Raw genomic sequence first — 72,089 nt, 5'->3', positions numbered from 1 at the left:
GAGGCCATCTGAATAATTCAGGTGAAAAATGGCAACTTCAGACTGGAACCAAGGCTGTGAAAATGAACAGGAAGCAGCAGATCTGAGAGCCATTTAGGTGCTAAAACTGATGGCCCTAGCTGTTGACTGAAGGTGGCAAGAGAGGAAATGGGGGAGAGGATGAGACCTCAGCAAACACCCAAGCCTGGGTGGATGGTGGAAGCTTTTACAAAGACAGGGACGGGAGGAGGAAGGGCCAGTTCCAAGTCTGGTTTTAGACATGCAAGCAGAGGCCCACGAGATGGTCAGTGACACAGGGCTGCAGCTCAGCTGGTGTTGCTATAGTGTAGACCACATCCACACCAAGTGAGAGGTAAGAGTCTAGGGAAGGTGCACAGAGCAGAGAGAAGAGGCCCAGGCCAGAAAAAAGTTGTTTTGGCAGCAATAGGGCCAACAACACAGCAGGGCACATCCATCTAAGGGATACTGTGCAATCAGTAAACATCACGTGAGGACGCTCACTATGCCATGGCCAGTGTGGTAGCCAGACTCCGGCGTGAGTGCTATGCTTCTGAGGGTGCATAAGGCTTTATTTATTTATTTGTTTGAGATGGAGTTTAGCTCTGTCACACAGGCTGGAGTGCAATGGTGCGATCATGGCTCACTGCAACCTCTGCCTCCCGGGTTCAAGCAATTCTCCTGCCTAAGCCTCCAGAGTAGCTGGGATTACAGGCGCTCACCACCACGCCCAGCTAATTTTTTTTTTTTTTTTTTTGAGATGGAATTTCACTCTTGTTACCCAGACTGGAGTGCAATGGCACGATCTCAGCTCACCGCAACCTCTGCCTCCTGGGTTCAAGCGATTCTCCTGCCTCAGCCTCCCGAGTAGCTGGGATTAAAGGCGTGCACCACCATGCCCAGCTAATTTTGTAATTTTAGTAGAGACAGGGTTTCTCTATGTTGGTCAGGCTGGTCTCGAACTCCAGACCTCAGGTGATCTGCCTGCCTCGGCCTCCCAAAGTGTTGGGATTACAGGTGTGAGCCATCACGCCTGGCCACATGTAGCTTTAGAAAAGTCTATCTGCACACAGAGGAAGGGCCCAGAGGAATCAGTGACATGGTCAGTTATTAGAGAACCGTTATCTCTGGGTGGAAAGATTATGCAGGATTTCAGTAACCTTTCAGCCTCATTTTCAGTATATTCATATATGAATCAAATAAAAATATGAATTTTTTGAAACCTGTAATTTTGTTAAAGAGGACAAAGCAAGCATCAGAGGCTGGGGTGAGAAATAAAGACCAGAAAGCTGGGGCTGCAGCCACTGTTGCAGGTTGGGGCTGGGTGGTGTGTGGCAGCGGAGGGGGATGGAGGAGGGGCTGCCTTCCCCAACCCCCGTGTTCTGTGCTCCACAGCTTATCGGCTGCCTTTCCCACAGAAAGGTGTTTCTCGAGCTTTCTAGACACCTAACATGCTCAGCAGTCACTGTCCAATAAATTAAGCCGAATTTATCACTTATTTATCAACCAACTCAGAAGAGAAGTCTACAAAAAGAATGTTGGAGAAGAAAAACAGACTACCTTCTGCTCAACACCCACCCCAGTCCCCTTTCCCTTACGGAGGACTGCCATCTTGGCCACAGCCTGGAAGCCCTCGCTGACATTGACCCTGACCCTGATGCTGGCCCTGACCCTGACGCTGATGCTGACCCTGATGCTGATGCTGACTCTGACCGTGACGCTGATGATGGCCCTGACGCTGATGCTCACACTGGCCCTGATGCTGATGCTCACGCTGGCCCCGACACTGATGCTGGCTCTGACCCTGACGCTGACGCTGACCCTGACACTGACCAACGCCAGCTGCCCCTTCCCTGGTGGCCCTCTGCCCCCAATCCCACACCCCCGGCTGCCCAGCCAACACCACTGGCTCAATATTTCTATTCCTGCCTCCCCATCCCCATCAGCAGGTGGCCATTTGGTCCCAGTGGCCAGGTTTGTTCCCTGTTGTATCCCAGAACAGGTCTCAGCACACAGGCAGTGCTCAGTACGTGCTGAAGGGAGGCGGGCGGGAGGGTCTGGCGGGGGACCTGAGAAGGGGAGATGGAGCCGGGGCAAACTGAGGGAGGAAAATAGGGGCCATAGGAGGAGGTGCCACCAGGGGTGCTGGGGCTGGCACCCTTCCACCTGTGCCTCTGCTCACCTGGACAGGGCCCTCTGGGGACTTCCCTCTGCATGCTCCATGGCTCCTCGCCTCGTTCCAGATGAGAGATCACATCTGGCTTGTGCAGTGGAGGTCCTGCTCGTGGAGAGAAAGTGGGCTGGGCATGCTGCAGCTCTCCAGGCCCAGTCGACCTTACAGGCCGCCCCCTAACAAGGACAATGCCTGTGAAGTGGACACCCGCTCTGGGAACAGGAGGTCCTCTGGGCCAAAAGCGGTGAGGGTCTCAGACTGGAACCCAAATCCCAGTGTATACTCTGAAGACCCCACGTGTGCTGACGTCCTTACTTCATTGCTCGAGGACCGTTCCAGAGCCAGCTGGGCTCCAGGGTCCCACCTTCTTCTCTTCTCTCCCTGCCCCCATCCCAGGACCAGGGGAAACACCAAGCAAGGATGCTACCAGCTCCCACGCTGTCCCCTGGGGACTTCTGGCGTGGCCGAGGCCCCTGGCCATGAGTGCCCCAAGGCACAGGCCTTGCTTCCTACCCCATGATATATCTGGCACCAGGGCCGGCACTGAAGGGATCCTCCTTAATATCTACCATGCAGAAGAAGGCTGACAGCCGACGCCCAGCCTGGGGCTGGGGGGATTTTACCTAGGGCAAGAAGGTTCTGGTAGTTCTCCAACATCACATCCCGGTACAAGGCCCTCTGAGGGGAGTCTAGTTGACCCCACTCCTCCTGGGTGAAGTCCACAGCCACATCCTTGAAACTCACCGATTCCTGAAATGACATATAGGTTCTCACTCACCCAGGACTGATTCCGTGTCCATGGTTCCAAAGGAGCCAGAGATTGATTAAGGACCCTACAAGTAAAGGGTTAACCTCAGGTGACCTTCTCCCATGCCAGAAGGTTGTGCTGTAGACACTGACCATGACTGAATTCGGGGACCAGGGGCAGGGAGGGGGGCTGGAAATTGGCATGCATTCCCACACCACCTTCTAGATTTGGAAAGCAGGTCTGAATAGACACCACAGGGCCCTGGCAACTTGAGGTGGGACCCAGGGGCTGTACATGGCTGTTGTATCAGGCTCTAAGTCCTGGGTGAGATGCTATGCTTCCTGGAGTCAAGAATTTCAAACTTAAAAATTTGAGAGAATATTAATAGTACAAAAATCCCAGCAACTCTATTCAAAGCTCACTAATGCAAAAGGATCCGAACCCAGACTAGAAACTGTTATTACACTCTAAGGAAGGAAACCTTGTATATATCAGCAAGTTCTGTGCCCCAAGGGACCAAGAGAGGCTACCTGCAGTCCTCACCTGACTGCCTTCCAATCCTTCCTGCCTGCTCCCCCTGGGCCTGGGCATCCTGGCCACCACCCAACTCCAGACTTGCTTTGATCCTTGAAAGGATCAAATAGATGCCAAGTAATTTCACTGCATCCCAGGACAAATCCCAGAAACACGGAATTCCAAAAACCTACTCAACAAAGTAAAATTCACAATGTCCAGCATCCAATCAAATAACTAAAAGGTGAAAAATATTAATGAAATCAGAGGAATTAAGAGTATATTAGAACAGTATGTGTTTACCTCAAAAGAAGTCATTATGGGAGGAAACGAGAAACAAAAAAGACATAAGACATAGAAAACTAATAGCAAGGCCGGGTGGGGTGGCTCACGCCTATAATCCCAGCACTTGGGAGGCCAAGGCGGCAGATCACCTGAGGTCAGGAGAATTGCTTGAACCCAAGAGGTGGAGGTTGCAGTGAGCCAAGATTGCGCCACTGCACTCCAGCCTGGGTGACAAGAGCCAAACTCTGTCAAAAGAAAAAAAAAAAAAGGACATGTAAATCCAACCATATTAGTAATTACACTAAATGCGAATAGTTTAAACACTCCAATTAAAAGGTGGAGATTGTCAAACTGAATTAAAAAAGCAAGCTACAGAAACCCACTTTACATACAAAGATAGGTTAAAAGTGATAGGATAGAAAAAGATAAACCCTGCAAATACTAATTTTTTTTAAAAAAAGCTCAAGTGCCTATAGTAATAGCAAAGTAGATTTCAGAGAGAGGACTATCAGAGATAAAGAGAATACTACATAATGATAAAACAGTTAATTCATTAAGAACTCATAGCAATCCTAAATATAAATGTATCTACTAAAAGAGCTTCAAAATACATAATGCAAAAACTGACAGAACAATTAAAAAACACCATCATTCAACTTGACTTAACTGATATTTACATAACACTCTAACCAACAAAGGCATAATACATATTTTTTCAAGGGCATGTGGAACATTTACCAAGATAAACCACACTTTGGGAAATAAAATAAATCTTGGTAGACTTGAAAGACTTTAAATCACACGAAGTTCATTCTTTGATGACAATAGAATTAAATCAGAAATCCATAATAGAAAGTTATCTGGAAAATGCCCTAAATATTAGGAAATGAAACAACACATTCTGAAATAACATATGGCTGAAGAATACATCACTAGGGAAATTAGAAGCTATTTTGAGCTGAATAAAAGTGAAAATGTAACATAACAAAAGTTGTAAGATATAGTTGAGGCAGTGCTTAGAAATTTACAGCGCTGAATGCTATATGAGGAAAAAAGGTATCAAATCAATATCTATGTTTCAATCTTAAGACACTAAAGTAAGTAAAGTAAGTTTCAATCTTAAGACACCAAGGAGATAATAAGGATCAGAAATCTCTGAAATGGAAAACAGAAAATAGAGAAAAATCAATAAAACAAAAAAATTGTTTTTTGAAAAGATCAATAAAATTGACAAACATATATTTACTATATGGCTCAGCAATTTCACACCTAGGTATTTATGCAAGAGAAATTAAAATGCACAGCCATACATGTACTCAAATATTTATAGCGGGTTTATTTGTAATAGCAAAAGCCTATGAGTAACCTAAATGTCCATGGAGCAATGGGATGAACTGTATACCCCTCACCTCAAATTCTTATGTCTCAATGCTCGGTAACTCCAAGAGAGGTTTTTTTTTTTTTTTTTTTGAGACATGGTCTCACTCTGTCACCCAGGCTGGAGTACAGTGGTGCAATCTCAGCTCACTGCAACCTCTGCCTCCTGGGTTCAAGAGATTCTCCTGCCTCAGCCTCCCGAGTAGCTAGGACTACAGGCAAGCACTAACGCCCAGCTAAATTTTTGTATTTTTAGTAGAGACAGGGTTTCACCATGTTGGCCGGCTGGTCTTGAACTCCTGACCTCAAGTGTTCCACCCACCTCAGCCTCCCAAAATGCTGGGGTTACAGGCGTGAGCCACTGCACCCGGCCTGGAGAGAGGTTCTTTAAAGAAGTAATTCAGTTAAAATGAATTCAATGCAGTGGGCCTTGATCCAATATAACTGGTGTCCTCATAAGAAGAGGAAATTTGGACACAGACATAGAAGAGGTAAGACCATGTGAAGATGCGGGGGAAAGGTGGCCATCTACAAGCCAAGGAGAGGCCTCAGAAGAAATCAACCCTGCTGACACCTTGATCTCAGATTTCTTGCCTCTGGAACTGTGAGGAAATACATTTCTGTCATTTAAGCCCTCCTGCCATACTTTGTATGGCAACCCTAGCAGACTAATACAAATGGAATATTACTCACCAATAAAAAGGAACAAACTACTGATTCACACAACAATATGGATAAACTCAAAAGCACATGCTAAGCGAAATAAAGCAGAGACAAAAGACCACATAGGATAAATTCCATATGAAATCCTTAAAGAGGAAAATCTACAGCAAAACTATAGTGGTTACCAAGGGGAGAGGGGAGACCACTGAATGCACAGGGGCATGAGGACATTTTTGGGTCATGGAAACGTCCCATATCATGATTGTGGTGCTGGTTACACAACTGTATACGTTTGCTCAACCTCATCAAATTGTAACTTCAAATTGCACAATTGTGCTGTATATAGATTACACCTCAATAAAACCTTACCCCCCAAAACACTGGATTTCAGATGAGGAGGTAGAGATGAGGACAAATGCTGAGAACACACCCCTAACTGAGGCATGCAGGCATGAAGGATGACAATAGCCGAGGGAAGGAGAAAATGGGCTGAAACAAGGCTCCAAGCCAGGTGTGGGGGCACACACGTTGGTCCCAACTACTTAGGAGGCCGAGGTGGGGGATTTGCTTGAGCCCAGGAGTTGAAGGCTGCAGTGAGCTATGATTGTGCCACTGCACTCCAGCCTGGGCGACAGAGCAAGACTCTGTCTCAAAAAAAAAAAGAAAAAGAAAAAGAAAGAAAAACAAAAAAATAGCTCCAGAGGTATCAGAATATGGTGTTGGCCAGTGAGGCTGTCAGAGGCTACATGGCTTCAGTGTGGGGAGCATAAACCAGCAAGAGTAGGGTAGGGTCTGAGGCCCGCACAGGCCTTTTTGATGGGTATTTCTGGCCACTGGGAGAAGTCCATGTCTAATGTGTCATCATTCTGCAGGGAAAGGAATAAAAAACCCAGACAGTATGCACTGGAATCAGATGCTGATGTGGTAATGACACTAGCAGAGAAGTCAGAACAGACCACACAAGATGTCCCAGGAGACAGAACAACTTGAACTGTGAGTGAGAATGAGACTGTCAAGAGAAAATGCCAAAGCTGATGTGTACTCAGGAGAGTCAACTGGTTATTCAAAGATCTAACAAGCTAATATTTTAGGAATAGGAATAACACATGCACGAGGGCCCTACCACCTAGATGGAGCTGCACAGACACATACAGACATACATACACGCACACACATTTTTTTTTTGCTGAACCATTTGAAGGTAAGTTGCAGACATCATGATGTCTCACTCTACAGTCTTCAGCTTGTATCTCCTGTGGATATTCTCTTACATAATCACAGTACTATTATCACATGCAATAAATTTCATATTGATACAATATGACCTAAGATACAGCCCATTTTCAAATTTCCTCTTGTCCCAAACTGCCCTTTATCAATTTTTTTGGATCTATCCCCTAAGCAAGGAACATGCATTGCATTTGACTGTCAAGTTTCTTGAGGACTATAAAGCATTGTGACACACTACAGAAGTGAGGCACAGCTCACAATACACGTTTTGCAGCTGTTTCTAGCTGGCTATAATCTGCCATCACCTCTTTTGAGTGGCAGACTGACAAAATCACAAAATGCTAAAAAAAAAAAACCCCAAAGACCCCTTATTCCTCCAGATCTTTCACTCTACTGTGCTCTCTTTGTCAACTGCACCCTTCTAAATACCACCATGGGGTGAGGTGGTTGCGGTAGAAAAACAAAATGAGGAACAGAGTTCACAGTCTCTAAAAGGAGGGATCTGGGTCCCATTTGGCTGCAGAAGTTCCCAGGGCCAATTCCTTGCTGAGCCCCCAGATTCTCTAAATCTCCAGGACTCTCCATGAAGGCCCCATGCCAGGGGCCGGGTACAGAGGAAAGCACACAGGGATGTGTCCCCTACCGCCACTCTTAACCAAGTGCTGCAATCCAGCCCTTCCTGAGCTGCTCCACGTGCCCCTGTCTGATTCCACTCCCAGTAAACCAACCGTGCAAACATCCTGCACCAACCCCTGGCCAGCACGTGGATAGGCAAAGCGACCCCATGTGAGCCGTCAACTACTTTCTCAGATTCCACTAAAACTACTCCTCAGAGCTCTCAGCACAGCGCTGGGCAGAGAGATCCCCAGCAACTGACCCACTGAATTGGACTGGGCGAGACATTCAATAGAGTACATCTCGAGGGCACACCTCGGGCAACATCTGGACTCTTCACTTGGAGCTGTTCCCACTGCCCAGAGCTTCCTGAGGACTGGCCAGCAGGCACCCGGGTGAAGGTCTGTGGAAGGCTGACGATCCAAGGCTGGGGAGGGAATGTGCCAACCCTCTTCATAAAGAAGGAAGAACACACAGCCACTCACCTTGGACCTGGCTTCGGGAAGACCCCAACCCGATATATCCTCGAGATTCTCTTTCAGGGAAAGAGCAGGATCCTGAGAGGAAAGAGCTGGGGAAGGAGAAATGAGTCAAGGTCACGGCTACCAGGCTCACGGCTGAGCTTAAAGCCCACCTGTCGTGGCACAAGTGAGAATCAGAGAGGAGGCAGAACCTGCCAGCAAGGCCAGGTGGGGAACGAGCCCCAGTAGCTAGCCCCAACAGAAACAGCATCGAGGAATAATCTGCCTGTGTCTCAGACACTCCAATTCATGACGAAAAGAGCTGCTACCCCCAATCAAGCACGTCTGAGTGGGAACAAATGATTGGGCACGGGGAAGAAAGAAGCAGGAGGCCAGGAGCGATGGCTCACGCCTGTAATCCCAGCACTTTGGGAGGCCGAGGCGGGCGGATCGCTTGAGCTTAAGACCAGCCTGGGAAACATGGCAAAACCCCGTCTCTACTAAAAATACAAACATTAGCCGGGCGTGGTGGCGCGCGCCTGCAATCCCAACTACTTGGGACGTTGAGGCGGGAGAATAGTTTGAACCCGGGAAGCAGAGGTTGCAGTGAGCGGAGATCAAGCCATTGCACTCCCGCCTGGCTGACAGAGTGAGAGTCCATTAAAAAAAAAAAAAAAAAAAAAAGATGCTGGATGCTTCTGGGAAACTGGCCTGATCTCTCTGAGTGTCAATATCCTCAAGTGCAAATCCACAGACATACTGACTACAAGAGTGAAGCTGTACCTGTCTTCTCGGGCTCCGGGGCAGGGATCTCCATGGCCTCCACGGCAGCCTCCCCGGGAGGAGTGGGCAGCTGTGTAGCCTCCAGGATCCAGGGCAGGCCCTGAAGAGCGAGTCCTGCTCCTGGGGCTGAGGGGCCTGCAGCGGAGCCCCGCGGGGCGGCCACGCGCTCACAGCTGCACGATCACACGCACGGAGCCCCCTCCCCGCGCCCGGCTGAGGTGGGGTTCAGGCCGGCTCCGCAGATACCCACTCCCCACACCAGGCTCAGCCCCATGCCCGGCGCACTCACGCCCCGGCACACCCCCGCCACACGCTCCTCCCGGCGAACCCGCGCTCGGAGACCAGGGCCAGGCCTAAGGTTCCGCGGCCCGGAGCCATCGGACGCGGAGCGACCAGCGGACAGGTCCCGAAGCGGACAGAGACCGCCGACGGTCTGAGGGACCGGCAAGTGGACAGACCGGACTCCCACAAAAGGACTGCGACTGCCACAAAGAGCAGCAGGCGGCCGCTGCGGGAAAGTGCGCCTGCGCGAAATGGGCGCAAACTACACCTCCCGGGAGCCTTTGCGCCGCGCAGGCGTCAGACTCCATTTCCTAGAGCGAGTTCGGGCCGGTGCTTGCGTCCCGACGCGAACGAGTATCTAGCACATCCTTCTAGGAAATGTAGTTCCTGGGCCCACAGCCGGGAGCTCCGGCACCCGCCATGCTCTTGCGGGCGAATGTCGCTGTGTATCTCCGCGTGCGGATGAGTGTAGTGCCGCTGCATGGGTGTCTAATTGCGAGGATATTGGGAGGGCGGTGTCCAGCAACTAGAATTTGTCCTGTTAGTTCGTCCACGTCCCCACGTAGCTGGGAGTCGGGTGGGTTCCTGCCCACATCTGTCTGCAGGAAAGACTCAAGCCCCTGGTCTTACGGATATTGGGAGTGGTGGGCCTGGCCTCGAGGGGTTTTCCAGGGGCCCTGCCCCCACTCCCCCTTCTCGAGCCACATATCTGAGGCCCATGGGCGGGGGTCCCCAGAGGTGGGAGAGCCTTGGCCTAGTCCCCCCAGAGGGTCCTGTCCACAGTTCACCCTTGGGGCGGGAAAGGAAGGTCTGGGTGGCGGCCCAGTCCTGGCTGCACAGAGCTCTGCCATGAACACAGTGATGACGCCAGCGACAGAAACATTGAATACGTACTGAGCACCAACCACACGCCAGGCCTACTTCAAGAGCTTGGAGTACATTTTTCTGGCAGAATGCTCACAGCAGTCCAGGGAGGTTTGCTAACTACTGTCATCCCATTTGGGAGATGAGGAAGTTGTGGTACAGGTGCGTGGGGTAAACGTGTGGCAAATCACACAGCCAGAAGTAGGAATCCAGCACCGAAGTTCATTGCCACATTCCTACCGAGAGGTGGTCCGGGGTGGGGCGGGGTGGTGCACACTCCAAACCCTTCAGCCTCCCACCTTAACCGCAGCTTAGGCTTGGCCACAGGCTCTCACTTGACACCTGTCCACTGCCCACATCAGCACAGCTGTGCCCAGACCTCCCCTGCCCAGGGCAGCGCCCGTGTTTGATTTTGTTTTGAGACTGGGTCTCACTCTGTCGCCCAGGCTGGAGTGCAGTTGCACAATCACGGCTCACCGTAGCCTCAATCTCTCGGGCTCAAACTATTCTCCCACCTCAGCCTCCCGAGTAGCTGGGACTTACAGACATGCACCACCACGCCCGGTTAATTTTTATATTCAGCGCCCATTTTTAATAGCAACCCAGTGAGAGGGGACAGCGTGCTGGCAGTCCTCACAGCCCTTGCTCGCTCTCGGCGCCTAGTCGGCCTTGGCGCCCACTCTGGCCGCGCTTGAGGAGCCCTTCAGCCCATCGCTGCACTGTGGGAGCCCCTTCCTGGGCTGGCTGCGGCCGGAGCCGGCTCCCTCAGCTTGCCGAGAGGTGTGGAGGGAGAGGCGCGGGCGGGAATCGGGACTGCGCGCAGCGCTTGCGGGCCAGCACGAGTTCCGGGTGGGCGTGGGCTCAGCGGGCCCCGCACTCGGAGCTGCCAGCCGGCCCCGGGCAGTGAGGGGCTTAGCACCTGGGCCACCAGCTGCTGTGCTCGACTTCTCGCCGGGCCTTAGTTGCCTCCCCGCGGGGCAGGGCTCGGGACCTGCAGCCCGCCATGCCTGAGCCTACCCACCGCCGTGGGCTCCTGCGCGGCCCAAGCCTCCCCGACAAGCGCCGCCCCCTGCTCCACAGCGCCCAGTCCCATCGACCACCCAAGGGCTGAGGAGTGCGGGCGCACGGCGCGGGACTGGAAGGCAGCTCCACCTGCGGCCCCGGTGCGGGATCCACTGGGTGAAGCCAGCTGGGCTTCTGAGTCTGGTGGGGACTTGGAGAACCTTTATGTCTAGCTAAGGGATTGTAAATACACCAATGGGCACTCTGTGTCTAGCTTAAGGTTTGTAAACACACCAGTCAGCACCCTGTGTCTAGCTCAGGGTTTGTGAATGCATCAATCGACACTGTATCTAGCTACTCTGCTGGGGACTTGGAGAACCTTTATGTCTAGCTAAGGGATTGAAAATACACCAATCGGCACTCTGTATCTAGCTCAAGGTTTGTAAACACACCAATCAGCACCCTGTGTCTAGCTCAGGGTTTGTGAATGCATCAATCGACACTGTATCTAGCTACTCTGGTGGGGACTTGGAGAACCTTTATGTCTAGCTAAGGGATTGAAAATACACCAATCGGCACTCTGTATCTAGCTCAAGGTTTGTAAACACACCAATCAGCACTCTGTGTCTAGCTCAGGGTTTGTGAATGCATCAATCAACACTGTATCTAGCTACTCTGGTGGGGACTTGGAGAGCCTTTATGTCTAGCTAAGGGATTGTAAATACACCAATTGGCACTCTGTATCTAGCTCAAGGTTTGTAAATGCTCCAATCAGCACTCTGTGTCTAGCTCAGGGTTTGTGAATGCACCAGTGGACACTCTGTATCTAGCTAATCTAGTGGGGACGTGGAGAACTTTTGTGTCTAGCTCTTTGGGTCCAGGCTGCCTTTATGAGCTGTTAACACTGCGAAGGTCTGTAGCTTCACTTCTGAAGCTAGCGAGACCACGAACGCACCAGAAGGAAGAAACTCCGCGCACGCTGCGTTTAAGAACTGTGACACTCACCACGAGGGTCTGTGGCTTCATTCTTGAAGTCAGTGAAACCAAGAACCCACCAATTCTGGACACACCAGGACAAGAGCCTTGGTGGGGTATAGAACTGTTGATTACACAGTGCATGAGTCTATGTGTAAGTTTGTGTATGTGTTTGTTTCTCTGTGTATCTTACAGGTGTAGGTGTTGGTCTGCTTTTGCCTCACATTTCTTATGTGTTTCTGTCCTGGTGTGCCTCTGTGAAACAATGTGTACGTGCGCCTGTGCACAGGTGACTCTATGAGTGTGTATGTGGGCACTGTCTCAACAGTTCTGTAGTCTGGATACATGTTTGTGTGCAGGCTTGTGTACATGGGACAGGAACGTGTACATGGGAGTGGAACTTGTGTGCACGGTGTGCTTGCTGATGAGTCTAATGTGATTATCTGTTGGCATCTGGCTGTTGACTAACAGGTCAGGTCTGAGTCTTTCTTTTTTTGTTTTTGAGATGGAGTCGCGCTCTGTTGTCCAGGCTGGAGTGCAGTGGCGCAATCTCAGCTCACTGCAACCTCTGCCTTCTGAGTAGCTGGGACTACAGGTGCCCGCCATCACACCCGGCTAATTTTTTTGTAATTTTAGTAGAGATGGGGTTTCACCATGTTAGCCAGGATGGTCTCGATCTCTTGACCTCGTGATCCACCCGCCTCGACCTCCCAAAGTACTAGGATTACAGGCCTGAGCCACCATGCCTGGCTGGGTCTGAGTCTTTCTGTATAAGTGCACATGTGTATGTGTGTGTGTGCCTCACTGTTTACACAGATCTGAATGTATGACTGGCATATCCGTGCATGTAACTCTGCAGTTCATCTCTGTAGATTGTGGATGTATCATCTATGTCTGCTTGCCTGAGTGTGTTCTGTGTGATAGTGAGTAGATGCCTTACGCCGGTGACTATGGATGGCGTCTTGTTCAGGTGAATTTGTAGACCTCTGTGTGTGTGTGGTTCTCTCAAAGTTCTAGTTTGTTGTGAGATGGTATGCACCTCTTTTCATTTGTGGGGCTGTAGACCTCGCAGGTCCAGTTGTGGCTGTGTGTGTGCCTGCATGTGTTCTTCTGTATGCCACTCTGTGTTGACTTCCAGGGCTCATCAGCGTCAGTATGTGCATCCTTGTGTACATGTGTATGTCACTGTGGGCCTCATGGATCCCCTGTGTCTGTAGGAAAGCCAGTGTGAGCCCAGGGATTCTATATTGAGTGCTCTGTCACCTGTGTCTCTGCAAAGGCTGTAGGGACAGGGATGTGTCCAGCCTGAAGGGAAGAGTGGAAGGGAGGATGCTGTTACTGCTTTCTGCTCACTATAGACTTCTGAGGATGGGAAAGGCATTTACCGCAAGACCATTTAGCCTAAGATTCTCACTTACATAAGAAGTCCCAGGTCATGTTCTGATTCCTAACTTCTCTGATTCCTCAATTCTCGAGGGTTGACCAGCAGGGCTGTGTGAAGGCCCAGTGAAATAATGGATATATATGCCTTTTTTTTTTTTTTTTCCTGAGATGGAGTCTCATTCTGTTGCCCAGGCTGGAGTGCAGTGGTACCATCTCGGCTCACTGCAACCTCCGTCTCCCGGGTTCGAGCAATTCTCCTGCCTCAGCCTCCCTGGTAGCTGGAACTGCAGGCACCTGCCACCACACCTGGCTAATTTTTGTATTTTTGGTAGAGATGGGTTTCACTATGTTGGCCAAGCTGGTCTCGAACTCCTGACCTCAGGTGATCTGCCTACCTTGGCCTCCCAAAGTGCTGGGATTACAGGCGTGAACCACCATGCCTGGCCTAAAGGCTTTTAAAATTCACTTGTACAAGCTGACTTAGTTTTCTTTAACTTTGTAGAAAAATACAAAAATGGCAATCTCTTTTATCACACAAATGTCTTTTTAATAGAGTTTTTTTCTAATTGATGTATTATGTACTTTTCATTCACTAATTATTAATTGCTTACATTTGAAGTGTTTGATGAATTAATATTTAATTGCATAGATGAAGATGACTAGTCATAGGCATTTTACTAACCAATACTCATTGGATTCATGTGATGTTGCAGGCCGAAAGAGGGAGGGTCATGATCAACTCGGTGTACCACTGGAGGTTATATGAGTAAACAGTAAACTGTTCTCATGAATGCAGAATGTTGGCAAACTGCATCTGCCACCCAGAGGGAATGCTGAGGGCAGTCATGCCCCAGGCGCGGCGTTTCTTGAGATTAGGCACATCTGAAGCCTGTTAGCAATAATGTGAACCTGTGATCAATTGAGAAGCTGACCAATCATTACCTCCTGCTCCCTGCTCTTTCTACTCAATAAATATGAAGGGCTGTAGAAGCTCAGGGCTGCTGCCCTTGCTCACTAGAAGCTGGGAGCCCTCTTCTTCTTCCCTGGACCCTTCTTTAAACAGCTCCTTTTTTCCTTGGTTTTCATTTCTTCATTCGTCCTCCTTCGTTCAGTCCCGCAGTAACTGCGGCAAACCATGGGGACTGCCACAATGTGATGTCAGGGAGCTTTTCTATTTGGTAAAAGGGAAAAGATACCACAAGAATGAACACAAGAACTGAAACAGTGGAGACACCTAGAATGACTTGTCTAAGATTTTAATCATTTTGTTGTCTTCCCAGCGTACTTATTATCCTGATCATTGTCATCAGCATTGTTTGGGTCCTTTTAGCACAGATTTCTCAAAATGGGTAACTCCATAACAGTTGGAAGCTTATGAATTCATATAATTTGTAAGAGGGCAATTTGGGAGTACCTATCTATTTTAAAATTCCAATAACCTGGGAATTTCATCCCATGTCTAGAGTCTTTTATGTAAAATATTTCCACAATTAGGAGAAATATGTGCATGGGGATTTTCTATGTAGCAGTGTTTTGATAGAATAGAAAGTTGGGGCAAACCAAATTTCCATCATGAAGGAAATAGTAATACACTGAATAATAACACAGTGAATATTATGCAGGCTTTAAACATCAAAAATGAACTCAACTTCTGACTTCCGATGATCACATTGAAGTAGGTCACTGCTGGTTTACATTTGATTTTCATATGGGAACTCCAGGTGTCTGCCTTAGTGATTTTACATGTGGCTAAATTTAGCTAATGAAAAGCTATTCAAAGTATGGCAAAATGAAACTTTAAAATAGCATCTTGTCAACAACCAAGTGGACTCGTTTCACATAAAACCCTCACATTCATCTGCCTGTCCATCATTCTGTCTGTCCACACAGGCATCATTTGTGGCTTCATCTACATCTGGGGGCATCATCCACAGCTGGGGGCTTCATCCATGTCTGGGGGCATCATCCGCAGCTGGGAGCTTCATCCACAGCTGGTTTGCCTGATCTGTATCTGAGTCACAGATACAGATTATTAAACCTAGTAATTTTATTGAGTTCCACTTTAATAGTTTTTGTTTCAAAAGTTGTTTGTTGATAATTTAATGAAATAAACTAAACCAGAATTACCCCCTTTTAATTATTTCCTTGTGTCAATATAGAAAGAGTGAATTTAAGGAAACACTGAGATGCCCCTGTCCATGTTTGTGAATGGGAGTGTTGAGTCTAAAGCCTTTCTCTGGTAGGTCTCCAGAAGATTGCCCTGCCTTACGCTTGCCGTCTGTGGGTTCCAGAGGCTTCCATTTGAAAGGAGCCTCTCTCCCCACTCTGCCTCAACCCACACCAGCTCTCCCGTAACCCACTGACTTTGTAAACGCTTTCTTCCACCTGCACCTCATTGAATTCAATACTTTGGAAAATAGTCAAAAATTCTAAAAAGGTGGGAGTGGGTGTGATCTGGAAATCCCTGCTGTAATATTTTTAAGGGACTCTGCTGGAAACTATTAGTTTATGTTTTAAATAAAACCATCCCTTAGCACTAGAATATCAAGCCATTCATTTTTTAACAGAACTTTGAGATATAATTCAAATGCAATATATTTCACCCACACACAGTGTACACACAATTCAATGGTTTCTAATATATTCACGGAGGTCTGCAAAAATTACCACAGTTTAATTTTAGACAATATCATTTACTGAGATCCTTACATGCATATAGATGTAGATATATATAATTTTAATATCATCTTGAATATTGTAGTATTTAATATTGTACTATATCTATTTGTGTCTTTATATTGCTGTTTTATTTTGTTATTCTGAATGACGATCTCCATGTACTTTTATATAGGTTTAAAATACACCTTTTGCAACTGAAGAAATTAAATTGTTTCTAGTAAATCACATAAGAAACACATATGCTATTGTTATAAAAATTCAAATACTGCTTAGGTCTGTAGAATGAAATGTGTCACCGCCAACTCCCAGCCCACTCAGTCGTCTACATCCACTTACACACAGATAGACATGCCCATGTTTTTACATAACGTAATCCTGCTTTGTGTGTTGTTCCCTAACTGGCTTTTCCATATAAAATAGAATGTGGTGATCATTGCTTATGAGTGCATATAGGTCTCTCTCATTCTTATTTATAGTTGCATCATTATTCAACAGGGTATTTGACCATAATTTGGTCACTTTTTCACTGTGGAATTTTTATGTTGGATTCAGTTATTTGTTACCGTTACCTACACTATCCTGGGCATACCTGTATGTTCATCTTTTTGGTACCTTAGTTATGTGGGTTTTTTCTTTTATGATTGATTTCTAAAAATAAAATACTGAGGCAAAGTATAAATTTTTAATATTATTATTATTTTTTTGAGACAGAGTCTCGTTCTGTTGCCCAGGCTGGAGTGCAGTGGTGTGATCTTGGCTCACTGCAAGCTCAGCCTCCCAGGTTCATGCCATTCTCCTGCCTTAGCCTCTCAAGTAGCTGGGACTACAGGCGCCCACCACCACACCCAGCTAATTTTGTTTTTGTATTTTTACAAATAACACGGGGTTTCACCATGTTAGCCAGGATGGTCTCGATCTCCTGACCTCATGATCTGCCTGCCTTGGCCTCCCACAGTGCTGGGATTGCAGGCGTGAGCCACTGCACCTGGCCATATTTTGATAAAAAATTAAAAATCTGTGTTTCAAAAAAATTTAATGATATTATACTCCCACCATCAGTATATGAGAGTTCCTATTTCCACACACCCTTAGTTACAGAGGAAATGACCAATGCTAATCTTGGCCAATTTTATGATTAAGAAATATTTCCATTTTTAATTTGGATTTCTCCACTTATTAGAGAGATTGTGCATTTTTGCATATGTTTACTGGCCAATTGTATTTCTCGCTGAGAATTTCATTATGATTTACTAGTTTTCTAATTCATGTAATGATATTCTTTATATATTCTGCACATTTATTAATTCCATATAATTAGCAAGTTTGTTTCTTAAGGTCTGTATCATAACTTTTATTTTGTTTATATTATCTTTGTTTTGAAGAAACTTTCATTTTTACATAGTCAAATTGCTGAACATTTTCCCTGCCATTTCTGGATTTTGTGACTTGCTCTCAATAGTATGTCCTTTTAGGGCTTTATTGATTTGTTTTGTTTAAAGAACGTGCTCAAATCTTACATTATTTAGTAATTTTCTTTCTCCCATTAGAGTACATGGACATTACTAATTCCAGCGAATGTAGATCAAATGTATCATTTGAATTTCTGTGTAGTAATGCGCATTGTAGATAAATTCTGATTTCTTTATTCCCTATTAGATGGATATTAAGGTTGTTTTTAAAAATTCCCACCACTGATGACTTCAATAATCATCAATATACATGGATCCCACTGATGTTTTTGTTTTATATTTCTTCTTTTCTGTAGTATAGGATTCTCAAAGTGGTGTAACTGACCTATGATACATTTTAATTATAATTTTAATTATACTGGCAGATTATTTTCCAAAAAGTTGATCAATTCACACTCTTATCAACTACATAAGTAAGCCTCTTCCTATGTAGGCTAAATAACACTAAAAGATTTTTTAAAATAAAAATGCTAATTTGGCTGGAGAAAAATCCCATAGGTGCTTTAATTAATCAATTTTTTTCTATTTCAATTAGTTGTCTATTCATAGCCTCTGTGTATGTGTGTGTGTGTATTTCTATTTGGCAGTTTATGGTTGGAAAGATTCCTAAAAAAGGAAATCTAAAAAACACACAAAATACTAAAATATATTTGATGAGTAAGAATTAAATTTCTGCATATCCAAAAAATTGCTAAAAATATTAAAACTGTAGTCAAAATAGCAGCTCATGAAACAAAGCAAACAAAAATACTAAACAAAAGAAACAGACCAGGAGCAGTGGCTCACGCCTGTAATCCCAGCACTTTGGGAGGCCAAGGCAGGAGGACTGCTTGAGTCCAGGAGTTTGAGACCAACCTAGGCAACACAGCAAGAACCCATGTCTACAAAACAATTAAAAATTAGCCGGGCATGCTGATGCATGCCTGTAGCCCTAGCTTTTCAGGAGACTCAGGTGGGAGGATCACTTGAGCTCAAGAGATCAATGAAGCCATGTTAATGCTACTGCACTGCAGCGTGGATGACAGAGTGAGATGCTGTCTCAAAAAAAAAAGGAAAAGAATACTCTAGCTCCACTTCCCCACCACAGAAATCTAACTGGCAACTATCCACAGATGGGAATACCCTCAAGAATATATATCCCAGAACACAGAAGGAATGTTGCCCAGGCTGGACGGAGTGCAGTGGAGTGATCTCGGCTCACTACAACCTCTGCCTCCTGGGTTCATGCGATTGTCCTGCCTTAGCCTCCCGAGTAGCTGAGATTACAGGTGCCTGCCACCACACCCGGCTAATTTTTTGTATTTTTATTAGAGATGGGGTTTCACCATGTTGGCCAGGCTGGTCTTGAACTCCTGACCTCAGGTGATCCACCTGCCTTGGCCTCCCAAAGTGCAGGATTACAGGCGTGAGCCACCGTGCCCGGCTGACTATTGACTTTTGACAAAGGCACAAAGAACACGCCAAGGGGTAAGAACACTCTATTCAATAAATGGTGCTGGGAAAAGTGGCTATTCATATGCAGAAAATAAAATTAGACCCTTATCTTACACCATGCCCCAAAATCAACCCAAAATGGATCAAAGACTTTAACATTATGCCGGAAACTGTAAAATTACTATAAAAAAACACAGAGGAAAAGCTCCATGACACTGATCTGGGCAATGATTTTTTGGGTATGTCCCCAAAAGCACAGGCAATAAAAGCAAAAATAGAAACAGGATGGCATCAAACTGAAAAGCTTCTGCACAGCAAAAGGAACAAGTAACAAAGAGATAACCCACGTCGTGAGAAAAAATATCTGCTAACCATACATTAGAAAAGGGGCTAATATCCAAAATATATGAGGAACTCAATCAACTCAACAGCAAAAGAACCAATAAGCCAATGTAAGAATGAACAAAGGAACCAAACACATTTTTCAAAAGTAGACATACAAACAGCCAATAGGTTCATGAAAAAATGCTACCTCAAAGGCAGGTCCTGGGACCAGTAACATCAGTATTATCGGGGAGTTTGTTCAAAAGGCAAAATATCAGGCCCCACTGCAGACCCATTTACCTGGAAGCTGCATTTGACAAGATTCCCAGGTGATCCACATGCACGTTAAAGTTTGAGATGCTTACTATAGACAGCAAGTACTGAAGAAGCTCTGGGGCCCGGAGCTGACCAGTGGCAACCTAAATCTTTAGGAAAATGCAAATTAAAACCACCGTGACATAACATCTCCCTCTCATCAGAACAAGTTTTATGAAAAAGATGGAAGGTAAGTTTTGGCCAGGATGTGGAAAAAGGGGAATCCTAGTACACTGCCGGTGTATAGTACAGCCGCGATGGAAAATGGCATGGAGGTTCCTCAAAACACTAAACATAGAACTATCGTGTGAGCCAGCAATCCCACTTCTGGGAATATATCCAGGGGAATTGAAATCAGTGTGTTCAGGGATGTCTACACTCCCATGTTCACTGCGGCCCCATTTACAGTAGCCAAGATGTGGAATCTGCCTAAGTGAATCAGCCTAAGATGAATGCGTACAGAAAAGGCGGTGCACGCATACAACGAAGTACTATTCAGCCTTAAAAAGAACAAAACTCAGCCGGGAGCAGTGGCTCATGCCTGTAATCCCAGCACTTTGGGAGGCCCAGGCGGGCAGATCACCTGAGGTCGGCAGTTCAAGACCAGCCTGACCAACATGGTGAAGCCCCATCTCTATTAAAAAAAAATACAAAATTAGCCAGGTGTGGTGGCACATTCCTGTAATCCCAGCTACTTGGGAGGCTGAAGCAGGAGAATCACTTGAACCCGGGAGGCGGAGGTTGTGGTGAGCTGAGATCACGCCATTACACTCTAGCCTGGGCAACAAGAATGAAACTCCATCTCCAAAAAAAAAAAAAAGAACAAGACTCTGTCATTGGGAATGACACGAATAAATCTAGAGGGCATACTGCTAAGTGAAATACAAATACCACAGAAAGACAAATACCACATAATCTCACATGCCTGTGGAATCTTTTAAAAGTTGAATTTGGGGGCAACCCACTCGGGTCCCCTTCCACACTGTGGGAGCTTTGTTCTTTCGCTCTTTGCAATAAATCTTGCTGCTGCTCACTCATAAAAAAGAAAAAAAGTTGAATTTGGGCCAGGCGCCCTGGCTCATACTGGTAATCCCAGCATTTTGAGAACCTGAGGCAGGTGGATCACTTGAGGTCAGCAGTTTGAGACCAGCCTGGCGAACATGGTGAAACCCTGTCTCTACTAAAAATACAAATATTAGCTGGGCATGGTGGCGGTCGCCTGTAATCCCAGCTACTTGGGAGGCTGAGGCAGGAGAATCGCTTAAACCTGGGAGACGGAGGTTGCAGTGAGCTGAGATTGTGCCACTGCACTCCAGCCTGGGTGACAGAGTGAGACATCTCAAAAAAAAAAAAAAAAGTTGAATTCATTCAGTAGAAGAATAATGGTTACCAGAGCTGGTGAGGTGGCAGAACAAGGGAATGGAGACTTCCTCTTCAAAAGGTACAAAGTTTCAGCCAAGCAGGAGAAAAAAGTTTTGAGGTCTATTGCACAGCAGGAGACTATAGTCAATAATAATGAATATTTCAAAATAACTAAGGAAATTTTTTTTTTTTTTTGAGACGGAGTCTCTGTCGTTCAGGCTGGAGTGCAGTGGCGCGATCTCGGCTCACTGCAAGCTCTGCCTCCTGGGTTCATGCCGTTCTCCTGCCTCAGCCTCCCAACTAGCTGGGACTACAGGCGCCCGCCACCACGCCCAGCTAATTTTTTGTATTTTTAGTAGAGGCGGGGTTTCACTGTGTTAGCCAGGATGGTGTCGATCTCCTGATCTCATGATCCCCCCGCCTTGGCCTCCCAAAGTGCTGGGATTACAGGTGTGAGCCACTGTGCCCGGTCTAAGAGAGAAAATTTCTAGTGCATCAACTTAAAAGAATGCCAAGTAAGTGAGGTAACAGGTATGTTCATTAGCTTGACTTAATCTTTTCATATTGTATTGTTAAGTTAAATTTGGTCTAAAACTGCCTCCACAATTCATATTAGCGTCAAACTGGAAAGTCCAGCCACAGAAGAGTAGATAAGCAAATTATGGTACACTTGTAGAACGGAATACTACTCAGCAATAGAAAACAATGCAGCAACACCAAGGAACCTCAAAAACATTAGCTACAAGAGAGTACATACTGCATGACTCCCTCTATATGAGATTCTAGAAAAGGCAAAACTAGTCTACAGTGACAGAGGGCAGATCAGGGGTTGCCTGGGGCTGGGTGGGGAAACTGCCAGCAAAGGGCCGCAGGGATTTCCAGGTTATGGGAATGTTCTGTATCATGATTGAGGAAGTGGTCATGAGGGTACACACATTTCTGAAAATTCATCCAGCTGGACACTTAAAATGGGCGTATTTTCTTGAATGTAAATTTTTCTCCGTAAAGTTGACTTTAATTTATTTATTTATTTATTTATTTATTTATTTTTGAGTTGGAGTCTCACTCTATCACCCAGGCTGGAGTGCAATCATGCAATCTCAGCTCACTGCAACCTCTGCCTCCTGGGTTCAAGTGATTCTCCTGCCTCAGCTTCCTGAGTAGCTGGAATTTCAGGTGTGCACCACCGTGCCCAGCTAATCTTCGTATATTTTAGTAGGGACAGAGTTTTGCCAAGTTGGCCATGCTGGTCTTGAACTTCTGACCTCAAGTGATCCACCCACCTCGGCCTCCCAAAGTGCAGGGATTACAGATATGAGCCACCATGCCCAGCCTATAATGTTGATTTTAAAACAAGAGAAATCAACATCACCAACAAATAAATTAATTAATTAAAATAAAATAAAGCTGCCTCCATATATAGCACACTGTAATCTAACTTAATAGATGTGAAAGGACAATAAATCTTGGGGCCCCAAGAAGCTAAAGGGAAAAGTCAAGCTGGGAACTGCTTTGGGCAAACCTGCCTCCCATTCTATTGAAAGTCTCCCCTCTGCTCACTGAGATAAATGCATATCTGATTGCCTCCTTTGGAGAGGCTCATCAGAAACTCAAAAGTATGCAACCATTTGTCTCTTATCTATCTAAGACCTGGAAGCCTCCTCCCCACCTCGAGTTGTCCCACCTTTGCTTCGAGCTGTCCTGCCTTTCCGGACCGAACCAACGTTCATCTTACATCTGTTGATTGATGTCTCATGTCTCCTTAAAATGTATAAAACCAAACTGTGCTCTGACCACCTTGGGCACATGTCAGGACCTCCTGAGGCTCTTATGGGTGCACGTCCCCAACCTTGGCAAATAAACTTTCTAAATTAACTGAGACCTGTCTCAGCTATTGGGGGTTCACATAGGTAAACAAAACAAACTGCAACCTAACCTGAGAATATGCCGTTGGAATAAGTAGCCCAGTCTCAGCCAATCACAGCAGCTGAGCTCTCAGCCCTTCACAGGCTGCAAGCTGCCAAAAACATGTTCAAACAAGGCAACTGCAGAGCTGTAACCAACAGGCTATTTCTCAATGAAACTTACGTTTTCTGGCTGTAAATATTCCCTGCCCACCTGTGGAGCAGAGATCTCTGAACCACTTTTGGTTCTCAGTGCTACCTGGTTCATGAATCTTTTTTCTGTTCAACTAAACTCTGTCAAATTTAGTCAAAGGCTTTCCTCTTTAACAGTATACATACATCACACATCACATTGTACTACATAAATGTAATTCAATTGTGATTTATAAATTTAAAATAGTATATTTTTTTGAGACAGAGTCTCGCTCTGTCACCCAGGCTGGAGTGCAGTGGCATCATCATAGCTCCCTGTAACCTCAAACTTCTGGGCTCCAGCAATCCTCTCACCTCAGCTTCCTAAGTAGCTGGGACTGCAAGTGCATGCCATCATGCCCAGCTAATTTTTTTTTTTTTTAATTACTGTAGAGATGGGGGTCTCACTATGTTGCCCAGGCTGGTCTCAAACTCCTGGTCTCAGTGGATCCTCTTGTGTGATCCTCCCACCTCAACCTCTGAAAGAACTGGGATTACAGGTGTGAGCCACCACGCTTGGCCCAAAAATAATACATAATTTGTTTTAAAACACTAGATGATTTTTTTTCAACTTTTATTTTAGAATCGGGGGTACCATGCAGGTTAGTTACAAAGGTATACTGTGTGATACTGAGGCATGGGGTATGCTGGAACCCATCAAGGGGATATTTTGGTTGTCAACTACCTGAAAAAAGTATCTTTTCAAATCAACAGCTGCAGCACTATTTTAAAAAATGGAAATGTAACAATAAGGGTTAAATAAATTTTGACAAATTTTTAAAATGGAATACTATGGTGACATTAAAACTATTTTAGACTGTTTAATCAAGATAGAGAAAACTACAATATTTTACTGAATAAAAAAAGAAATTATAGAGAAATCTTTTTTGGGTTTTTTGAGACAGGGTCTCACTCTGTCACCCAGGCTGGAGTGCAGTGGCACAATCTAGGCTCACTGCAGACTCCTCCTCCGTTCAAGTGATCCTCTGGTCTCAGCCTCCCAAGTAGCTGGGACTACAGGCAAGTGCCACCATATCCACCACCTAATTTTTTACTTTTTGTAGAGATGGGGTCCCACTGTGTTGCCTAGGCTGGTCTGGAACTCCCAGGCTCAAGCAATATGCCTGCCTCAGCCTCCCAAAGTGCTAGAATTACAGGCATGAGCCACCACACCAGCCAAGAAATCATATTGTATGAACCCAGCTTTATAAAACATAAACTACTCACACATACTGGTGGTGGAGGGGGAAAGAACTGAGAGGAAATATACCAAAAATGGCATTAATGGGTAACTCTCAGAGGGATTACAAATCATTCTTACCTTTTTTTCTTCATATGTCTCTTACTTTCCAAATTTCCTGTAATTAATTAATATGCAATTTTAAAATAAGCAATAATTCATTTAGAGAATAGATTTAACATCTATATTCTCTAATTACTTTTGTTGGCAGTAGTGTTCCTATTCCAAGTTCAAAAAAATGAATAAATTAGGGATAAAAAGAAGTGTTCAAATATTTTTTCTTAATTCTTTTTTTGTGTGTGTGTGTGAGATGGAGTTTTGTTCTTTTCACTCAGTCTGGACTGCAATGGCATGATCTTGGTTCACCACAACCTCTGCCTCCTGGGTTCAAGCTATTCTCCTGCCTCAGCCTCCCAAGTAGTTGGGATTACAGGCATGCACCACCACACCCAGCTTATCTTGCATTTTTAGTAGAGACAGGGTTTCTCCATGTTGGTCAGGTTGGTCTTGAACTCCCGGCCTCAGGTGATCTGCCCACCTCGGCCTCCCAAAGTGTTGGGAATACATACCCTAGGCCATGTGCTTTCCTATGCATCACCTCCATCCATCCTCAATAGCTCTGTGGCTTTGGCATTGCTACACCCATTGTGCATTTTATGCGGGAAGTGGGGATTTGAAGTCATTTTGCTCTCCCAAGAAAACCCATGCTCTTGTCATGACCCCACATCAGACAGACTTGGGTTCAGATTCTGACTGTGACACTCATTAGCTGTGCGACCTTGGGCACATCTTTTAACTTCTCTGAAGCTCAGCTACTTGTACTAAAACAGGGGTAATGACAGAAAATGAGGTTATTAAGAGAATTGGAGAGTACATCTCTAGGGCTTTTTGATTGTAAACAACAGCAATATACTCTAGGGCTAACTTTGGAGAAGGATGGAAGGCATTTATTAGAAGCATATGAATTAGCTCATATAACTAAATGCAAAGCAAACAGCCAGGTCTTGGAAAGGATGAGAGCCAGGCCAGCTGAAGAGATCTCGAGAATAGGGAGGTAACTGCCTTCCTTCTTCAGGGGATTCTTGACTGCATGAAGCAGCTCCAGTTGTTTTCGGTGCCTAAGATGTAGGCACTGTTACCTGGCCCTCCCTTACCCCTCCAAAAGCTTGAAAGAGGGTCCCTTCCCATGAGCGCTGAGGCCCGAGGCCCAGTAGAGTCAGCAGTGGTATCTCTGCCTTTGCCCCACCGATGACTGCCAGCTGCCAGCTGTCTTCTGCCACTCGCTCCTTAGGACTTTCATTGTCAGGAAGTCAAGCTTTTCAGGAAATAAAAAGTAACCTTTTTTTTTTGAGACAGAGTCTTGCTCTGTCATCCAGGATTGAGTGCAGTGGCATGATTTTGTCATGACACCATATTCCAAGTTAAAAAAAATCAATAAATTAGGTCCAATGATTCTTCTGCCTTAGCCTCCCAAGAAGCTGGGATTATAGACACCTGCCACCATGCCTGGCTAGTTTTTGTATTTTTAGTAGAGACAGGGTTTTGCCCTGTTGCCCAGGCTGGTCTTGAACTCCTGACCTCAGGTGATCTGCCCACCTTGGCCTTTCAAAGTGCTAGGATTACAGGTGTGAAACACCACACCCTGCTGTAAGTTCTCTTCTTCTTCTTCTTATTTTTTTTTTTTTGATGGAGTTTCACTATTGTTGCCCAGAAAGGAGTGCAATGGTGTGATCTCGGCTCACCACAACCTTCACCTCCTGGTTTCAAATGATTCTCCTACCTCAGCCTCCCGAGTAGCTGGGATTACAGGCATGTGCCACCATGCCCAGCTAGTTTTGTATTTTTTAGTAGAGACGGGGTTTCACCATGTTGATCAGGCTGGTCTCGAACTCCCGACCTCAGGTGATCCGCCTGCCTTGGCCTCCCAAAGTGCTGGGATTACAGGCGTGAGCCACCGCACCCGGCTGATTTTTGGATTTTTTTGTAAAGACACGTTTTACCATGTTGGCCAGGCTGGTCTCGAGCTCCGGACCTCAGGTGATCCGCCCACCTCGGCCTCCCAAAGTACTGGAATTACAGGCATGAGCCACCATGCCCAGCCTTGTCAACTTCTTTACCTAGGCCTTGCCCTCAGCATTTTTTTCTCTTCCCCTTATAGGCCTGGTTGGTTTACACAACATTGGACAGACCTGCTGCCTTAACTCCTTGATTCAGGTGTTTGTAATGAATGTGGACTTTGCCAGGATATTGAAGAGGTAAGACTGTTCTTCAGGCTGATAAGCGTTTGTATTATTTCTTTTTCTTTTTTTTTTGAGATGGAGTCTTGCTCTGTTGCCCAGGCTGGAGTGCACTGGTGCGATCTTGGCTCACTGCAAGCTCTGCCTCCCGGGTTCAAGCAATTCTCCTGCTTCAGCCTCCCGAGTAGCTGGGACTAGCCCGCCACCATGCCTGGCTAATATTTTTTGTATTTTTAGTAGAGATGGGGTTTCACCGTGTTAGCCAGGAAGGTCTCGATCTCCTGACCTCATGATCCACCCACCTCAGCCTCCCAAAGTGCTGGAATTACAGCCAAGAGCCACCGCACCCGGCCTGTATTGTTTCATTTTTAATATATTCAGTTATTCACAGTGACTTGGACTTTTTGAGATCTTCTCTCAAAAGCTGGCAGAGGAAAGATTGGCTTCTGCATATTCTGGCCTACACATTATTTCTAAAACTTCTTAGGTTGGTCTGGGGTGCGGCCCAGGTATTGGTACTTTTTTTTTTTTTTTTTGAGATAAAGCCTCACTCTGTCCCCAGGCTGGAGAGGGATGGTGCAATCTCAGCTCACTGGAACCTCCGCCTCCCAGGTTCAAGGGATTCTCTTGCCTCAGCCTCTCAAGTAGCTGGGATTACAGGCGCCCGCCACCACACCTGGCTAATTTTTGTATGTTTAGTAGATACGAGTTTTCACCATGTTGGCCAGGCTGGTCTCAATCTCCTGACCTCGGGTGATCTGCCCGCCTCAGCTTCCCAAAGTTCTGGGATTACAGGCATGAGCCACTGGGCCTGGCCAGGTATTGGTACTTTTTAAAAGCCCTCTTTGGGTGATTTTAAATGCAGCCAGGATTGACAGCCACTGACTTGGTTAAAAGACAGAGTTGGGACTAGACCAAAGTCGGAGAAGGAGTAAGTCAGTGGGGAGTACACACCACTCCTTCCACCAACACTCACACAATGCACTCTCTCCCTCTGTCTCTCTCTATCACTCCTTTTCTGCCCTGTGCTCTCTCCTTTTTCCCATCCGAAAAATGCCTGTGATTAAATGAATCATTGCCAAACCACACGGACAGCCTTTCACGTTGCCTTTCTTCCCAGGACCTAACCCAGCATGTGCCTCTGCAGTCTGGAGAGCTTTAGGCTGGACATTTTGCTGCTTGCCCGAGATGTGGAGCCAGGACCTCGTGCATCTGCCGTCTGCTCTAGCACGATTGCTGGGCAGGGTGCAGAGGGGCCAAGGCAGCAGTCATGCTGATCCCCCTCTCTAGAGGGTCCCCTGTAGAGCAGATTCACTCACATGGTGCTTCTCAACCTTGACCACACATTGAAATAATCTGAGGAACTGAAAAATTCTGATAACTGCCCGTGCCCCGCACCCCCGCGCCCCGCACCCCCGCGCCCCGACCCAGAATTCTGGTTTAATTTGTATGGGAGTGGCCTGGATATGAAGATTTAAAATTTCTCCCAGGTGATTCCAGTGTTCACCTAGCTTTGAGAACTACATGTAAGGAGGTTTCTGGCTGTTCTTGTGTGGCAGGATCACGGTGCCCAGGGGAGCCGACGAGCAGAGGAGAAGCGTCCCTTTCCAGATGCTTCTGCTGCTGGAGAAGATGCAGGACAGCCAGCAGAAAGCAGTGTGGCCCCTGGAGCTGGCCTACTGCCTGCAGAAGTACAACGTGCCCCGTAAGATACCCTCCCACTGGGTTCCTGGCTGCTGATCCAAAGGGGATGGGAAGCTTAGAGAGTGAAGAGAGGAACTAATGGGCAGTGAAGCAACAAGAAGCAAGTTAGGTAGCCTGGACCCCTCAGATTATAGAGACATTTGTGTAAGAGGCACACATCTTTGGAGGTGCAGAATTGATATTATTTATGGACATTTTACTTCCATACCTAACCTTTCTCTGCCTCTCAGTAGAGTAAGTGAAGGCATCTCCTCCAAGCTTATTCCACCACAGTTAGGGAACTGCAGGAAAACAGAATAAAGGAATAAAAAAGAGAAAACATGTTCTACAAAATAATTCACAAATAGGTTAGGTTTTTTTTTTAGATAGCTATATTGGGATGTGCATCACATACTGTAAAATTCATCCATTTAAAAACATACAATTCAAAGGTTTGTAGTGTATTCACAGAGTTGTGCCTCCATCATCACAATCTAATTTCATAACATTTTCATCACCCCCAGAAGAAATCCTACACTTACGGGTTTTCCCTTGTGTATAATACATTGCTTTTCTCTTGCTGCTTTCAGAATTCTTTGTCTTTAACTTTTGAAATTGATTATGATGTGTCTTGATGTGGGTTGCTTTAGATCAGTCTTATTGGTGTCCTTTGGGCTTCCTGGATGTGGATTTGTATTTCCTTCCGTGGGTTGGGAAGTTTTCAGTCATTATAGGTATGCGTTGCTTACCAACAGGGATACGTTCTGAAAATGCATCAGAAGGTGAATTTGTCATTGTGTGGACATCATGGAGTGCACTTACACAAACTTAGATGGGACAGCCTACTACACAGCTAGGCTGCATGCTATGGCCACTGTGCTCATGTGGTCTGCCATTGACTGAAATGTTGATCTGCAACTCGTGACTGTTATTTCTTTGGATAAGCTTTCCATCTCTTCTCACTCTCCTCCTTCTGGGACTCTGATAATGCCTATTTTGGTCGGCTTGATGTCCCCTAACTCTCTTAAGATATCTTCATTCTTTTTCATTCTTTTTCATTTTTGCTCCTCTGAATGATTTCCAGTGACCTATCTTCTAGTTTGCTAATCCTTTCTTCTGCTTGATTTAGTCTGTTGAGCTTCTCTTTTGAGCTCTTATTTCAGTGATTGTATTCTTGGATTTCAGCCAGATCCTTCCAATGAAGCGAGAGTCTTGTGATGCTGAGGAGCAGGTGGGATGATCCCGACCTCCTTGCCATCCTGCCTCTCCCCAGATGCCATGTCCTTTCTGTTTTCCCTTCCTTCACCCCCAGTCTGCTAGGAGCCACCTGTTCCTCAGAGACTGTCCCCAGCCTCAATAGCCTTTCTTCTTTCTAAATATTGGATTTGTGTTCATATGCCTCACAGCACTGAGGGACAGAATCCAGAATTCAGTAGGCTTCTTTGGAAATAATGTGGAATACACAGAAATGCATAGGCAAACATGTCATTGTGGGTTCATAGTACCAACCAAACTTTCTTCCTCAGATGGCCTGTGCCCACTTTGAGGATAATCATAAAGTAGCCAGTTGACTGGACCACATTTAATCAGAGTAAAGTTTAATTCACTTGTCCTGAGATAATAACTTATCAAGAGATTCTGAGAAAAAAAGAGACACAAGGCCAGGTGATGTGGCTCATGCCTGTGATCCCACACCTCAAAAGGCTGAGGCAGGAGGATTGCTTGAGCCCAGGAGTTCGAGACCAGCTTCAGCAACATAATGAGACCCCCATCTCTCAAAAAAAAAAAAAAAAAATTAGCTGGGTGTGGTAGCACAAACCTCTAGTCCCAGCTACTTGGGAGGCTGAGTTGGAGGATCACTTGAGCCCAGGAGTTTGAGGCTGCAGTGAGCTATGATCTATCATTGTACTCCAGCCTGGGTGACAACGCAAGACCCCGTCTCTAAAAACAAAACAAGAAAAACTAAAAAAAAAAAAAAAAAAAAAAAAAGACACAAATATCTTTTTTTCCATAGATTTGAAATGCTACATAACAAATTTTGTATTCCTGTATGTACGGGTCTATTTTTGGAGTGTCTCTTCTGTTTTATTGGTCTGTTTGGCTATTTATGCTCTAGAACTATGACATTTAGAAAATTAAGACCTGATAATACGTTACAATAGCTCCTATTATAACATGATTTCTTTCCCTACTTAGACCGTATACATTTCATAGGATTCTCTTTTTCTTTCCTTCTAGTTCTTTTTATTTCTACCTGCAGATTCTGCCCGATGAAGTATATTTAAAATTGTTTTTCACTTAAAAAAGACTTCTTTGGCTGGATGCAGTGGGTCACACCTGTAATCCCAGCTCTTTGGGGGGCCAAGAGGATTGCTGGAGTCCAGGAGTCGAGCCCAGCTGGACAACAAAGCAAGACTCCATCTTTGCAACAACAACAAAAAAGACTTTGTTATGGAACATTACAAATAGATACCAAAGTGTGTAGTGAAGGAAGAGTTAGACAGTGAATCCTTGGCTGTAACAGTTACCAAAACGCATGGCAGGTCTTGCTTTTCCTATAACCCACCCTCTTGTTTCACCCAACCCTGTACTGGATTTTTTTGAAGCAAATCCCAGACATCATACTATTTCATTTATAAACACTTCATTATGTATCCCTAAAGAATAAGCACTCAAAAGATAATCATCTCCATCTTGCAATTCCTTAATAGCATCAAATATCTGGTCAACGTTCAGACTTCCTGACTGTTGTGTAATCTATGTGGTTTGTTTGACTCTAGATCCAAACAACGCCTACACTTGCATTTGGTTAAGTTTCTTTCTTTTCTTAAGTTCCTTTTAGATTTCCGCTCCTTTTCTTTTCCTTGCAGTTGATTTGGTTGAATATTTTTTTCATATGCCAGCACTGGCTGGTTGATATCTTTTAACATCATCTATAACCCTTTTATTTCTTGTAAACTAATATTTAGATACAGATATTGCCCTGCATTTTGTAAAGTTCTGCACAAAGTCTGCAAATGGAAATAGGGATAATTTCAGCTTCCACTGTGGGTGACTCAGCTTTGCGTGTGCCGCCCTTGCCCTCTGTCTCCCCTCCCCCTACAAAAGACTTTTTTGGCTGGGTACGGTGGCTCAGGTTAGGGTCATTCCTGGGCTTGTGGAGAAACAGAACTGTGTTCTGATGATCCCCACCCCTCCCAGGGGAAAGTTCTAATCTTGCCTTGGCTTTGGGGGCCTCTCTCATGACCTCCTGCCTTCCATCTCTTGTGTGCTCTGCCCTGCCAAGCTGCTGAGCCTTCGCAGTTCAGGATCCACACTCAGGAAAGCCCCTCCTGGAGGGTGCCCACTGGCCGTGGGTCAGGACTGTTTTCTAATATTCTAAAGTCCCAGAGTCGGGCCTCGGGTGGACAGGTATAAATGTGTGAGGCAGTCGTGTTTGTGGTGGTGGGTGAACTGTCTCGTGCCTGTCTCTTTCCAGTCTGGAGGGCAGTATGAGCTTTTTGCTGTGATTGCGCACATGGGAATGGCAGACTCCGGTCATTACTGTGTCTACATCCGGAATGCTGTGGATGGAAAATGGTTCTGCTTCAATGACTCCAATATTTGCTTGGTAAGAAACATCATCCACAATTGCCTCCTGCCCTGGATTGGCCACCTCTAGCAAATGCTGGGCTCAGGGCTGCCTGGGTCTCTGAGATCAAGACACACTGTGATCCTGCTGTCTGGGTGTAGGGCCTTTGATGAGGGTTCAAGCCTTTTTCGGTCTGAAGTCCCCATGTGGTTTGCACCTCTGCAAGGGTTCAATTCACTTCACTTCTAAGTTTTTGGTGCTCTAGGCTCATGCTCTGCAGCTTCCTGCTTTGTGGGAAATGTCTAGAGAGCAAGGAGAGTTAGAAATATGTAAGTTAGGCCTCTGGGAAAAGCATGACCAAGTTTAAACACAGGGACAAGGGCGCTAAACATACTTCATTGCACAAGACATCCTGCTGCTGTTGCTCCAGGCTCTTGGGAGTTGCTAGGGGTGGGCTTGTCTGGAGGATGAGGGGCACATTATAGCGTCCTGTCCTCTGTGGGTGCTTGTGTCAGCTGGCTGCTTGACCCCATTTGTTTCTGGCTTCCAGGTGTCCTGGGAAGACATCCAGTGTACCTACGGAAATCCTAACTACCATTGGTAAGAAACAGATTTGGGTAATTGGAGTCTGATGAGCTCACATAGAGCTGCATGAAACGCCTTGGAGCTGCATGAAACGCCCATGGATTCCCCTGTTACTAACATGCTGATGGCTCACTGTCCGCCTCATCTCCAGCACTCACCCCACCACCCCATGTTTGCCTCACACGTCACACTCCAGGAATATTAAAGTACAGGTAGCTGCCAATCAGCCGTGCCCTGCATCTCCCGTCTGCTGTGCACATGCACTTCCTGGCCGTATTGTCCTCTCCTCATTTACCATCTAGGCCAACTCCCCACTCATGTTTTCATACTCATGGCCTTTTCCTATCCTGTGAAGCCTTTGCTGATTCACCCAGATTCGTAGGGGCTTCTTGTATGGTTTTCTTTTTTTCTTTTTTTTGACGGAGTCTCGCTCTGTTGCGGGGCTGGAGTGCAGTGGCACAATCTTGGCTCACTGCAACCTCCGCCTCCCAGGTTCAAGCGATTCTCCTGCCTCAGCCTCCTGAATAGCTGGGACTACAGGTGTGTGCCACCACGCCCAGCTGATTGTTTTTTGTATTTTTAGTAGAGATGGTGTTTCACGATGTTGGCCAGGATGGTCTCAGTCTCTTGACCTCATGATCCACCTGCCTCAGCCTCCCAAAGTGCTGGGATTACAGGCATGAGCCACCACACCTGGCCTTCTTATATGATTTTATTGCATTTGAGCATACCTCTTTTACGGCGAAGATCTTTTTTTAATTTAATTTTATTTTTAGAGATGGAGTCTTGCTTTGTTGCCCAGGCTGGAGCATTGTGGTGTGATCATAGCTCACTGCAGCCTTGAACTCCTGGGCACAGGTGATCCTCCCACCTCAGCCTCCTGAATAGCCAGGACTACAGGCATGCGCCACCATGCTTGGCATATTTTTAAAAAATGTTTGTAGAGATGAGGTCTCGCTGTGTTGCCAGGCTTGTCTCAAACTACTGGGCTCAAGCCATCTGTATGGTGTCCTCATTAGTGATGTCGTGTACAACGTCCTCATCAGCGATGTCATATATAGCATCCTCATTAGCGATGTCGTATACAGTGTGCTCACTAGCAATGTCTTTTTTTTTTATTATACTTTAAGTTTTAGGGTACATGTGCACATTGTGCAGGTTAGTTACATATGTATACATGTGCCATGCTGGTGTGCTGCACGCACTAACTCGTCATCTAGCATTAGGTATATCTCCCGATGCTATCCCTCCCACCCCCCACCCCACAACAGTCCCCAGAGTGTGATATTCCCCTTCCTGTGTCCATGTGATCTCATTGTTCAATTCCCACCTATGAGTGAGAATATGCAGTGTTTGGTTTTTTGTTCTTGCGATACTTACTAGCGATGTCTTATACGGTGTCCTCATTAGCGATGTCGTGTACAGTGTCCGCGTTAGCGTGCCTTGTCGGTATCATTAGCAATGTCGTATAAAGCGCCCTCATTGGTGATGTCTTGTACGGTGCCCTCATTAGCGATGTTGTGTACAGTGTCCTTGTTAGCGACGGCTTGTACGGTGTCCTCGTTAGCGATGTCGTATACAGCGTCCTCATTACCGATGCCTTGTATGGTGTCCTCATTAGCGATGTCCTGTACAGCGTCCTCGTTAGCGTGCCTTGTACGGTGTCATTAGCGATGTCATATACGGCATCCTCATTAGCGATGTCGTATACGGAGTCCTCGTTAGCGATGCTGTGTACGGCGTCCTCGTTAGCGACGCCCTGGACGGCGTCCTCGTTAGCGACGCCCTGGACGGCGACCTCGTTAGCGACGCCGTGGGCGGCGTCCTCGTTAGCGACGCCCTGGACGGGGTCCTCGTTAGCGACGCCGTGGACGGCGACCTCGTTAGCGACGCCGTGGACGGCATCCTCGTTAGCGACGCCCTGGGCGGCGACCTCGTTAGCGACGCCCTGGGCGGCCTCCTCGTTAGTGATGCCGTGGGCGGCGTCCTGCTTAGCGATGGCCTGGGCGGCCTCCTCGTTAGTGATGCCATGGGCAGCATCCTCAGCGATGCCATTGGCGACGTCCTCGGTAGCGATGCCCTGGGCAGCGGCCTCGTTAGCGACGCCCTGGACGGCGTCCTCGATAGCGATGCCGTGGACGGCGACCTCGTTAGCGATGCCCTGGGCGGCGACCTCGTTAGCGATGCCGTGGGCGGCATCCGGCTTAGCGATCGCCTGGGCGGCATCCTCGTGAGCGACGCCGTGGAGGGCGTCCTCGTTAACGACGCCCTGGACGGCATCCTCGTTAGCGACGCCGTGGGCGGCGACCTCTTTAGCGACGCCCTGGACGGCGTCCTCGTTAGCGACGCCCTGGACGGCGTCCTCGATAGCGACGCCGTGGACGGCGACCTCGTTAGCGACGCCGTGGACGGCGTCCTGCTTAGCGACGGTGTGGGCTGCATCCTCCTTAGCGACGCTGTGGGCGGCATCCTCCTTAGCGACGCCGTGGGCGGTGTCCTCCTTAGCGACGCCCTGGGTGGCGTCCTCGTTAGCGACGCCGTGGGCAGCGACCTCATTAGCGATGCCTTGGCGTCCTCGTTAGCGATGCCGTGGGCGGCGTCCTGCTTAGCGATGCCCTGGGCAGCGACCTCGTTAGTGATGCCGCGGGCGGCGTCCGGCTTAGCGATCGCGTGGGCGGCATCCTCGTTAGCGACGCCGTGGGCGGCATCCTCCTTAGCGACGCCGTCGGCGGCGTCCTCGGTAGTGACGCCGTCGGCGGCGTCCTCGGTAGTGACGCCATGGGCGGCGTCCTCGTTAGCGACACCGTGGGCAGCGACCTCTTTAGCAACGCCCTGGACGGCGTCCTCGTTAGCGACGCCCTGGACGGCGTCCTCGATAGCGACGCCGTGGACGGCGACCTCGTTAGCGATGCCCTGGGCGGCGTCCTCGTTAGCGATGCCCTGGGCGGCGTCCTCCTTAGCGATGCCGTGGGCGGCGTCCTCCTTAGCGATGCCGTGGACGGCGTCCTCCTTAGCGATGAGGTCGGCGACATCCTCGGTAGCGATGCCCTGGGTGGCGACCTTGTTAGCGATGCCGTGGGCAGCGTCCTGCTTAGCGATCGCGTGGGCGGCGTCCTCGGTAGCGACGCCCTGGGTGGCGTCCTCCGTAGCGACGCCGTGGGCGGCATCGTCGTTAGCGACGCCCTGGGCGGCAACCTCGTTAGCGACGCCGTCGGCGGCGTCCTCGTTAGGACGCCCTGGGCGGCGTCCTCGTTAGCGACGCCGTGGATGGCGTCCTCGTGTGCGATGCCCTGGACTTCGACCTCGTCAGCGATACTCTGGGCGGCGTCCTCATTAGTGATGCCATAGGCGGCGTCCTCGTTCGCGATGCCCTGGACGGCGTCCTTGTGTGTGATACCCTGGACTTCGACCTCGTTAGCGACGCCCTGGACGGCGTCCTCGTTAGCGACGCCGTGGGCGGCGTCCTCGTTAGCGACGCCGTGGGCGGCGACCTCGTTAGCGACGCCGTGGGCGGCATCCTCGTTAGCGACGCCGTGGGCGGCGACCTCTTTAGCGACGCCCTGGGCGGCGTCCTCGTTAGCGACGCCCTGGACGGCGTCCTCGATAGCGACGTCGTGGACGGCGACCTCTTTAGCGACGCCCTGGACGGCGTCCTCGTTAGCGACGCCCTGGACGGCGTCCTCGATAGCGACGCCGTGGACGGCGACCTCGTTAGCGACGCCCTGGGCGGCGTCCTCGTTAGCGACGCCGTGGACGGCGTCCTGCTTAGCGACGGTGTGGGCTGCGTCCTCCTTAGCGACGCTGTGGGCGGCATCCTCCTTAGCGACGCAGTGGGCAGCGACCTCATTAGCGATGCCGTGGCGTCCTCGTTAGTGATGCCGCGGGCAGCGTCCGGCTTAGCGATCGCGTGGGCGGCGTCCTCCTTAGCAATGCCGTGGACGGCGTCCTCGTTAGCGATGAGGTCGGCGACATCCTCGGTAGCGACGCCCTGGGCGGCGTCCTCCTTAGCGACGCCGTGGGCGGCATCGTCGTTAGCGACGCCCTGGGCGGCGACCTCGTTAGCGACGCTGTCGGTGGCGTCCTCATTAGCGACGCCGTGGAGGGCGTCCTCGTAAACGACGCCCTGTACGGCGACCTCGTTAGCGGCCCCGTGGACGGCGTCCTCGTTAGCGACGCCGTGGACGGAGACCTCGTTAGCGACGCCGTGGGCGACGACCTCGTTAGTGACGCCCTGGGCGGCGTCCCCGTTAGCGACACCGTGGACGGCGTCCCCGTTAGCGACGCCCTGGGTGGCGTCCCCGTTAGCGACGCCCTGGACGGGGTCCCCGTTAGCGACGCCGTGGACGGCGACCTGGTTAGCGACGCCCTGGGCGGCGTCCTCGGTAGCGACGCCCTGGGTGGCGTCCCCGTTAGCGACGCCCTGGACGGGGTCCCCGTTAGCGACGCCGTGGACGGCGACCTGGTTAGCGACGCCCTGGGCGGCGTCCTCGGTAGCGACGCCCTGGGCGGCGTCCTCGTTCGCGATGCCCTGGGCTGCGACCTCTTTAACGACGCCGTGGACGGCGACCTCGTTAGCGATGCCGTGGACGGCGACCTCGTTAGCGATGCCGTGGACGGCGTCCTCGTTAGCGATGCCGTGGACGGCGTCCTCGTTAGCGATGCCCTGGGCGGCGTCCTCGTGTGCGATGCCCTGGGCGGCGTCCTCCTTAGCGATGCCCTGGGCGGCATCCTCGTTTGCGATGCCCTGGGCGGCATCCTCGTTAGCGACGCCATAGGCGACGTCCTCGTTAGCGACGCCGTGGATGACGACCTCGTTAGCGACGCCGTGGACGACGACCTCGTTAGCGACGCCGTGGGCGGCGTCCTCGTTAGCGACGGCGTGGGCGGCGTCCTCGTTAGCGACGCCCTGGGCGGCGACCTCGTTAGCGACGCCGTGGGCGGCGTCCTCGTTAGCGATATTGTGGACAACGTCCTCGATATTGTGGACAGCGTCCTCGTTAACGATGCCCTGGGTGGCGTCCTCGTTAGCGATGTAGTGGACCACGTCCTCGTTATCGATGCTCTGGGCGGCGTCCTCGTTAGCGATGTCGTGGACGGCTTCCTCGTTAGCGATGCCCTGGGCGGCGTCCTCGTTTGCGATGCCCTGGATGGCGTCCTCGTTAGCGATGTCATATATGGCGTCCTCAGTAGCGATGTCATATACAGCGTCCTCATTAGCGATGTCGTGTACGGTGTCCTCATGGGGAGCTAGAAGAACACAGAGTTAAGGTCAGTGCCCTGGTGCTGGAGACTGTGAATCACCCAGGGGCTTGCTTGGTGTGATGCATGGAGGTGGCTGATCACAGCATGGGTCAAGCTGATGGTGGGACATACTCCCAGGTGGACCTGCACTAGTGAAGCTAAGGGATGTGGCTCAGAACACTTTCTGCTGTGGGAATCAGTTTCCAGGTTCAGGTATGCATTATCCGGTGAAATGGGGAAATATAAAAAAATAGAAATTGACAAATTCATGAAAAGCCTTCCATGAGTGCAAGTGTGATTTTTTTTATCCACTTTACATTCAGTATGCATTCACACATACAAAATATTTTTACAAGAAATCAGAAATTTTAATTTTTGTCAGTTATGTTAAATCTAACTTAGCTGCCAACATAAAGATTCTATCTCATTTACTTGGTCTCGAGAAAATCTAGCACATAGTAAGTAGACCAAAATGTTTATTAAATGAAAACACAGAGCAGAGACAGGGGGGCTGCTAGGCAGACTGGGTTGCACCTGATTACCTGGATGATAATTAACTGCACAAAACCTCGGTCAAATTAATATTGAAACTGTCTTTTGCTTGGGCTCGTTTCCCTTGCGGAAGAAGGATGACCAAGAAGATGAACAGGAAAGAAATGAGAAACAGAGGCCTTTGCTTAGTAGCTAAAGGCCACCTTCTGTAACATGAAATAGTCTGCAAGTGGCCTTGAACTCTGCCGTGATTCAGTGACAGAGTTCCCTCATGTCTTCTACCCAGGTTGAAGTCCAGCAAAATTGCGACTGTCCTCTTTACAACTTGCGAGACCACACTGCTTCTGCATTTGCCTGTTGTATGTATGAGATTTACACTTGTTTTAAAGCAACATTTTGTTTCAGTTGGGCTGGTGGCCATACCCGGCACTAGCCAGTCAATAGTGAGATGGCTCCTCATGGAGGAGGCTTGGCTTGAGGCTGAGGGTCTTTAACCCACATATACAAGAGACTTGCCACTAAGGGATGGAAGCCAGGCTAATAACCAAGTGCCACACAGAGTTCCTATCTGTCCCTCCTCACCATTTTTGGCTGGCAGGATTTGAGCATTTTAGGGCTTGGGAAGATAGTATTACTAAATCTACTAAAATACATCACCCATCCTTATAGACTTTGGCCAGTTGCTGAGCAGATTAACTTCACAACTGAAGTGGGCCACACTGGCCTTTGTGGTCCCCCACTCCTCTTAGAATTTGTGAGCGTGGGGCCTACTGGAGGGTAGGAGGTGGGAGGAGGGGGAGGATCAGGAAAAATAACTGATATTAGGCTCAATATATGGGTGATGCAATAATCTGTACAACAAACTCTCATGACACACATTTATATATGTAGCAAACCTGCACATCCTGCACATGTACCCCTGAACTTAAAAGTTAAAAAAAAAAAAAAAAAGGATCGGTGAGCTGAGCCAAACACCTGGGGATCTTTGTGCTTTTGACACACTGATGACTATGCCTGTCCGTGGGGAGATGAGCCTATAACTGCCCTGGGTTGTGTGACCACGGAGGCCACTTTATGATGATGGGCAGTGTCTGGGGCCTTTTGGGCTCGTTGCTTTAGGGCTTATACATGAATGCTGGACTCCCTGTGTGGTGGTGAACACCCCATGACTAAGTGCATGTCAGCGTCAGCACTGGCCCACACTCCTGGGTTCGTGTTTTCACTTTTTCATTCAGGAACTCGGGAGCTGGGGCCACTCCCTTGGCCCTTCAGGTTCTCCACCTGAGCAGTGGGGATAATAAGGCAGACCCGGGGATGGCTCTGGTGAGGGTGGAGGAGTCACTGTACAGAGAGAGTAGAGCGGGGGTGGATTTTATTGTTAGAAGTGGACACTGGTGATTGGGTTGTATAAGTGGGAAATCTCTCCTGAGAAAACACACAGCCTCACCTGTACAGAAACACACACATTCACACCACACGATGCAGCCTCACACAAGACACCACCAATCCTCAAGCACCCAATTCAGCACCACCCAAAAGGGAGCACAGCTGCTTCCTCAAAATTTGGCCATAATTTTTCCCTGGGGAATTCAGGTTTTAAAAAAACACTTCCCCTATACTTATTCCTATCACAATCCCAGGATCAGGGAGGCTCTTCACATTGAAACCAGGCAAGGATGCCACACCTTTCTTGGCATCCAGATTGTTTTCTTGGCAAGTGATTCCAGAATACTTACTAGATTCACGCCTCAGAGGGGCCACCTGCACCACCTGCAATACAGAAACAAAGCTTTTTGAGGGGTATGTCATGTTGTGGATTGTTTGCACAAGGCTGTGTTTCTCTCAATGAATATTGAAAACTTGATCAGAAAGTGTAGTCAACTTCAAGGCCTCCAAAACAAGGGTAGGATACACACTGGAAAAGGCATCAGCTTCTGGACGGTGTATCTCTCAGGTCCACGTAGGTTGGCAAGTGCAAAATACTGAATCCAAGGAGAAGACATTGCTTCCAAGGACAAGGACCCCAAGGATACAGTCTACAACCTGAAGCCGTCATAGCTAAATGCCATTTTGGATTACATATCAGTTGCTAAGAGTCACTTCTTCCTCCCCCTCAGAAAACTGCATTTAATACCTGTCATGGACATTGTCATTTTTTCACATGTAAAGTCAGTTGAAAAAGAAAGACACCAAGAAAGGAACATTTCTATTTCAGAGAAAGCAAGGCAACCTTACCCTCGCGTTGACTGGCCTCTCTCCATCTCCTCTGTCCTTGTGAACTAGAGACTCCTCAGAGGCTAGGAGGACACAGAGCAACAGTTAGTCATAGATGCTTTTGTTCATGAGTTATTCAGGGAGCTCTGCTTAATGTGGACAACAGGACAGTGTGTGTGGATGTGTTTCATTAAAAGCACAGCTTGAGCTCCTGCTAGAAAATCTTCCCTCGTGGAAAGACAGGCAAGAATGAGGAGCTAAGGAGCAAGAAATAGAGTCCCTGGCATTTTGCTGATGGCAACTTAAGGCAATGGGAATGAGTCAGTCTACAAATGGTACTGAAGCACATGCTATAGTTTGATGAGAGTCCCACTGCTCACACTGTGAGGTTTGAAACCCAGCTAAATGGTTTTCTAAACCCTGTAAAAACAATATTAGCTTGCAGGATTTATGTCCCAAGACTACTTTTACCTCTGAGGATCCACAGTGGCTGTCACTGCAGTTATTATGTGTTTTAGCATTTTGCACTTGAATAAAAGCAAAGTTTAATAGACAGATTGGATTCAATTCTAGGCAAAACAGTCTATGGTATTTATTCACTAATCCTTTGTTATAACTGCTGATGGGAGAATTAGAAGTACTGAAATTATATCTTTTAAAATTAATGAAAGCATAATTATTAATCACACAATATTTTTTCATCCAGGCCTCCTTTTCTTTGTCATGCATGCATATTAATTGAGGATGGAGAATATCTACGCTTGTTCAGGCCAGCCAACATACGACAGTTTACTTCAAGAGAGGAGACATGGGTTGAATGCTGGTATGTTTTAACTCTGCAGCGCAAACAGTTGCAACAAGTGTGGTGAACTAATCACCAGATGGCCCTTTGCTGCCTTATTTGTCATTGTGCCTTACATGTAGCTTGCAGGATTTGATTACGCTTATGTTTTGTGGTGATCATACTTTCAACTATTCCTAAAATACTGCTTCAGTCTTATCTGTTTGGGGTCAACTGCTGAGGATTTCATACAAATTAATGAAGTTTGTGAATCTAAAGTTCTACACAAAGGTGGAAATATTTGCAAATCATTTATCTTGTAAGAGACTAAAATTTAGAATATTTTTAAATATATTTAAGATATATTCAAAAATCTACAGCAACCAACTAACTAAATAAAAATCAGACAACTCTTTAAAAATGGGCAAAAGACTTCAACATATATTTCCCTAAAGAAGATATAGCCACAGATAGTAGCACAGGAAAAGCTGCTCAGGATCATTAGTCATTAGGGAAATGCAAATGAAAAACACAAGCAGCCACCAATATACACCTACTAGGATGATTTAAAGGAAAATAAGTGTGAAGAAGGACGTAAAGAAATTGTAACCCCGATACATTGATGGTAGAAATGGATAAAGTTGCAGCCACTGTGAAAAACAGTCTGCAGTGGCTCAGAAGGTTAAATATAGAACCCCTGTTGGACCCAGGAACTCTACTCTTAGGTACCCCAAAGAATAGAGAACAGAAATCAAACAGATGTTTGTATACTAATGTTTATAGCATCACTTTTCACAGGAGCCAAAAGGTGGAAATAATCCAACCATCAGTGAACAAATGAATGTAATAAAAGCAAGGTGGTCTGCATGCAATGCTACATCATCCATCTGTAAAAAACGAACATAATTTTGATAGATGATACAACATGGGTGGACATTGAGAACATTATGCTTAGTGAAATAAGCCAGACACAAAAGGAATATATTGTATAATTGTAATTACATGAAGTGCCTAGAATAGTCAAATTCATACAAGAGAAAGTGGGATAGGAATCACCATGGGCTGGAAATAGGGGGAAGGTGCTATATTGCTTATTGTGGACAAGGTTTTGTAAGAAATCATCAAAATTGTGGGTGTAGATAGTGGTGTTGGTTATGGAACCCTGTGAATATATTGAATGCCACGGAGTGCACACTTTGGTTAAAAGGTTCAAATGATAAATAATGTGTTATATATATTTCCCCACGATAGAAAACATGCACAGCCAAGCCCAGATGCCAGTCTTGTTAGCTGCCTTCCTTTACCTTCAAGAGTGGGCTGAAGCTTGTCCAATCTTTCAAGGTTGCTGAAGACTGTATGATGGAAGTCATCTGCATTGGGAAAGAAATTAATGGAGAGAGGAGAAAACTTGAGAATCCACACTACTCACCCTGCAGGGCCAAGAACTCTGTCTCCCATGCATTGCTGACCTGTCTCAGTATTTCCTGTGACCACCTCCTTTTTCAACTGAAGACTTTGCACCTGAAGGGGTTGCCAGGTTTTTCACCTCGGCCCTTGTCAGGACTGATCCTCTCAACTACTGACCATTTCACCTCCATTCATGTCCATGCCACATCAGGCTGTGTTGTCTAGATGGAATGAATCCACCCCAAATGTCCCTTTCTGGAGGAAGCCACCATTATGATGTACCTCCAAGCATAATGGTACGTCCACACACACCAAGGCACCTCGCTCATGCAAGGTGTGTGTCCTCTAACAAAGTTTCACGCTCTAAACCCAGATAACTTGAAACCCAAGTTCTGTTGATTCCCCTACTGTGGGTGCTCCATAGATGCTCATTTGTCTACTAAACACTGCCCCAGGCAATTAAATATTCCGAAGTGACCAGCAGAATTTTTATGTTAATTCTGACATTGCGTTGTTAGTACAAGTGTTTTTCCCCCTTGAAATTTATGTCTTTGTTACTGATAAATGTAACTGATAATGCTTTTTTCAGCTATGCTGCCAAGCATATTTATATAAAAATATACTCAGATTGTTTTCAGAATTTGACAAAGATGATAGCAACAACGATAATCTCATTTGTTTTATACTAATCTTTATGTGTTACTTTCATCATTTCTTACATATTGGGGCCTACCATACATTGTACGGTGAAATTAGTGCTATGCATCATGGTAGGAATATAAATTGGCAAAAGTAATTTAGAAAATAGTTCTCTTGTTTCTTAAAAAAATTAGGCTGGGTGTGGTGGCTCATGCCTATAATCCCAGCACTTTGGGAGGCAGAGGTGGGTGGATCACCTGAGGCTAGGAGTTTGAGACTAGCCTGACCAACACAGCAAAATCCTGTCTCTACTGAAAATACAAAAATTATCCAGGCGTGGTGGTGTGTGCCAGTTGTCCCAGCTACTCGGGAGGTTGAGGCACGAGAATTGCTTAAACCTGGGAGGTGGAGGTTCCAGTGAGCCGAGATTGTGCCACTGCACTCCAGCCTGGGTCTCAGAAAAAAAAATTTTTTTTTTTGACCAAAATGTCATTATGCATTACATGACTGTATATGAATGCTCAAAGCTACATCACTCATCAAAGAAAATAACAAAATAATTAAATGTCCATTAACTGATAAATGAATAAACACTATCTGTATGAATAAACACAGCAGACTATGAAGGAAAACACATGACCAGCACGTGCTAACACGTCAATTAACTTCAAACATAGTATGCTAAATGAAGGAAGTCAGATTCCAAATATATATATATGTCCATTTCTATAAAGCAAGCGGGAAATTTATGGAGATGGAATGTCACAGCAGTATTGCTTAGGGCTGGAGATGGGGGTGGGGATTAACTGCCAGTGCACAAGAGAGAACTTGGGTGAGGGAAACATATTTAAATTAGATCGTGGTGTTGGGTGCACACAGTATCAATTTAATAAAGCATCAAATTGTAGACCTTTTCAGTGGGCAAACTTTATGGTGGGTTCACACCCAATATAGGTGTTAAAAATAAATTAATGTTACAGAAATTCTTGTCGGGTTTTTAACAAGCCAAGAGATATGCTGTTAAAGCAGCATTAATTCAAATGGTTGTCACAGGTCACTTAAAGTTAATCAGATAGTTGTCCTACAAATATAGGGTGAATGTTATTCATGAATTTCCTGCATCTATTGCAATAATCACATTTTTTTCCATTAAACTCTTGAGGTAGCTAATTTTATTTATTGCATTTTCAATGTTAATCTACTATTTCATATATTGAGATTAACTCACATTAGTCAGAATTTACAGTATTTTAAAATATCACAGAATTTAATTTACCTTATCTGGTTTTGGTTTCAAGACTATACTAGCCATTTCATTTAATTGTACATGTAGGGTATTCTAATTTATGGAAAACTATTACATCTTCCTTGATTTTTTTTTTTTTTTTAGAAATTACTTCTAGGGATCTATATGGTAGAGTCCATGGAGAATTGTTTTAATTCTTCATTCATGTCTTCAGTGGGTATAGGATTGGTCATATTGGTCATAGTTTTCTGCTCGGATTTCAATAAGAAACTTGTGGAACAACCTGAAGGGTGGGATCTTTGAGGGAGCCTAAGACAGAGCAAGACAAGCTAAGAAGGAGGGCAGTGCCACAGCGGAACTGCCATTGATGCCCCCTCGCCTAGATTGCGGAAGAGACATCCAGCTGTAGACACTGAGGTGCAGGAAGACAATGGAGCACCATCAGAGAAAGCAGTGCCCAGGAACAAGGAGGCACTGATGGTGGCAAGGGGCAAAGACAGCTGCCACGAGGCTGTTCACATGAGGGTCTCAGGCTGCATAGACACCCACACCAGCTGAGGGGTCCCGGTTTTCATAAAGTGTGTGTCTCAGCCAGGCCACCAACAAGCAGTTCACAAACAGTAGTAATACGACACTTTCCAAAGACCTTACTTGAGTAACACAGTGATCCTCACAAATTTCCAATCAGGATGGTCGCACAGTTCCTCCTGCTTTAGGACTCAGAGCCTGCCCGTGGTCACAGTGGGTAGGTGCAGACTCTGAAGATGCACTTTGGTCAGAGACCCCGCTGAACTCTGTCTAATGAGGACCTCTGTCCTGTCTGCTGACCACCGGTCAGAGGTGCAGGCTGCAGTGGGGAGTAAGAATGCCACCTTCTCAATGTTGGGAAAACTCCCTGCCAGAACTGAGAATGGCCCTTTCTAAGCAGAAGGCAAGCTCAGACTAAAGAAGGAGGCCGAACGCATCAGGTTGGCAGATTGCCAAAGATTCACTCAGGGAGAGCCCACATCCTGGGCCATCTTGGGTGGTGGCAAGATGAGGTAGACGACTGCTTTTGCAACACATACCTGACAACAAAAAATCAACAACTGTAAAAGAGCCACAAAATCCCCAAATATTTGCAAATTAGCAATGCACTTTTAAATAACTCATGGGTTAAAGAAGAAGTCTCAATAGAAAATTAAAAATACTTTTAACTACATTAAAAGAAAATGTGACTTGGCAAGATTTCTGGATGTAGCAAAAGCAGTCCTTAGAGGGAAATCTATAGCATTGGATGCAATATACTAAAAATCACAAGACCTAAAATCAGTAATATCATGTTTCAATTAGGGAACTATAGAAAATAGAGGAATGCAATGGAAAGCAAGTAAAAGTAATAAACAACATCACAGAAATCAATAAAATTAAAACACTGAAATCATCAGAAAATCAATAAAACCAAAAGCTGGTTCTTTGATATGCTCATTACAATGAATGAATTGATATGCAGGCTAACCAAGAAAAAGAAGATAACACAAATGACCAATTTCAGAAATAAAAGAGGAGCCACCTCTACTGAACTGTTAGGCATTAAAAGGAATATCATGAACAGTTCTATGACCGCAGTTTGATAACCTCAGTGAAATGTATCAATTCCTTGAAAGGCAATCTTCCCAAGGTCATGCTAGGATCCTAATTTGAATAAACTTATATCTATTAAATAAGTTGAATTCACATTAAGAGCATTCCGAAAAAGAAAGCACCAGGCCCAGATGGTTTCTCTCATGAAATCTACCGAATTCTTCAACAGGTGAATAAAAAGACAAAAATTCATTTAATGCAATATTATTTGGTGATTTAATGTGCCATTTTTTGCCATTAAGGCATAAAAAAGACATGAAAGCAGCTAAAGCGTACATCAATTTAGTGCAGTAAATTCATCTGAAAAAACTACATAATATATGATTCCAACTATATGACATTCTGGAAAAGGCAAAGCTGAAGCGGTAGTAAAAATATTAATAGTTGCCAAGGTTTCTGGAGAAAGAGGACAGAGATTAATGAGAAGAGAGGATTTTTAGGGAAGTGAACATTTTCTTTATGAGACCATAAGGGTGAACATAATGTTTTAAATATTTCAAAATTCATATATATGTATAACAGAAAGAATGGACATTATGCAAATGTAGACTTCAGATAATAATGTGTCAATATTTTCTCATTATTCTAGCAAATGTACCACAGTAATGTAAGATGTTACTAATAGGTGAAATTAGGAAGTGAGGGTGAGGAGACAGAATAATATGGGAACTTCGTGTATTATATACTCAATTTTTATTTGTTTATTTATTTATTTATTTATTTTGAGATGGAGTTTCACTCTTGTCACCCAGGCTGGAGTGCAATGGCATGATCTTGGCTCACTGCAACCTCTGCCTCCTGGGTTCAAGCGATTCTCCTGCCTCAGCCTCCTGAGTAGCTGGGATTACAGGCACCTGCCACCACACCCGGCTAATTTTTTTGTATTTTTAGTAGAGATGGGGTTTCACCATGTTGGCCAGGCTGGTCTCCAACTCCTGACCTCAGATGATCCGCCTGCCTTGGCCTCCTAAAGTGCTGGGATTATAAGTGTGAGCCACCACGCCCGGCCATATGCTCAGTTTTTATGTCAATTTAAAACTCTCTAAAGAAATATATTAATTGAAAAATAATAATATAGCACCACTCTTTCAGGGAGATCTATGCTTATGTTTAACAACCAGGTAAGTTCTAGACATTAGCTTGAAACATTGTCTATCATTCAACATGAACCAAAATTGACTTTTAAGTAGATATTTACTTTTGTGGTGGTAGCAATATTTACTGACCAGGCAAATTAGAATCCTGACACATTAAAAAATATGGCTTAATCTCTTACATATGGGACACTGAATACTCCCCGCAATTGCAATTCTTGAATCAACTTAATTAATGAACTTCCACAGTACCTTCTTGTGGGTACCTCTTCTTCTTTACCCGGGAGCCATGAGGTCTCCTACACTGGTTGGTGTGCACAGCATATCTTCTTGTATTCTCTATCAGAGAAGATGCTGGTTAATGCATTTACAATAGATAGGGCTGTTGACATCTTGCTGACAGAAGACCAGAGGGAAAATAGTGATAATCTGTTCTAAGTTTAAACTTATGATCCTTTTCTTTACAGGCTTCCAAGCAGAGCCCACTGAATCAAAGTTGGGTTTCAGGAAGATCACGGAGTTCAGTGAGCACTCAACACCTCTATCAGACAGACTGCGTGGGCAGTGCCTTCCTGGAGAGGAGAACACAGCAGGATGACTGTGAGTGCAGGGCTGGTGCAGAGTGGGGGCCCGGATTCAAATTCCACTAAGCCATGTGGACCTGGCAAGCTCATGTCCTCCCTCTGCCCTCAGTTCTCTGCACTGTCATAATGTAATTTTAGCAATACTTTTTAGGCCCTATTTAGGCCCTACTTCTTAGTATCACAGTACAGGGCTAAAAAATCACTAAATACAGGAAAACCTTAGAGAGGACTGGTACTTCAGTAATGTTCTCTAAGTGTTTACTACATGCCAGGAGGAATAAGCTGGACACTTAGCAGTGGCAGAATATGGAGGGGGAACTTGGATGGCTCTGGGGCAGTGGAGCATGCTTTCCTGTTCGGCTTTTCCGTGGGCATGATGCCTTATGGTTTATGGAGAACATCAGCCCTGCAGGGGGTGCAGAGGAGGGGCTGTGGCTGAGATTTTACACTTGAGGGTGCTGACATTCAGAGATGATAAGTGACGAGCAGAACCTCAACCCCGCTGAGTGAAGGACCTGAGATGGGAAATGTATTTGGTTCCCTAGAGAGAGAGATTCCTGAAAAACTGCCACCTCTTCCTCACGCCCTGTGCCAGAGACCCAAGAGACCCCTCACTGTCTTTCTCCAGTCCTCCTAGCCCAAGGTGTGTGGGTGGACAAAGGTGATGCTCTGGAGGAAATGCCTGAGATAAGGACAGGTCCTTAATGATAAAGAATTCTCCTTCCTCTTTCAGATCCTTGACCTCCCAGTATGACAGCTTAAAGGCTGTCATCTCTGTGGCCTGCCTCCCCTTTCCCTTCACCCTGCCAGCTGCCTCTCAGTGACTGTCTCCTCCAGTGACTACACTGAGGGACCAGGGACTGCTTGCCTCCCGAGGCCGCTCAGACCTTCCGACACTGCAAAATGATTGTCAAAAGATGGGTCTGCAAAGAGTAACTTCCCTTCCACTGATCAAACCTGAATATGCAAGCTACTGTGAATTAACTGGAAAAGTGGCCATGTGGGCTGGTGCTTTGGTGATTTAATGAATTAAGTCTGCAAGCCCCACTGCCTCCTTGACTATTGATCAGAGCTGCCTGCAATAAGGTCTGGCTAAGAATGGGCAGTGGCTGCACCAGCTCTGGGTAAAATTTGACCTAAAATGACCAATCTCATTCACTAACCTCACCATAGTCTTATGGGTTCAATGGACCTGTCCAATCCTTTGCTCTGTTCTCTCCATCACCTTCCTGTGTAATTTTCCTCCACCATGCACATAATAGAAACATGGCACAGGGGAGCTAATCACCTCTTTTATCCCCCACTTCAGGCTCACACATAAGTTTATAGTAAAAGCCTTTTCAAATGACTGCTTTAACTGCTGCTACAGCATGTGTCGTCAGTTGAATGGAATCTGTCATGTGACTTTAAGCAACCCTTTGTTGAGAGACAAGATTCAATACTAGGGACAGTATTCTAGTGTACTACGTCATTGATTTTATGTTATGAAGATCATCATTTATTGAAAATGTATAAATAATGAAGCCCAGCCTTACTCTTCAATGCTGTGTGTGTAAATCCACTGAGTGTGCTGACCCTCATGCTTGTACCCACCTGCTAACACAGAAAGGGTCCATTCAGAAGGCAGGCACAGCTCCAGCACTGAGGCTGTCCACACCAGCTTCACAAGAGAGTTGCCACAAGGATGACAGATACCCAGATAACAACCAAATGGTAATTTGAGTACTTAATGGTCATGATCCCTAAAGTGTGTAGCTCAGAGGGCTTGTGGTGATAACTCCATCAAGACTCTAAAGCATCTCCCCAGTTCTTATTGGACTTGATCCATGTCTTGAGGAGACCCAGCTATGACACGCAGGCACCACATTGTCCTACTTAGTGCCTCCCTTAGTGTTTCAGAACCAGTGATTTGATCAGAAACATGGGCTTTCTATGTTGGTTTCCCACTAAGGACTATGTGACACCTGCAGGAAGATGTCTACATAGCTACCTGGATTATGAGATCATGAGGCTCTCTTATGTGAGGGATGGCGTTTGGGATCTCTGCAGGCGTGGGTAATTCCAGGCATAGAGGGTGCTGGAACTCCCTTGCATGGTGAATAGTGATCTCTTCACTGGCTGATAAATAGAGGTTGTAGTTCAGGCCTTCAACATTAGCACCGTATGAGTAAACATTTTGACTCTTCACTATGCAGCAAGTGAACCAGGGCACATTTATTTATGTGGCTTAGTTTCTCCATCTGGCATGTGGGCTCAATAAACAAGCTCACAACATATGGGCATGATGATGATGAGGTGTGAACTAATGTAAGTAAAGTATGTGGTCTGATTTGTTAAATTAAGAAAAATGGCACTGAGAGTTGTGCTGGGTAAACACAATATTTTTTTCCTGGGGGAAACACACATAGACACACATTCACAAGCAAATCATGCAGACGTGCACACAGACCACCTCACCCCACCCCCGCCCTAATACACACATACCCACACACAACCTAATGTGAACACATTCCCAGAAACTATACATAGATAAAAAGAGTATGTCACCTGGAAAACCAGTTTCCTTTACTATACCCCACATCCTCATTCCCACCAGATGTCTTGGATCATGGAGGCTCTCCAGACAAAAGCCAGCAGTTAAGCTCCAGATTTCCTATAGAATCCTTTTCTAACAACCAGTGAGTGATTCCAGAATATGTACCATTGAATGTGCTCCCTGAAGTCACCTGTAATTAGAGAAGGAAAACACTCTGAGAATCAGGCTATGCTATGGATGGCTCACACAGGTCTTTTGTTCACTTGGAAACTCTGGGTAACCAAGATTGGAAATAAGGTTCAAGTCAAAAGCCCCAACTCTAGAGTAGAGTTCCCTTAGGAAAGCACAGGAGCTTTTCTTGAAGAATGTTTCTGTCTAGGTAATTTTTGAGTAGCAATTGCAGAATTCTTATCTAAAGTGGAAAGCTTGTTCCTGAAGAAAACATCCCTTAACACGCAGTGTACTATCTGACACTGCCAATTTTGCACGTCCTCTGGAATCAGGTGTCAGTTGGTAAAATACACCTCCTCCATCCCCAAGGAAATATTATCTAACATCTATAATGTAGTGGATAATTTTCCCATAGCTGATATCAACTGAAAAATAAAGGATCCAAGAAAACAACATTTACATCTTAGGCAAAGACAGGCTACTTTACCTTGGTAGTAGAGTAGGGCTCCCTTTTCACACGCTTTTTGGAAGGCTTCTTCGAGTCACCTAGGGGATGTGGAGGGACACAGCATGGCTGTCAGTTCATTGGCAGTGCTACTCATGAATGACTCAGGGACTGGAACTTAGGGGTGTGCCTGGTTAACAAGCATGGAATGAGCTTCTCCTGGACCATCTTCTTCATGGACCAAGGAAGGCAAAGAAAGAGCAGCAAGGAAATGAGAGTAGAGCCCTTGGCTTTCCAGGTAATGGCAAATGAAGCAACGTGAAATAATCAAACTCCAAATGAACAAATGCTAAAATACATGCTAGGATTCAACCACAGCATCCTGTCACTTCTTCAGACCCTTTAAAAGCCCAGCAGGACTGCCACTACCTTCTTGACATCTACCAAGTCCCTTTCAACCTCCACAGACCCACATACACTGCTACTGCATTTATCATGGAGGGTATAGGATTCTGCCTTGTTTATGTGTGAATTTTTTAAAAACTAGATTTAATACCATGCACCAGCATTAATTATATTTATTTCTTTTCTTGGTTATGAAAATAATCAGCCAGGCATAGTGGCTCCCACCTGTAATCCCAGCAGTTTGGAAGGTGGAGGTGGGCGGATCATTTGAGGTCAGGAGTTCGAGACCAGCCTGACCAACATGGTAAAACCCCATCTCAACTAAAAAAAAAAAAAACCCAGCTACTCAGGAGGCTGAGGCAGGACAATCCCTTGAACTTGGAGGCAGAGATTGCAGTGAGCTGAGATTGCACCACTGCACTCCAGCCTGGGTGACAGAGACTTCATCTCAAAAAATAAAAAAATAAAAAATCAGGCCAGGTGTGGTGGCTCACACCTGTAATCTCAGCACTTTGGGAGGCCGAGGCGGGTGGATCATGAGGTCAGAAGATTGAGACCATCCTGGCTAACAGAGTGAAACCCCGTCTCTACTAAAAACACAAAACCTTTGCCAGGCGTGGTGGCACGTGCCTGTAGTCCCAGCTATTTGGGAGGCTGAGGTAGGAGAATCGCTTGAACACAGGAGGCAGAGGTTGCAGTGAGCTGAGATCATGCCACTGCACTCCAGCCTGGGCAACAGCGCAAGACTCTGTCTCAAAAAAAAAAAAACCTCCCCTAAAAATAATCAATTATTAAAGATTAGAAAATACTGAAATACTTATATTTTAAAATAACCACTATAACCATACATTTTCCGTTCAGTCTTCCTTTGCCCTGTGTTTGCAGTCATCATGTGAGGGGCTGCCTATGTTCAGCCCAGGCAACCCACAGCGAGAGAGGGCAGAGCGGGGAGATGGCCCCTGGTGAGCACTGAGGCTCTTCAAACCAGCTGCCGAGGGAGTTGCAAGCAGGGTGATACATGAGGCTCATTATTTAGTGGTATTTTGTGTTCTTACTTGTCTTGTCCCCAGGTTGTGTAGCTCACAGACTTTTTTTTTTTTTTAACATTTCTATAGGGGTCATTTGAAGTTCATAACACCATCAAACATCAGTACAGGGTCTTCCCATTATTTACCGGCTTTGGGATATGTGCTGAGGAGTGGCCGCGCACTGAAGGAATGTGACCGGTTGTCCCAAGTGTTGTCCTCCAACTCAAAATCCGCAACCAGTTCAAAAGCATTTGGGCTTTTATGTGCCTTTCACATAAAGACTATGACACATCTAAGCTATTCATGTACTAATACCTGCCCTGAGCTGTGTGACCACAGACACCACCCTATAATGTGGCCAGTGTGTAGGAACTCTACAGGCTCAGATCATTCCAGACATACATGCAGATGTTGGAACTCCCTTGCACAGTGACTCATGATCCCAAGGCTGAGTGCTGAGGGCAGGTCAGTAGTTCAGAGCCTCAGCATTGGGGCTGTATGCTTGGGTTCCCATCTTGGCTCTCTTGCTGAGGGGCTCATAAGCTTGGGCATATTCATCTCTGTCTTTTTCTACCCAGCGAAAGGTGATAGTAAATCAATCATGCCATTTGTTTGTGGTGATGGCCGAATGATTTGATGTAGGTAAAGTGTACAGTATAAGTGCTCATGAGGCTTAATTATAAGTGAAATGTCTTGCTTTAGATTTCACAGCTTAATAAGGCTCAGAGGCTTATTGACGGCCAGGATTCTGAACTCCCAAGTCATTGTTCTATGACATACACCTGCTTGGCCTAAAACCGACCACTTTATCATAATGCAGACCCAGTTTTGAAAGAAGCAGATAAAGTTGTCAAAAGTACTGTGTCTGCCTCAGCGCACACTCAGTGCGCTCCACACAAAGGGCATCACCATCTGCCACAATGGCCCAGTGGCCTGGCTGGCACAGACAGTGGCAGAGCAAAGGGCAAGAGATCCCTAATCCCATCACTATGGTCGATAGGGCATCATAGACATTCCAGGGTGAAGGCACAATCCACACTGTGAGGTCCAACTGCTGCCATGCAGACAGGTGTGCTTTTACATGTACATGAAGGTCATTGAAGGCTCAGTGTTTTGTTTCAAAAACTGAATCCCAAGCCCACACATTATTATGCTGTGCTTCTTAAAACAAGTTATGAGATGGGAAATAGGGCACCCCCAAATATATATATATATATAATTATACATAATATAATATATATAATTATATATAATATAATATATAATATATGTAATTTTTTTACATCCTGCATCCTTATATCACATATAATATATCGTATATAATATAATAATATATAATTATTATATATAATGTAATAATATATAATTATTATATATAATATAATAATATATAATTATTATATATAATATAATATATAATAATATATAATTATTATATATAATATAATATATAATAATATATAATTATTATATATAATATAATATATAATAATATATAATTATTATATATAATATAATATATAATAATATATAATATTATAATATATAATTATTATATCTAATATAATATATAATAATATATAATTATTATATCTAATATAATAATATATAATTATTATATCTAATATAATAATATATAATTATTATATCTAATATAATAATATATAATTATTATATCTAATATAATAATATATATTATTATATCTAATATAATAATATATATTATTATATCTAATATAATAATATATATTATTATATCTAATATAATAATATATAATTATTATATTATAATATAATAATATATAACAATACATAATTATTATATATAATATAATAATATATAACAATATATAATTATTATATATAATATAATAATATATAATAATATATATTATTATATATAATATAATAATATATAATAATATATATTATTATATATAATATAATAATATATAATAATATATAATTATTATCTATAATATAATAATATATAATAATATATAATTATTATCTATAATATAATAATATATAATTGTTATATATAATATACTAATATATAATATATAATTATCATATATATTATATATAATTGTATGTATAATATTATATATAATATAATGATATATAATGTATATTATATATAATATATATTACATATAATATATAATATATATTATATAATATATATAATATATATTACATATAATATTTTGTATAATATATCATATATATGATACATAATATATCATAACATAATATATAATAATATAATATAATATATAGTATATTATATGTATGTAATATCATATATAATATACTATATTTATATAATATCATATATAATATTATATAACAATATCATATATAATATTATATTATATAATCATATAATATATAATATATTATGATATCTAATATAATATAATATACTTATATATAATATATATCTTATGTGATATATTATATATCTTATATGATATATAATATATCACATATATATTATGTATCATAGATAATATACATCACAGATTATATATAATATATATCATAGACTACATATAATATATATCATAGATTATATATAATATATATCATAGATTATATATAATAAATGATATATATTATGTATAATCTATGATATATAATATATACTAAATGATATATATTATATCATATATAATATAATATTTTATATATTATATCATATATAATATTTTATATATGATATCATATATAATATTATATCACATATAATATTATATATTATATCACATATAATATTATATATGATATCATATATAATATTATATATTATATATTATGTATTATTATATAACATATTATATATATTGTATAATATATATTATATATTATATAATACATTATATGTCATATAATATAATATATAAGTCATATTATATATTATATATAGTACATATTATAAGTCATATTATATATCATATATAATATATATTATAAGTCATATTATATATTATATACATAATATAAATATATATAATTTATTTTTAGACAGAGTTTTGTTCTGTTGCACAGGCTGGGGTGCAATGGCGCCATCTTGGCTCACTGAAACCTCTGCCTCACGGGTTCAAGCGATTGTCCTGCCTCAGCCTCCCAAGTACCTGGGACTACACCACACTGGGACTACACCAGGTGCCACCATGCCAGGCTAATTTTTTGTATTTTTCGTAGAGACAGGGTTTCACTGTATTGGGCAGGATGGTCTTGATCTCCTCACCTTGTGATCCTCTTGCCTTGGCCTCCCAAAGTGCTGGGATTACAGGCCTGAGCCAAGATACATATTTTTTAAATGAAGAAAAATTTCAAAGGTACTCTGCTTGGTACAATAATCAAATATATAAATTGAGGAATAAAACATAACCATGAAACATATTTATAACTGCATATGGAAAATACAGAGGATAATTTTTTAAATAACATATTTTGAAAGCATTAACTAGTAATTTGAAAAGATTGCATTTGACAGGCCAGTATGAACATACCTTGAATGCAGCCACACAGGTTCCCCATAAGAAAAATCAAAATCAGGGAAAATGAAACCACAAAGGTTCAATCTGCTCTGACCTTTGAAAAACTCAGCACAGACAGTGGCACTTAGGACCAAGGGCAGGAGATCCCTAATCCCATCACCATGGCGATAGGGCATAAACATTCCAGGGTGAAGGCACAATCCACACTGTGAGGTCCAACTTCTGCCATGCAGACAGGTGTGCTTTTACATGTACAGGAAGGTCATTGAAGGCTCAGTGTTTTGTTTCAAAAACTGAATCCCAAGCCCACACATTATTATGCTGTGCTTCTTAAAATAAGTTATGAGATGGGAAATAGGGCACCCCCAAATATATATATATATAATCTAATATATATAATATATATAACATATATATAATTTCCATTTACATCCTGCATCCTTATATTATATATAATATATCATATATAATATAATATATATAATTATATATAATATATCATATATAATATAATATATAATTATATATAATATTATATATAGTATAATCTATATAATTATATATAATATAATATATATAATTATATATAATTATATAATTATGTATAATATAATATATATAATTATATATAATTATATAATTATGTATATGATTTTATGTGATATATAATTATATATAATTATATAATTATGTATATTATTATATGTGTAATATAATGATATATAATTATATATGTAATATAATAATATATAATATACAATATATAATATATTGATATTATTATATATAATATATTGTATTATATATTATATATAATATACTATAATACATAATATATATTATATATAATATATCATAATATATTACATATTATATATAATATATATAATATATATTATATATAATATTATATAAAATTATATAATATATAATATAATATATGATATATTATGATATATATAATATAATATAATATATCATTATATAGAATATAATATAATATAATTATATAGAATATAATATAATATACATTATATATATCATGTATTATATATTATATATCATTTATTATATATAATATATATCGTTTATTATATAATACATATGATATATAATATATATCATATATTATATATTATATATAGTATATATCATATATATCATATATATAATCGTATATCATATATATTATATATACTATATACCATATATTAAGTTTGGGGATAGCCCAGAATTATATATGGATTTTCAACTGCACAGGAGCTGGTCCCCTAACCCTTGCACTGTTCAAGGATCAACAGTATTTATAATACTATACATTTTATTCATATTTTAGAGTGTAGTACTTCTACTCATTAAAAAAAGTTAACTATAAAACAGCCTCAGGAAGGTCTTTCAGGAGTTCTTCCAGAAGAAAGCCTTGTTATCATAGAAAATGACGGCTGCATGTATGTTATTGCCACTGAAGACCCTGAAGACCTTTCACTGGGACAAGATTTGGGGATGGAAGACAGTGATATTGATTATCCTCATCCTTACAGGGCTAAGCTACTGTGTGTGTTTGTATCTTAGTTTTTAACAAAAAAGTTTAAAACATAAAAAATAAAAATAAATAAAGCTTATCAAATAAGGATATAAAGTATTTCTGTACAGCTATTCAATGTGTTTTTGTTTTAAGATGTGTTATTATGAAAGAATCAAAAAATTAAAAAAATTAAAAGTTTATAAAGTTATGATAAGCTAAGATGAACTTGTTAAAGAAAGAAAAAATTTAAATACATTTAGTGTAGCCTAAGTGTACATTGCATATAAAGTCTATAGTTATGTACAGTAATATCCTAGGCCTTTTCATTCACTCACCAAGTACTCACTGACTCATCAGAGCAACTGCCAGTCCTGCAACCTCTGTTCATGCTAAGTGTCCTATACTGGTGTACCACTCTCTTAACTTTTGTAATATATATATATTTTTTTCTTTCTTGTTTTGGAGAAGGAGTTTTATTTTGTTGCCCAGGCTGGAGTGCAATGGCACGATCTTGGCTCACTGCAACCTCTGCCTCCGGGGTTCAAGTGATTCTCCTGCCTCAGCCTCACGAGTAGCTGGGATTACAGGCCCACGCCAGCACTCCCAGCTAATTTTGTATTTTTAGTACAGACGGAGTTTCTCCATGTTGGTCAGGCTGGTCTCGAACTTCTGACCTCAGGTGATCCGCCCGCCTCGGTCTCCCAATGTACTATGTTTTTACTGTATCTTTTCCATGTTTAGATATTACTATTGTGATATAACTGCCTACAGCAGCGGTCCCCAAAGTTTTGACACCAGGGATTGGTTTTGTGAAAGATAATTTTTCCACGGATTGGGGATGGCTTTGGGCTGAAACTGTTCCACCTCAGATCATCAGGCATTAGTTAGATTCTTTTTTTTCTTTTTTTTTAGACTGAGTCTCCCACTGTTGCCAGGCTGGAGTGCAGTGGCACAATCTCGGCTCACTGCAACCTCTGCCTCCCGGGTTCAAGTGATTCTCCTGTCTCAGTCCCCCGAGTAGCTGGGACTACAGGCATGCGCCACCACACCCAGCTAATTTTTGTATTTTTAGTAGAGACGGGGTTTCCATGTTGGCCAGGATTGTCTTGACCTTGTGATCCACCTGCCTCGGCCTCCCAGAGTGTTGGGATTACAGGCGTGAGCCACAGCACCCAGCCTAGTTAGATTCTCATAAGGAGCACATAACCTAGATCCCTTGTATGTGCAGTTCACAATAGGGTTTGCGCTCCTGTGAAGATCTAATGCTGCTGCTGATCTGACAGGAGGCGGAGCTCAGGCAGTAATGCTCGGCTGGCCAGCCACTCATCTCCTGCTTTGTGCCCAGTTCCTAAAAGGACACGAACCGGTGCTGGTCCATGGCTTGGGTGTTGGGGACCACTGGCCTACTGTATTCAGCACAGTGACATGCTGCACAGGTGTGTAGTCCAGGAGCAATAGGCTGTACGATATAGCCTAGGTATGTAGTAGGCTACACGGTCTAGGTTTGTATAAAGTACACTCTTTGGTGTCTGCACAGCCACAAAATCACCTAATGATGCATTTCTTGGAATATATTACTATTAAATGAGATTTACCTGTATTAGTGTCATCTCAGGTTTATTGTCTAGTAATTTTAAAAGTATTTGTATATTCTTTCCCAGACACATCATCATACTCTGGTGCATATCTCTATTTTATTCCCTAGACCCACTCTTAATTTTTCTGCATTCTGCTTTGTTCCTTAGGGGGCTCACCTGAATTGGATACTTCAGAGATCTTCCTTACCCTCATGCTTTTATTGGGGTTCAGCTAATGGAGGGGGTGGCAGAAGATAGGTGAGAGAAGAGTGTTTATCCCCCACCTCTGCCCCTGCAGGGTCAGCACAGGCAGACTGTGTCCCTTTGCTGAAGATCACAGCTTCTGTCTGGTGCCTTCTTGGCAAGCTGGCACTGTCTCTAGTCAGGTGACTGCTTGGCCCCTTACTACTTACACTCTTCTGTCTGGTTTCTTTATGCCTTTCCTGCTGTGCTGTAACTAGTCCCTTTATTAGAATCCATCCACATTACCCAGTTATATAAAGACAAATAGTTGGTCACTGATCTAGTTCACTCCCTGAGAATCAGCCTTCATCAAAGATCCCTAACAGTCAGATATTCTGTTGGCCGCTCCATTCCTGCTCCCCATTATTCTAGTTGTGTCTTCCTTGTCTCTAGTGCAGTCACAAAGCATAAGCGCCTCCACTGTCACTTGTTCTTTGCAACTCTAGGATCACATCATTCCCCTTGAAATCAGAGAACCTGCAATCTCCCCAAGCCCACAAAATTCAGCCGTCACAGTACTTTTCAAGCATGCCAGCAGCCCTCCCCAGCAAACGAATCCTTAATTTCTTGGAGAAACATCTTCTGGGGCTTCCTGTGGGACACAGTGGGGGTCGGCTTGGCATGTGGATCACACCTGATATTTTTACCCCCACCTCCTACTATTCCTATTCCTTTGTATGCACCTCTCTTTATTATGCTAGGAAAGCTCTGGCAACACAACCTCAAAATAAGCAGGCTAGTGTGGATTCACAGTTTCTGTCAGACAAACAAACTTGAGCACCCCTTCCAACTTCTTGGGCTAAGACTTTAACTTCAGAATCTCTATGTATCTATGTTGATAAACTTAGCCTATGTCAAGATTATATTCTGCATGCCTTAGTCAAACACCATGTAAATCTATGCCTCATATATTCTCTAGGCTTTAGCTGATAGGGATTAGCAAAGTAGTGTGGTTGTTTTGGTCTTTAAACAATGTCCATTTTCTACCAGCTTTCCATTGCACTCTTTTTTTTTTTTTTTTTTTTTTTTTTGAGATGGAGTCTTGCTCTGTCGCCCAGGCTGGAGTGCAGTGGCGCGATCTCGGCTCACTGCAAGCTCTGCCTCCCGGGTTCACGCCATTCTCCTGCCTCAGCCTCCCGAGTAGCTGGGACTACAGGCGTGTGCCGCCACACACGGCTAATTTTTTGTATTTTTAGTAGAGATGGGGTCTCACTGTGTTAGCCAGGATGGTCTTGATCTCCTGACCTCGTGATCGGCCCACCTTGGCCTCCCAAAGTATTGGGATTACAGGCGTGAGCCACCGCACCGGGCCGACTCCATTGCACTCTTACAGACCATGTTGACAAAATTATAACTGCAACAGTCAACTACAATAGCAATTTTACCTCTCATGTACCACTTTAAAAAACACATCATTCCCAATAACCACATTTGATGATTTAAGTAATCATGATACCACCGTACACTACAGATGATCAGGTTTCTGTCTCCTCACGACAAGAAGGTCAGGAATTCATTCAGACTGAAACAGGTCAGCAAACCACTTCCAGATTCTCATCTATAAAGATCTATTTCTAGAACCACTTCTAGTACCTATACAATATTAGAATCAAGTCAGGAAGCAGAAAACATTCTAGATATTTTAAACAGAAAACAATTCATGGAGAGATCAATTACAAGAGTATGTGCAGCAAAAGATGAAAGGGTCAGGTTGTTTAAGTTACTTGATAAATCTCTGCTTCTTTTGTGTTGGGTGATAAAAATGTTGACCAGAGATCAGTGGCAGATGATCCAAGGCGTCAGCTGTCCAAGCTCAGCATCTGGAGCCGGTGCTGAGGAAATGTGCATTTCTAGGTCTGGGCGCCATTGGACCATCACTACTGTCCTTGAAGCTGCCACCGTGAGAACTCACATCTCAGCTGCTATAGCCACAGCTGATATTGTCATTGCTTCCAGAATTATTTCCCTTGCTCCATCGTGGGGATCCCGCAATACTGCTGCTGCTGAAATCACTGTTGTTGCTCCTTCCAGAACTGTCGGCACTGCAGCATTATTATCACTGCAGCTACCACTGGAGATGGCTACAGACACCAGAAACAGAAGAGCACCTCTCCCCTCCTCCGGCAGTGTGACTTTCAGTCGGCTCCTCTCGTAGCCAGATGGTATAGAAATGACACACCAATGTCCTTCAGAACATACATGCAAAATATTTTAAATATATTAGAAATTCTATTCCCCTTAGAAAACTAAGTCCACCTACATATTTTTCAAAAATCCATCAGCAATACAGAATAAAGGCATTGGTTCTATACAGTGTTGCAAGAATATTTTAACAATAGAAGGTATTTTAATGTCATTCACCACATTAGGAGATTGAAAAAGGGAAAACACAGGATTACCTTAGCAGATGTAGGAAAAAAATAAGATGGTAAAATACAACATTCATTTATATTAAAATCTTTATACCAAACTAGGAAAAGCAGACAAATTTCTTAACCTGATAAGCTTATCTATAACAAAACCATCGACACCACCATATGTAATGTTGAAGCATAATCGTTATTTTTTATAAAAGCTAGGAAAGGGAATGAGATGTCTGTTGACACTGCTCGTATTTATCATTGTCCTGGGGTTTCTGGCCAGTTCAGTTAAGATAGGACAAAGAAATATTATAGAAAGAGGAAGAAAAAAAGAAAACACATACGTTGTCATTGTGTGGAGTTTCTGTTTGTTTGTTTATGTGTTTTTGTGAGATGGTGTCTCACTCTGTCGCCCAGGCTGGAGTACAGTGGTGTGATCTTGGCTCACTGCAACCTCATTGTGTGGAGATTTGTAATTACCCATAGAAAATCCAAGAAAATTTGTGGATGCACTAATCAAATCAGCAAGGTTTTCAGATATGAAGGCAAAGTAAACAGAAAATGAAATTCTTATAAACAGTAGCAACCAATTAAAAATATTATATTATAATAGCACATTCATGGTAACATAAAACATTAATGTATCTAGGAATTAATTCAGAAAACAAATACATGATCTTTCATTTAATTTTATTAAAGTTATTTCAATAAATATACCACCAGTATTTTTTTAGAACTTGATTGGAAAAGTCATATTAAAGTAATCAATGGAAAGGAAGAACCAAAGTTATTTTGAACAATAATAGCCTATCAATATTTGAATGTGTTTTAATTATAATAATTAAAATGGTTTGCTTTGGCTCAGTGATACACCGTTAAACAATGGGAAAAAATGGAAGCACCAAGAAATAGATCCATAGGTATGCTGAATACATTGGACTTGTAATAAAAGATATGATACTAAAAGTCAGTAGAAAAATTATACTATGCAATAAATGATGTCAGAAAAAACATATAAATTTTTATCCATATATAAATAAAAATCTGTATATTACAGCATATCACAAAATCCTGTATCTATTTAGGTTAAAGACTCAAATCTTAAACTACTTGTGAAATTACTTATGAATATTACATGTTTAAGATATTTAAAAGTATATACAGAGAACTAATGACGTTGGGCAACAAATGGCTTATTAATCAAATGTCAGAATGCATGAAGAAGAAAAGAAAAATAAATTAGACTGTATTAAAATGAAAAATCCTAGGCATCCTAAATAAAGGTTAAATGCAAGCCAGAAAATTGGGTAAAATATTTACAAAATATATAATTGAAAAGTATAATATCCATTATATAAAGAGGATTTCTACAAATTAATGATATAAAATAAATGGTTTAGTAGAAAAAATGATTAAGAACTACTCCACAATATTCACAACAGATGATAAATAGTTGTGAATATTGTGAAATATTGTGAATATTGTGAAATATTGTGAAAAGACAATTGAAAAGAGCAAGGTACAGTTCAACAGCAATAAGACTTTATGCCCTTGTCTATAAAAACACAAAACTATGCCAAGGGCTTTAGGAACCGTGAATTTATATACGGCGAAGGGGAGTTTAAATCTGCCACTTTGAAGAGTTTTTTGGAAATATACAGTAAAGTTGAAAATATATACATATGTGTATATATATATACCCACACACATACACATACACACTAGAAATTCCACAAGGTAAACCTTCTCCAAGAGAATACACACACATTTGCAGAAGAGATGTCCAAAGGTGTTTGTTGAAACATTATTGGTAATAGCTAAAAATTGGAAATAATCTTAAAGCTCATTACTAGGAAAACGGAAAAGTGAATCGTGGTATGTGCATATAATGTAAAACTATACATCAGTTAAAATTAATTGTCTGAATTTATATGGATCAGTTTTGATATATTGAAACATCGTTGCATTCCAGGAATAAATCCCACTTGGTCATGGTGTATAATCCTTTTAATATGATGCTGAATTCAGTACGATAGTTTTTTTTTTAGACAAAGTTTTGCTCTTGTTGCCTAGGCTGAAGTGCAATGGCATGATCTCGGCTCACCACAACCTCCACCTCCCGGGTTCAAGTGATTCTCTTGTCTCAGCCTCCCGAGTAGCTGAGGTTACAGGCATGCACCACCACACATGGCTAATTTTGTATTTTTAGTAGAGACGGAGTTTCTCCATGTTGGTCAGGCTGGTCTTGAACTCCTGACCTCAGGTGATCCAACCACCTCAGCCTCCCAAAGTGCTGGAATTACAGGCATGAGCCACCATGCCCCACTCAGTATGCTAGTATTTTTAGAGTTTTTGCATCAATGATCAGAGGCATATTGATCTGTTGTTTTATTTTCTTATAGTGTTTTTGGCTTTGGTATCAGGGTAATGCTGGCCTCATAGAAAGAGTTAAGAGGTATTCACTCCTCTTCCACTCTTTGGAAATGCTTGAAAAGAATCAGTGTTAGTTCTTCTTTAAACGTTTGGCAGAACTCACCAGTAAAGCTATCAGGTCCAGGACTTTTCTTTGTCATGAGATTGTCTTATTACTGACTCAATTCCCTTACTAGGTTAGGTCTATTCTGACTTTCTGTTTCTTTATAATTGAGTCTTGGTAGGTTTTGTGTGTCTAGGAATTCATCTATTTCATCTGGGTTATCCAATTTATGAGCACACAATTATTTATAGTAATCTTTTATAATCCTTTCTAGGCTGGGAATGGTGGGTCATGCCTGTAATTCCAATAATTTGGGAGGCCAAGGTGGGAAAATTCCTTGAGGCCAGGAGTTCAAGATCAGCCTGGATAACATGGCAAGATCCTGTCTCTTAAAAAAAAAAAAAAAGAGCTGGCATAGTGGCGAGCCCAGGAATTCAAGGCTGCAGTGAGCCGATTGTGCCACTGATTGTGGTTGCATCTGATTGTTGCCAGGGCAATGGAGCTACACCTTGTCTCTAAAACATAGACAGACACTTGTCTCTAAAACATAGACAGGCAGATAGACAGACAGACAGAAATATATAAAGATATTCTCAAATACATTTCTGTTTTAAGTAATTTAGATTGTTTCCCTTTTCCTTAGTCTTGTCAGTTTTATTAATCTTTTTGAAGAACCAACTTTTGGTTTTGTTTTTTATTGTTTTTCTATTCTCTTTTCCATTTATCTCTGCCCTGATCTCTATTGTTTCCTTCCTTCTGCTAACTTTGGGTTTAGTTTTATTCTTCTTTTTCTAGTTTCTTAATGTGTAAACTTATGTTGTTGAATTGAGGTGTTTCTTTTTTTAATGTGTTTATAGCTACAAATTTCCTCCTTAGCACTCCTTTCACCACAACTCATAAGTTGTGTTTTTTTGTTGTTTCTTTGTTTTTTGAGACAGAGTCTCATTCTGTCACCCAGGCTGGAGTGCAGTTGTGTTAGCTCAGTGGTGCAACCTCTGCCTCCTGGGTTCAAGAAATTCTCATGCCTCAGCCTCCTGGGTAGCTGGGACTACAGGCACGTACCACCACTCCCAGCTAATTTTTGTGTTTTTAGTAGAGACGGGGTTTCACCATGTTGGCCTGGCTGATCTTGAACTCCTGACCTCTAGCTATCCACCTCCCTCAGTCTCCCAAAGTGCTGGGATTACAGGTGTGAGCCACCACAACTGGCCACAACCCATAAGTTTGGATATAGTGTGCTTTCATTTTCATTTGTCTTTAAGAATTTTATAATTTCTTTGTGATTTCTTTGATCCATTGGTTGTTTGAGAGTGTGTCGTTTAAATTCTACTAATTTGTGAACTTTTTAAAATCTTCTGTTATTGATTTCTAACTTTATCCTGTTGTGGTCAGAGAAGACACTTTGTATGATGTCTATCGTTTTAAATCTACTGAGCTTTTTTCCTTTTTTGGGACAGGGTCTCGTTCTGTCAGTGGTACAATGGTACATTTTCTTTGTCATGAAGTACAGGCTGGAGTACAGTGGTACAATCTCTGCTCACTGCAGCTTCAACCTCCTGGGCTCCTAAGCAATTCTCACGCTTCAGCCTCCCAAGAAGCTGGGCTCACAGGCACGCACCACCACGCCCAGCTAATTTTTGTATTTTTAGTAGAGATGGGGTTTCACCATGTTGGCCAGGCTGATGTCAAGCTCCTGGCTTCAAGCAATCCACCTGCCTCAGCCTCCCAAATTACTCTGGGATTACAGATGTGAGCCACTGCACCCAGCCCCTATTGAGAATTAATTTGTGATGTGTTATATGGTCTATCCTGAAAATGTCCCATGTATACTTGAGAAGTATGTGTATTATGTTGTTGGGTAGAATATCCTGTGTATGTCTGTTAGGTCTAGCTGTTTTTTCAGGTGTTGTTCAAGTGCTGTATTTCCTTACTTATGTCTGGTCTGGTTGTTTTATTCATTTGTGAAATGAAGACAAGGGACAAAATCCTAAGACATCCCCCTTAAAAGGGAAGGACCACCCACAGAAAAGGACTGAGAGACCCCCAGAATCTATAGCTTAGCTAATTGATGGTCTTTCTCTCCTGAAGTTAGTAAAGAGTGGAACAGATGACTCCTTCTTCAAACATGAAGAAAGCAATCTAAGTCTTCAAAGAACAGGAAGCATGAGAAAATATGACACCACCAAAGAAACAAAATGAAACTCTAGTGGCTGACTCCAAAGACATGAAGATCTACAAATTGCCTGACAAAGAATTCAAATAATCATCTTAGGGTGACATCAGCAAGATGGAAGAACAGGAGGCCCTCCACTCACCTCTCCCCACACAAACAATGATCTGGCAGCCATTCATGGACAAAACTGCCTTTGCAAGAGTTTTAATATCCAGGCAGGAGGTGGCAAAACTCTAGCAAAGCCCAAAACCAAGGAGAGCTGCTTTGAGAGGGCAGGTCCACACACCAGTGACAGGTTCCCAGTTGCAGACTGAAAGCAGCTTTGTCCTCCTATGGACTTGGGTCCAGCTCCACTAGATCATGGTCTTGCAACTAGCCCCATCCACTAAGCACCTAGGAGGAACCATGACCATTTATGCCCCCAGTAACAGGCCTTCTAACCATGGTCCTGACTGCAGAAACTAAAGCAGCCCTGACCTGGCTTCAGCCCCACTCTACCACAGTCAGTCTTGCCTGCCCAGGAATTCAGTGATGCCTTTACATGCCCTTGGTAACAGGCCTGCTGATCTCAGTCTCAGCTATGGACACTAAAGTAGCCCCGTGACTCCATTCCAGTCTTGCTTTGCCACAGTCTGGGCACAGTCCAGCCCATCCTGGGACCTGGTGAAAGACATACCATCCATTCTCCTAATAAGAGGACCACCAATCTTGAACCCAAATGTGGTCACCAAAGCTGTCCTGTGACTTGGCTCTAGCCCTGCTCTACTGTGGTCTGGAGGCAGTCCTGTCTTCCCATGGACCTACCTAGTAAACCAGCAGGAGCTCAATCTGGGACCCACAGGGAGCTATACCAGTCCATGCCCTTGGTAATAGGCCTGATATCTGAAGACTTGACCGTAGAACTAGAAGTGGCCCCATGACCTGGCTCCAGTCCTGTTTGATCAGGGTATCAGAGGCAGTCCAGTTCTCCTGAGGATCCAGCAGAAACTGCATCACCAACCTATGCCTTGATAGCAGGCCTGCCAATCAGAGATTCAGCTGCAGACCAGGCAGCAGCCATGTGATATGGCTCCAGGCCCACTTGACTGTGATCCAGTCAAGGGATCCAGCAGGAAAAGGTTTGCACCTGCTGAAACCAATCTATAAAGACAGAAAGAGATTGGGCATGGTGGCTCACACCTGTAATCCCAGCACTTTGGGGGGCCAAGGCGGGCAGACCACTTGAGGCCAGGAGTTTGAGACCAGCCTGGACAACACGGTGAAACTCCGTCTCTACAAAAAATACAAAAAAATTAGCCAGGCATGGTGGCACATGCCTGTGATCCCAGCTGCTTGGGAGGCTGAGGCAGGAGAATCATTTGAACCTGGGAGGTGGAGGTTACAGTGAGCTGAGATCACGCCACTGCACTCCAGCTGGGTGACAGAGCAAGACTCTGTCTCAAAAAAAAAAAAAAAAGAAGAGGTATTTGCTTCTTCATAGACATTAATGAAAGTCTGTAGATCATGAAGAATCAGCAAATATGACACTACCAAAATAAACTCATAAATCTCCAGTAATCAACCCCCCAAAAATAGAGATCTACAAATTGCCTGACAATTCAAAATAATTGATTTAAGATAGCTCAGTGAAATTTACTAGAATGTATATATCAACTCAATAATATCAAGAAAACAGTAGATGAACAAAACTAAAAGTTCAATAAAGATACAGAAATAATAAGAACCAAACAGAAATTCTAGAACAGAAGAATACAATGAATAAAATGAAAATGCAAGCTGGGTGCCGTGGCGGACGCATATAGTCCCAGCACTTTGGGAGGCCGAGGCAGGCGGATCACTTGAGGTCAAGAGTTCAAGACCAGCCTGGCCAACATGCCAAAACCCCATCTGTATTAAAAATACAAAAATTAGCCAGGCACAGTGGCATATGCCTGTAATCCTAGCTACTAGGGAGGCTGAGGCAGGAGAATCGCTTGAACCGGGAGGTGGAAGTTGGAGTGAGCCAAGATGGCACCACTGCATTCAAGCCTGGGTGACACACACTCTGTCTCAAAAATATATAAAAATAAATAAATGAATGAAATGAAAATGCAATAGAGAATTTCAATTGCAGACTTGATCAAACAGAAGAAACAGAAGAAAGAATCTGTGAAATTAAAGACAGGACATTTGAACCCGGAAGGCAGAGGTTGCAGCGAGCCGAGATTGCGCCACTGCACTCCAGCCTGGGCAACAGAGCGAGCCTCCAACTCAAAAAAAAAAAAAAAAAAAAGACAGAGGTTGCTCTCTGAATGCCTGAGGGATTCAGGGCTGAGTCCACCAACATTGTTTCATGAAACTCTACTCAGCCAGCCAGTGGAGGCATCATGTATACAGTCAGCACTCCACATATCCTCACTTCCTGAGCATCTACAGTGCAAACCGACACACTCATCACACTCAAACTGCACATGCCGCACGTCAACCCGAGCCTCCCTCACAGGTTGCTTTCATCTCTTTTTTTCTCTTCACTGCAAGTTTTTTGCCCAAATGCAATTAGACACTTTTTTTTACAGAGACAGAAACCAAAGAGTTTTAACTAGGCACCACTATAGCAGTGGCTGTTGACCATCGTCTCCTGGCTGGAACCAGGGAATCCTGTGGGTGAGGGAGGAGCAATGCAGCAGCCCCGGCTGACTCACTCTGGGGTGGATGGATGGATTTACTCACTTACTTACTTATTTATTATTTGGTTCTTGTTCTGTTGCCCAGGCTGCAGTACAGTGGTGTGATCTCAGCTCACTGCAGCCTGGACCTCCTGGGCTCAAGTGATCCCACCTCAGTCTCCCAAGTAGCAAGTAGCTGGGACTTCAGGCACATGCCACTATGCCAGCGAATTTTTTAAACTTTTTGTAGAGACAGGCTCTCGCCCTGTTGCCCAGGCTGGTCTTGAACTCCTGGCCTCAAGCCATCTGCCCATCTTGGCCTCCCAAAGTGCTGGGATTACAGGTGTGAGTCACCACACTCAGCCCACTCAGTTTTGAGTGGCCATTTGCTTTGACTCAGCAAACACTTCTGATGGTAACAAAGCACCAACTGGGTGGCTGGTTTCAATCCTACTCTTGCCACCCAACACCGCAACATCTTATCAACCTGGAGCAAATGCTCTCGGGTCCTGAGGAGCTGGCCACACAGCCCATTTTGCTGGTGGGACAGTGGGAAGCCCCGCCCTCCTCCCATCCCACACCACTTAGGCAAGAGCTGTGCCTAGGAAATGTCACCCGTAACTGGTCCGCACAGACCCTGTCTTCTAAAAGGGTGCTGTGCCTCCACCAGACCCCATGAGCAATACATTTGTCAAGCACACGCAAGACATGCCAAGGCCAAGGCCTGACTGATTTGACAGTAAAGACACAATGAGCCCCTCTCATTCAGACCTTATTACTCACAGAGTGAAAATAAGAGAAGCCTGAGGTGGCAGCTCCCTGCCGTCCTGGTGCAACACACTAAAAAGGACAGCACTGAAACAAAAGGGGTCAGAGAGCATGCGTTGCGGGACACCCACTGTGGAGGAGCCCCTTGAGACTGCAGCTGGGTGGTGTCCTCATCTGCAGCTCTGTTTTGAGGGCCGGGGGCAGAGAGCCTCACCCTCACCAGGGCCAGTGAGGCAGGAAGTGAGGAACAGTCTCGGGAGACAGACAGAGTGAGCGGTGGCCTGGGTGCAGCCTGATGTTCTGGCAGGAGCAGGCTTAGGTCAGGTGCTGTGTGCACCTCTACATGGCCTATGGGGATCCTGCAATGGCTCAGGGCCCCACGGCAGAGCTGTTTCTCCGCCCACACAACAGACACACAACCTGACACATGAAAACTCACAGAGAAACACAGAAAGGCACATGTGACAAAGAGCCACACAAAAGGCATGCAGCAAAGCCTTTTGCCACACGTGCGCACACACACACACACACAGGCACCCACTCCTTCAAACCTTGGTGTTTGCCCAGACACAGCTCTGTCAGAGACAGGGGACCTACAGCTCCCCAACACACACCAGTCACCCCACACTAACCCAAGGTGTCACCAGCCAGCCTGGTGGACTTGGGAGGCCAAGTGGAGGTGGACAGTGGCCGCAGAGCAAAGGCCTTCGGTGGATACCACCCGACGGGAAGAGCCATGGGGCCCATCATGTCCACACACACAGGGGAAACGCACGTCTGCGAACCAGCTCCCCCATTCCTACACATACATCACCCATCCCTGGGGCTCTGGAGGATGAGACCCCTCCTTCCAGACCAAGCCCTCCCTGAAGACCCAGAGGTGGCCCAGGAGTCCCCATGCCTGAGTGACATACTGCTCATGTCCATGAAAAAGAAAAGGAACTTTGTGTGTGTGTGTGTGTGTGTGTGTGTGTGCGCACAATGGAAGTTTATATATATATGTATAAAGTGTATATATATATTCTTTTAAGTTCTGGGGTACATGTGCAGAACGTGCAGGTTTGTTACATAGGTATACACGTGCCATGGTGGTTTGCTGCACCCATGAACCTATCATCTACATTAGGTATTTCTCCTAATGCGAAAGGAACTTTTTTATCTGAGGAATGTGAGCTCCCTTTAATTATCTGGCCCAGAGAGGCACTGGAATGAAACAGCAGTCACATCCCACTCCTACTTGAGCTAACGACCTCTTGAAGCCAATTGCTCTGTGGGTTCCAGACTGACACCAAGTAGACATAAAAAGCCATACGCTGGACACCATAACTCTTACCCAGTAGTCCAACACCTTATAGCCAGTCACTAAGGGTTCTCTCTGGAAAGCAGTCAGAATTCCTGCTGACTTCATATCAGCCCACTCCTTGTCCCCTTCAGTCTTTAAAAACTTGCTTGTAATAAGGCTGAATGAAGCACTCCCAGGGCAACTTGGTGTGTCCTGGGCAGCTCTCTCAGCCTTGGCCCAGACAAACTCTCTATATGAACTGTGGTTCAGTTTGTTTCTTTAGGTCGACATCCACATTAGGGGAGCAGTGCTGCTGGGCTGGGGAAGCTGGTTCAGGTCAGACGTTGCACCAAGGGTTGGAGAAGGGGCCTTCCTGCATCAGCACCCGGACAAGGCAGAGGAGCAGGTGTCCAAACCCAGGCCTGGCCTGCTCCTGCTGTGGCTCACAGCCCCCACCCCACCTGGCAGACCCCGGAGCTGGCGACAGTGTTGCCCAGCTGGCCACAGACATATCATCACGTGGGGCTGCCCTATATCCTCCCAGTCTCCACACAGACACCCTTCATGGACTGGGGGACTGAGGGCAGGGACACTGGTGAAACAGGCAGGCGTCTTCACCCAGCTGCTCATCCCACTCACGACCTCCGGGGGAGGTGACAGTGACCAAGCCCAGCCCCAGCTGGCTCCTGGTCACTCACTACAGACTCAGCTCCCACAATCTCGAGTCCCACCTCCAGCTCCTGCCATTCTGAGGGACCTGGAGGCCAGGGTGCCCGGCGCATGATCAGCTCTGGGTTGTGGACCACCCTCCACGGCAGTGGCCTGAGCGCTTGTCATTATTCACTTTATTCACGCCTGGTTTCTGTCTGGAAGGGACCACAAGGACATGGCGTGCAGGGGAGCCAATCCTGCCAGGGACTGAGGAAACAGATCCTGGAGAAAACCAGACACTTTGCTGGCACTTCAGGGGGACCCCAGTTGGTCGGCTCAACGCCCCCTCTTCCCCATAGCCAATTACTAACCAATGTTCTCTCTGGAAACCAGTCATAATTCCTAACCTGGTCAAAGCAGGGTCATCTCACACAGCCCAGCCACCCAGCAGGCAGCTAAAGAATGCCTGGTGAAATGCAAGTCTGATCGTGTCTGCGTCCCCAAGCCCTTCCGTGCCCCCTGCTGCTCTATGGACAAGCCCCCAGCAGCCTCTGTAATGCACAGCACCCGCCCTTGTCTCCTGTGCTGGCTTCCGCAGCCTGGCCACACTGGTCCTCTCGCCCACCCA

At 44.4% G+C, this 72,089-nt stretch overlaps 2 protein-coding genes and 1 pseudogene across 4 annotated transcripts in view; 1 reads left to right on the top strand and 2 right to left on the bottom strand.

Annotated features, from left to right (window-relative positions):
• ZNF74 (zinc finger protein 74) overlaps window positions 1–9,376 on the bottom strand; it is a 14,286-nt gene extending 4,910 nt beyond the window's left edge. The window contains exons 1-5 of one of the 3 annotated variants that reach the window (XM_034952261.3): window positions 8,846–8,899; window positions 8,087–8,172; window positions 3,866–3,961; window positions 2,794–2,920; window positions 2,180–2,275 (exon numbers count right to left, since the gene is read on the bottom strand). In XM_034952261.3, coding sequence (XP_034808152.3) covers window positions 2,180–2,275; window positions 2,794–2,827 — 130 coding nt within the window. In that variant the 5' untranslated portion in view covers window positions 2,828–2,920; window positions 3,866–3,961; window positions 8,087–8,172; window positions 8,846–8,899. Of the gene's footprint in view, window positions 1–2,179; window positions 2,276–2,793; window positions 2,921–3,865; window positions 3,962–8,086; window positions 8,173–8,845 lie in introns of all 3 variants that reach the window. The other 2 variants (XM_008959816.4, XM_008959817.4) reach the window with 2 other exon arrangements.
• A 14,250-nt stretch (window positions 9,377–23,626) lies between these two features.
• Window positions 23,627–33,466, top strand: LOC117978839 (putative ubiquitin carboxyl-terminal hydrolase 41; annotated as a pseudogene).
• Window positions 32,689–55,801, bottom strand: LOC134730175 (uncharacterized). The gene is given in 12 exon segments (XM_063603472.1): window positions 32,689–32,693; window positions 33,727–34,802; window positions 34,898–35,582; window positions 35,663–36,107; window positions 36,203–37,593; window positions 39,816–39,849; window positions 40,315–40,376; window positions 42,379–42,444; window positions 47,336–47,422; window positions 50,369–50,393; window positions 50,862–50,920; window positions 55,774–55,801. Coding segments are annotated over 12 exon segments (3,963 nt in total).
• Between the last annotated feature and the right edge of the window lie 16,288 nt (window positions 55,802–72,089).

The sequence above is a fragment of the Pan paniscus genome, chromosome 23 (assembly GCF_029289425.2).
Source record: "Pan paniscus chromosome 23, NHGRI_mPanPan1-v2.0_pri, whole genome shotgun sequence".
Classification (NCBI taxonomy): Eukaryota; Metazoa; Chordata; class Mammalia; order Primates; family Hominidae; genus Pan; species Pan paniscus.
The sequence above is the reverse complement of the archived record's forward strand: the minus strand, read 5'-3'. Positions and strand labels throughout refer to the sequence as shown.